The 67500-nt window shown below is 41.4% G+C and overlaps 2 protein-coding genes across 2 annotated transcripts in view; both read right to left on the bottom strand.

Annotated features, from left to right (window-relative positions):
• LOC114569624 (E3 ubiquitin-protein ligase CHIP-like) overlaps positions 1-7565 on the bottom strand; it is a 12345-nt gene extending 4780 nt beyond the window's left edge. The window contains exons 1-7 of the mRNA XM_028599580.1: positions 7401-7565; positions 6015-6225; positions 4881-5079; positions 3819-3984; positions 861-936; positions 722-778; positions 186-302 (exon numbers count right to left, since the gene is read on the bottom strand). Of these exons, the coding sequence (XP_028455381.1) occupies positions 186-302; positions 722-778; positions 861-936; positions 3819-3984; positions 4881-5079; positions 6015-6134 (735 nt within the window). The 5' untranslated portion in view covers positions 6135-6225; positions 7401-7565. The remainder of the gene's footprint in view (positions 1-185; positions 303-721; positions 779-860; positions 937-3818; positions 3985-4880; positions 5080-6014; positions 6226-7400) is intronic.
• A 3828-nt stretch (positions 7566-11393) lies between these two features.
• On the bottom strand, positions 11394-46973 carry LOC114569249 (calpain-15-like). Its single transcript, XM_028599066.1, has 14 exons — positions 46761-46973; positions 45263-45402; positions 43357-43547; positions 28933-29998; positions 27976-28184; positions 27173-27356; positions 21746-21969; positions 21544-21669; positions 19866-20018; positions 17985-18146; positions 15896-16138; positions 14358-14499; positions 12826-13004; positions 11394-12463 (listed from the first exon to the last, which is right to left on the bottom strand). Exons 3-14 carry the CDS (start codon positions 43518-43520, stop codon positions 12286-12288), a joined length of 3030 nt encoding a protein of 1009 aa, XP_028454867.1. The 5' UTR covers positions 43521-43547; positions 45263-45402; positions 46761-46973; the 3' UTR covers positions 11394-12285.
• Positions 46974-67500: the final 20527 nt, after the last annotated feature.

The following is a 67500-nucleotide window of genomic DNA, read 5'->3' as shown; positions in this document are numbered from 1 at the left end:
TAAAAACTCTTTACCATATTTCACCTCACACACAGTATTCATTCTCATGTAATTACATTATTCTTTTTTTACTTTGTTTATTGTGATATAAAGTATGATATATTCAGCAACATATTAGACAAACATGGAACACAGTGATAACAAAAGACTAACAGAGTATTAGTACTTTTACTGCAGTATTTTACCTGCAGGTGCTCTTCGATGTCTTTCCTGTCGTAGGTGACTCCGCTGGGAGTGATGCAGGGCTCTCTCATCAACTCAAAGCTGATCTTTCCACACAGGAAGTCGGGGATCTCTCGCTTCTGGCAAACAAACACATCAACAAGTTCTCTGTAAATCCTCTCAGAAGACGACATCACTTCTGTAACATCAGCACCATCGATAGATGGATTCTTTTTTTCTTTTTGTCTCGTTCATGTTTGAAGTTTGCAAGTAAAGTTCAGACCAAAGATTCGGGAAGAGACAAAACCGCTTTAGAACGTCGCAGAGAAACGTTGCAGCGTTAATTCAACAGCCAATAGAGATGTCAGCTGGTGGAGTCTCCAGAGGCTGGTTTTAAGCTAAGTAAGCTAATAAGCGGTCTGCGCTAGCTTCTTTCAAGCTACAAACACATTGGATTAGCATGAAGACATGTCCCAGAGAGCGACAGAGTGGCTACACATCTGTTAATTACCCCTAGGCTCGTTGTGTGCCGGAATTGTCCTTTAAGTTAGTGACTGACCTTCCTCTTCTCGTCCACTTGACAGAACAGCTCCTCCATGTCTGACAGATACTTGTCCTGTAGAAAAACACACCTTTTAAAAAAAAAGGTAAAAAATGCAAAACGAAAAAAAGTTTTAAAAGCATGTTAAAAAACGTACATGTTTTGTGTGAATCTCGTTTGGATTGGGTTGAATTCTGCTGTCGTCGTCTTTCTGTCTACAGCCCTCCACTTCTCTGTGGATCAAATACACACACACACAGACACACACACACACACACAGGGACAAAAACACACACACACACACACACACACACACACACACACACACACACACACACAAACAGACACACAACCCCCTTTACTTTACAGGAACCAGGAAAGCTATATTTCCGAGTGCCGTGGTGTTTGATGGCTGGATGGGACGAGTGGCGTGGTGTTTGATGGCTGGATGGGACGAGTGGCGTGGTGTTTTATGGATGGGACGAGTGGCGTGGTGTTTGATGGCTGGATGGGACGAGTGGAGTGGTGTTTGATGGCTGGATGGGACGAGTGGCGTGGTGTTTTATGGATGGGACGAGTGGCGTGGTGTTTGATGGCTGGATGGGACGAGTGGAGTGGTGTTTGATGGATGGGACGAGTGGCGTGGTGTTTGATGGCTGGATGGGACGAGCGGCGTGGTGTTTGATGGCTGGATGGGACGAGTGGAGTGGTGTTTGATGGCTGGATGGGACGAGTGGCGTGGTGTTTTATGGATGGGACGAGTGGCGTGGTGTTTGATGGCTGGATGGGACAAGTGGCGTGGTGTTTGATGGATGGGACGAGTGGCGTGGTGTTTGATGGCTGGATGGGACGAGTGGAGTGGTGTTTGATGGGACGAGTGGAGTGGTGTTTGATGGCTGGATGGGACGAGTGGCGTGGTGTTTGATGGATGGATGGGACGAGTGGCGTGGTGTTTGATGGCTGGATGGGACGAGTGGCGTGGTGTTTGATGGCTGGATGGGACGAGTGGCGTGGTGTTTGATGGCTGGATGGGACGAGTGGAGTGGTGTTTGATGGCTGGATGGGACGAGTGGCGTGGTGTTTTATGGATGGGACGAGTGGCGTGGTGTTTTATGGATGGGACGAGTGGCGTGGTGTTTGATGGCTGGATGGGACGAGTGGAGTGGTGTTTGATGGCTGGATGGGACGAGTGGCGTGGTGTTTTATGGATGGGACGAGTGGCGTGGTATTTTATGGATGGGACGAGTGGAGTGGTGTTTGATGGCTGGATGGGACAAGTGGCGTGGTGTTTGATGGATGGGACGAGTGGCGTGGTGTTTGATGGCTGGATGGGACGAGCGGCGTGGTGTTTGATGGCTGGATGGGACGGCGTGTGGTGTTTGATGGCTGGATGGGGCGAGTGGGTGGTGTTTGATGGCTGGATGGGACGGCGGCGTGGTGTTTGATGGCTGGATGGGACGGCGTGGTGTTTGATGGCTGGATGGGGCGAGTGGGTGGTGTTTGATGGCTGGATGGGACGAGTGGCGTGGTGTTTTATGGATGGGACGGTGGCGTGGTGTTTGATGGCTGGATGGGACAAGTGGTGGTGTTTGATGGCTGGATGGGACAAGTGGCGTGGTGTTTGATGGATGGATGGGGCGGCGTGGTGTTTGATGGATGGATGGGACGTGGCGTGGTGTTTGATGGCTGGATGGGACGAGTGGCGTGGTGTTTTATGGATGGGACGAGTGGCGTGGTGTTTGATGGCTGGATGGGACGAGTGGCGTGGTGTTTGATGGATGGATGGGACAAGTGGCGTGGTGTTTGATGGCTGGATGGGACGAGTGGCGTGGTGTTTGATGGCTGGATGGGACAAGTGGCGTGGTGTTTTATGGATGGGACGAGTGGCGTGGTGTTAGATGGCTGGATGGGACGAGTGGCGTGGTGTTTTATGGATGGGACGAGTGGCGTGGTGTTTGATGGATGGATGGGACGAGTGGCGTGGTGTTTGATGGCTGGATGGGACGAGTGGCGTGGTGTTTGATGGATGGGACGAGTGGCGTGGTGTTTGATGGATGGATGGGACGAGTGGCGTGGTGTTTGATGGATGGATGGGACGAGTGGCGTGGTGTTTGATGGATGGGTGGGACGAGTGGCGTGGTGTTTGATGGATGGATGGGACGAGTGGCGTGGTGTTTGATGGATGGATGGGACGAGTGGCGTGGTGTTTGATGGATGGGTGGGGCGGTGGCGTGGTGTTTGATGGCTGGATGGGGCGAGTGGCGTGGTGTTTGATGGATGGATGGGACGAGTGGCGTGGTGTTTGATGGCTGGATGGGACGAGTGGCGTGGTGTTTTATGGATGGGTGGGACGAGTGGCGTGGTGTTTGATGGATGGATGGGACGAGTGGCGTGGTGTTTGATGGATGGATGGGACGAGTGGCGTGGTGTTTGATGGCTGGATGGGACGAGTGGCGTGGTGTTTTATGGATGGATGGGACGAGTGGCGTGGTGTTTGATGGCTGGATGGGACGAGTGGCGTGGTGTTTTATGGATGGATGGGACGAGTGGCGTGGTGTTTGATGGCTGGATGGGACGAGTGGCGTGGTGTTTTATGGATGGGTGGGGCGGTGGCGTGGTGTTTGATGGATGGGACGAGTGGCGTGGTGTTTGATGGCTGGATGGGACGAGTGGCGTGGTGTTTGATGGATGGATGGGACGAGTGGCGTGGTGTTTTATGGCTGGATGGGACGAGTGGCGTGGTGTTTGATGGATGGATGGGACGAGTGGCGTGGTGTTTTATGGCTGGATGGGACGAGTGGCGTGGTGTTTGATGGATGGATGGGACGAGTGGCGTGGTGTTTGATGGATGGGACGAGTGGCGTGGTGTTTGATGGCTGGATGGGACGAGTGGCGTGGTGTTTGATGGATGGATGGGACGAGTGGCGTGGTGTTTGATGGATGGATGGGACGAGTGGCGTGGTGTTTGATGGATGGATGGGACGAGTGGCGTGGTGTTTTATGGCTGGATGGGACGAGTGGCGTGGTGTTTTATGGCTGGATGGGACGAGTGGCGTGGTGTTTTATGGCTGGATGGGACGAGTGGCGTGGTGTTTGATGGCTGGATGGGACCTGCCTCTTCTTCTCCGAGAGGATGAGTTTGGTGAGATAGGCGTGCAGCTCGCTCTCCTGGTTGATCCTCCTCTCCTCCATGTTGTTCCAGCGCTGCTTCTTAGCGATCCGCAGAGCGCTGGGGATGTCGTCCCCAAAGTTCAGACGCTGCTCTTTCGCCAGGTTATAGGCTGCAAAACAAACATGAAGATGGATTCATCACTCTTCTTTAATTGTGTATTGTGTAATGTATCTATTTCCCCATGTTTGTTTGTGTAAGTGACTGATTGAAATTGGTCCAGTTTTTAGTAAAAACGCTGCAGTTAGCAGCAGCAGAGCTGCAATGTAACGTTAACTGACAACTGCGCACCATCAGTTAAACAACATTATGGAAAGGATTCCTACAGAAATAGACCTTTTAGTTTAACATGAAACAGCCCCGAAATCACCATCACCAAACTCCACCAGACTCCATGTAATAAATCAGGACTTTTATCATTGTAAAACACACTTCATTCAAAGTGGACAGAAACTAAATAAAACTACCAAAAGCCGTCTTGGTTCATCTTTCCACTGTTCCAACAATCACCACTCTGGTTTGGTTGAAATAAACCCTTAATTCACCCATTTACATGTGTAAATATACTGGCTCTCTACATGCTAAAAGTAGTGATTATTTACATAGAGTCTGGTGGAGATATGCTGGCTCTATACACGCTGAAAGTCCTGATTATTTACATGGAGTTTGGTGATGGTGATTTCTGGGCTGTTTCATGTTAAACTAAAAGGATCTTACTCTTTAACTAAAAGGTCTATCTCTGTAGGGATCCTTTCATAATGTTGTCAGACACTTAGAATAATAATCTGAGTCTGTCAGCAGCAAAAACAGAACTTTTAGTGTCCATCTGTCCTATAGGGGTTACATTGCAACCCGATGCATGGCTGCCAGTTACAGTGCTGTCAATGCATCACTAAATAGGAAATACCTAAAAATGAATACCTGAGAAATACCTGAAATTAGCCTTTAAACCAACTGTTAAGATACTGAACTCTTGAAATGTGTTCGCGTGCGGTCTAAACCTCCTACCCTTCTGCAGGTTGCAGATGGCTTCGTCGTAGCTCTCCATCTCCAGGTGGCACTGACCCATGAAGAAGTGAGCTTTGACCGACTGGCTGTCGAGCTCCAGCGCGTGTCGGCAGTCTGCCAGAGCTTTGTCGTACTGCTGCAGCTTCACGTAGCACAGCGCTCTGTTGGTGTAGTACGCCGGGACACACGGACTGTGGCTCTGAGAGATGAAACACAGATCCAGCCTTTTATCTGCAGATACTCAGAGAATCTGCCAAATACAGACTCACAGTCCCAGACCCAAGCTCTCCTGTTGTGGCACTAAAAACTGACTGGATAAAGGTAATGGATTAGAGGAAACACTGGATCAACATTGACATATAATACAGTCTGTATTAGATCGTTGCATCACTAACATACTGTACAAATTACTTAAACGACATATTTGATGCAATCAACAGGCGACCAAACGTAATGTATAGTTACCTGGATTAAATACAGATTTGTCTGGGTTTAAAAATTGTTGGAAACATTTAGGATAAGGTAGTACACAACTCAACAAAGTCTATAACATTGGTTGAGTTGTTTTTAAACATTTTAATGCTGAAATGGGTAAGGGGGTTAGGGTTGCTGAAATGTTACATAATATCTTATTATTATTATTATTATCATCTATCTGTTAAATGACATGTAATGTAATCTATCTTTATCTTCAGAAGTCAGGACGGAGAATGTAAATCTCACTGATGTTGCTTGTTTCTTATAGCTTGATAGAGTATGATATAAATTTGAGTAGTGTTTGTCTGTTTAGTTTAGGTAATTGGATTGTCTATGTAAAGACCGGCGGTAGGACTTGGCAAGCCTAGGCTTCTTCCTATCCCGTTTTTTAACGGCTGTAGTGTGTGTTATGTAGAATTTATTTTTGTTGATATTCATTTTTCTTCTTCATTTGTTATTGTTCTATTCATTTTATTTTTAAATCATTCCAAAAAAAGATTTAATTCATTAATTTTAAGAACAAAACAAAGGCAAAACAACTGATCATTTTGAGAGATGTCTGTGGGAGAAACACATAGATGTTGTATTTGGGTTTTTTAAAAGTGAAGTTGAACCCATTACAGACACGGAGAGCCATGTCTGTTCTGCATCACTTACTATGGCTTTGCTGTAGCAGGCGGCAGCCTCCAGGTACTTGCGGTTCAGGAAGAGACGGTTGCCCTGTTCCTTTAGCTCCTGAGCCGACACAGACGAGATTTTCTCCGGACTTTCTGGCATTTTGTCCACCGGGCTCGCTGCACCGCCGGCAGCTGCCCCTTCGCTTTGCTTCCCTATCCTGGCGCTCAGATCCAGCACACTGGGACAGAAACTGAGAGGAGAAGACCACAGACAGAGATCATTTAAGAGTTTACAGAGAGACATCAGTGCTGTGAGGTGTTTAATAGGCTTAATAACTGCAGCACGGCTGCAACAAACGATTATTTACATCGTTGATTAATCTGTTGAGTATTTTCTGGATGAATGGATCAGTTGTTTGGTTTCTAACATGTCAGAAAATGGTGAAAAATGTGGATCAGTGTTTCCCAAAAAGCCCAAGATGACGTCCTCAAATGTCTTGTTCTGTCCCCAACTCAAAGATATTCAGTTTCCTGTCCCAGAGACAATAGAACATATTCACATTTAACAAGCTGACATCACACACATTTTTACTTTTCTTTAATAAAAAAAATTACTCAAACAGATTTATCGATTATTAAAATAGTTGGCGATTAGTTGAAAACTAATCTTTTAAACGTTGCAGCTCTGAACTGTAGTTTCCAGGGTCTCTGGGAATTAGTCTGCAATATTTGTACTATAACAAAATGTGTAAACACAGCATGTGCTAACAATTTAATTATTAAATAAAAAAAATCATTCATGTGCCTGTTATCCATTTTTCTAATTAAGTTATGTAACCAGCCTGTTAAATAAACAGCCTTCCTGAGTACCCTTATTATTGAGCCTTATAATCAAGACCTTTATGTGAGGATAGTGTTTTGGGAGGTGGGTGTGATTCATCCAATGGTTACCGACCCGTAATGCCTTTTCAGGGCCGAATTTGAGCCGTGAAGTTGTGCCGAACTCAGTATTATTGTCACACCACGGTGGGTGTCTGATGCGGACCGGATGTCCCGCATATTCATAGCTGGCTCACTTATTGAACATTAAAAGCCTACAAAAGATCGATGACTCTGGCAGCACTCACTGATGTTACTGCGTACCCCAGATCCGCTTGTTGTGTTACTGACTCTTATTGTACATCTCTGCTGACATTAGAGACAACACTAACACACGGACATGTTTTATATTTAATAGATTTTAGCTGCCGTCCTGTGGGAATCATTGCTAACGGGTAGTTAACGTTAGCTAGCTACTTCTCTGATGGCGAAGCAGCTGCTGTTATGAAGCTAACAAACCACTGTGTTTAACATCATTTCACCGATTAAAGGTAACTAATGTGACACGCAGAGACATATTAATAACACAAGACTCACGTAACGTTACCTGTGAAGCCGCAGTTTCACCACGCGTAACCGAAGCGATGGCGTATTCAAAATATGAAGAGTTTGCGGTTTGTTGTGATGTAGCTAGGTGGCTAACTACCTTACTACAAGTTGTCTGCCAACAGATGTTTTGGTTTTGATCTGTGACGTGAATCGCGTCATCGTGAGACACGTCCAACGTCAGGTCAGCGGTGAAAATAATAGTCTCCGTTTTTATTATGGAAAGAAATAAAATAAGTTTGTTTAAAATAAATAAAATAAAGACATTTGTTTAAAAAAATATATATACATAAAATTATAATAAAACATAAATACATTCGTTTAAAAAATAAAATAAATGTATTTAAAAATAAAAAAAGAATAAAATATAAATTGTGTGTAAAAATTGTTTCCAAATAAATACATAAAATATAAAAACATTTTAAAAAATATATACATAAAATTATTATAACATAAATGCCTTAGTATACAAAATAAAATAAATAAGTTATAAAAAACAAAAATTAAATATGAATAAATAAGTTTGTTTCCAAATAAATAAATATAAACAATAGAATTTTTTTTTCTCCAAAATAAATACAACACAATAATCACAGCAGAATACACAGAAATATAACAGATGAGCCAAAGATAAAGAGAGATATGGTTTAATTCATGAAACAAACATTTGCATAGTTTATACGTTTATGTCTCTAACAATAATTATGTTTTGGAATAATAAGCACAAAATACTTTTTCTCTACTGTGCAATGTTTAAAACACGAGAGTCCAGCATATTTAAAGTTTTATAAAGTGCTAATGCTTTCACACAGCCAGTCTCAAATCTAAAACTTTATTTAAACAGCTTACGTGAAGAACACATTTATTAATACTGTGTTCAGACACAACTAACTAAAGTTACTAACTTCTATTCATCTACCACCAGTGCAATTAGGACAGTTTGGACCTGAAGACGGGCCTGTGATTGGAAATGCGTTTGTGAAATATAAAGTGCATCATGTCTTCACTAATAACATCTGTTCCTAAATGTCTGTGTGGAGGAATTTGTAACTTCTGTTGTTGCTCTGAAGACAGAAATAATCCCACTTTCTGATTTACAGGATCAAATTTAAAATCATCAAATCACACTCAAATTACTATCACGGAGCTCTCAGTCCCTCCGCTCGAGATCATGTTCAAATATTCCACTTTGCAACTGGTCTGGAGAAACTCACTATGCTCTGGCTGCACCGGACGGAGGCATCGTGGTGCTCAGTACTCAGCCGGACCACATCACTCCAGTCCTAAAACAACTCCACTGGCTTCCTATCTGCCACCGGATCACCTACAAAATGGTCCTCACCTACAAAGCCCTCCACCATAAGGCCCCCTCATACCTCACTGACCTCCTCTCCCGTAACAATCCTCACGGTCACTCAGATCCACCTCAGCTGGTCTCCTCTGTATCCAAAAGTCCAACCTCCGCAATTTTGAGGACAGAGCCTTCTCCAGGGCAGCTCCCAGGCTCTGGAACTGCCTCCTCCAAGAGATCCACACCTCTGAGTCCCTTATCATCTTCCAGTCTCGCCTCAAGACCTCTCTCTTCACCTCTGCCTATCCCTAGCCCCACGCCCCCCTCCCTTTTCATCTGAGCCTGAATCTTATTTTTTTTTCCACCCTGCTATGTAAAGTGACTTTGAGTCCTTGAAAAGCGCTATGCAAATTCAATTTATTATTAAATTACAAACAAACACAACAGGATGTTTACTACAGATTATAAGCATTAATGTATGGACTGTATGTAATTTTATTTAAGTGTCAATATTGATTAAAGTGCTCATATTATGCTCATTTTCAGGTTCATAATTGTATTTAGAGGTTATATAAGAATAGGTTTACATGGTTTCAGTTTCAAAAAACACCATATATTTGTTGTACTGCACATTGCTGCAGCTCCTCTTTTTACCAGGTGTGTTGAGCTCTCTGTTTTAGCTACAGAGTGAGACATCACACTTCTATCCCATTTTTTTTTGGGAGTCGCATATGCACAGTAACTAGGTAAGGACTACTAGCCAGTCAGAAGCACAGTATGAGGGCGTGCCCTGACAGTACCTAGGTAAGGACTACTAGCCAGTCAGAAGCAGAGTATGAGGGCCCTGACAGTAGCTAGGTAAGGACTACTAGCCAGTCAGAAGCAGAGTATGAGGGCCCTGACAGTACCCAGGTAAGGACTACTAGCCAGTCAGAAGCAGAGTATGAGGGCCCTGACAGTACCTAGGTAAGGACTACTAGCCAGTCAGAAGCAGAGTATGAGGGCCCTGACAGTACCTAGGTAAAGACTACTAGCCAGTCAGAAGCAGAGTATGAGGGCCCTGACAGTACCTAGGTAAGGACTACTAGCCAGTCAGAAGCAGAGTATGAGGGCCCTGACAGTACCTAGGTAAGGACTACTAGCCAGTCAGAAGCAGAGTATGAGGGCCCTGACAGTACCTAGGTAAGGACTACTAGCCAGTCAGAAGCAGAGTATGAGGGCCCTGACAGTACCTAGGTAAGGACTACTAGCCAGTCAGAAGCTGAGTATGAGGGCCCTGACAGTACCTAGGTAAGGACTACTAGCCAGTCAGAAGCAGAGTATGAGGGCGTGCCCTGACAGTACCTAGGTAAGGACTACTAGCCAGTCAGAAGCAGAGTATGAGGGCGTGCCCTGACAGTACCTAGGTAAGGACTACTAGCCAGTCAGAAGCAGAGTATGAGGGCCCTGACAGTACCTAGGTAAGGACTACTAGCCAGTCAGAAGCAGAGTATGAGGGCGTGCCCTGACAGTACCTAGGTAAGGACTACTAGCCAGTCAGAAGCAGAGTATTAGGGCCCTGACAGTACCTAGGTAAGGACTACTAGCCAGTCAGAAGCTGAGTATGAGGGAGTGCCATGCTAGCTGCTAGGTGAGCATTATAACGTTTGTCTCTGAAGTAAAGGCTGGACTACAATAGAGCTGTTTGGAGCAGTTTGTGAACAGTGTTTTCTGTTGGAGATGGTAAGTCCCTTTGGGGGGGACTTTGGGCTTTTTCACTTTGTAAACCTATAACATGCGCAAAAAAGATATATAACACCATAAAGTTAAGGGGAAAAGCCAAAAAGCATAATATGAGCACTTTAAGTTTCTTTAAGGGATCTTTCTGGATCTGTGAGGCATCACACAGGTATTGACCATCTGGCTTCCAGTGTTTCTCACAAAGAGTTTTTCTAACTAAACGTCATGTTCTGGGTCACCGTGGTAACCTTCAGGAAGTGAAGTCACGACTGATTTTAACCCAAACCTTCATCTTTTTTAATCAACTTAACTAAGTAGTTTTGGTGTCTAAACCTAACCAAACTGGGACTGTTTCACAATGTTAACTACATGTTTATAATGCATTCCATTTATACTCGCAATTCTGATTTTCTGAAGTCAATGTCGGAAACACGACCCCCGAGCTCAGGAACTCAGACAACCATTGAGTACCCCAAGCTAAAAACCCAACATGGCTGCTCCGTGCATCAACAGTAGTGAAAGCTGTAGTAACATGCAGTTATTAGCACTTCTGTGTTGTTTGTGTCTCACTAAATCAGCCGTACACACATTCCTGTCCATCTTATATCTGTGGACATGTTGATATTGCTGTTTGTATGCACACAAAACAGCATAATGCGTTGTTATCAACTGGCATTGCTAACAATGGCTAACCTGGCTAGAGCTAAAAACAATGAAATCAGACTTTTAAATGGAACGCATTCAACTCGGATGTGACGTCATTCCCAGCTTCGGCTTCCGAGCTCCGAGGTAAATGACCGTTCCCTTCTCTGGTCTAGATATGAGGTCGGAAAACTCTCCTGTATTATTATTAGAGGAGAGGAACAAACCATTGATATCAGAAAAATCAATGAATGGACTATTACTTTCAACCAAAGAAATAGTCCCCATGAAAGATGATGGCCCATTGTTCCACCTCTCTATTGTTCTAACTGTGTACCCTAACGTAGCCATATAAAGCTTTGTGGCTGTTTTGTTCTGCCCATTGAGGTTTCATTCAACCAGTGAGATTATTTCTGTCTCTGAGGAGCTCCAACTCCGTCTCACTGCTCGCTGTACAGGATGTATCTTTACTATCTTTGATAGTTCAAAATGTAAAAGGAAGACGTGCCAGTTTTCCATCAACAGTCAAATGAGTCAAACAAGCACAACTCGGTTAGAGTTGGCGAGGTTTCCCACCCGCCTGGTTTGGTTCAGTTGAATCACACTAGAGTTGGTTTCCCCACTTGGCTCGGTTGGTTTGGGCAGGTGAGAACATGACCCGACCTCGAACCGCCACAACTATATATACTCTGCAAGTCTGAGCTGATGTCTCCTGTAGTCAGCTGTGTTTAGCAATCCGCGATGCGACAAAGCAACAAACTTAGCAGCTTTAATGTTTCTCTCCGGGAACCAGACTGCACTCAAGCTCGCCGTCACTCGCATCTCGGTGGTCACAGCAGCTGCCGCTAAAGTTGGAGACAGACACCGGCGGAGCAGAGCGAAGTCTCGGTGAGCAGAGCAGACACAATGTCTGGTTATTCAAATGAAATGGGCTGGTTTGCCCATGGAGAACACAGGACCTTCTTCCTGTATTTACTTTCTTGCTCCCGCCCCCAGACACATCCGACCATCCGGAGTGAACGTTTTTGCGTGATTTGTAGTAACGCATTTTATTTCACTTGAATGTTTCTCCGTGTGAGACGAATCTGAACCTACGGGGGAATTGCTCCAAGTTTACAAACTCATCAACTAATTCAGACCAGAGGAAACCAACTATAGGTGTGAAAACGCCCTTGGGCGGTTCTTTTAAAGAAGCTGCCTCCATGTTGAGATCTCATGTGTTTTTGTGTTCCCGTCAGAGGGGTCGCGGCTGATGCAGACCTGCCGTCTCTGGGCTCAGGGCAGGACTGTGTGTTGCCTTCGAGGGACTCCAGTTCCCCAGAGAAGCCTGGACAGCCTTTCTATGAGCCAGCCGGTGTGTGATGGAGAACCCAGCGTTTCCCTCCAGCTGAGACAAAACCACCAGCACCTGTCTGAGAGAGACAACAACATATCAATATATGTTTATATAATAATTTGGATGTTCAATATGAGCAGGAAAATATAATCTTCATGTGATTCAAACGCAAGTTTATCTGGCTTTAGATTATTTTTACATTACATTTATTTTTTACAAACAATGTCATAGTACTGTAGTCTACATCATTGACGTTCCACTTCCGGAGTTGCTCCCCCAACAGTCTCTTCCTTAAATCTCTTTTTTTTTATTATAACACAAAACAGACAAACTAGTCTTTGTTTTTTTTCTCTCTTTGTCTTTTGTAGATATCTTAAACTCCTAATTATTAATCATCAGTAATTCCCTGTGGGTCTAACAGATGAACGGCCGGTGAACCTGTGCAGAGGAGGGATGCTGTCGATGGTTTTCAGGCTGCTGCGTGTCGACACCACGTTGAAGCTGTCGCTGCAGTCACATGACACGTGGAGGTGATGTCTCGGGTGTCTGTTCTCCACCATGACGATGAGCCCCGCCCAGCCGTGGGTCAGGTAGTAACAGGTCATCCCCTCTCGACCCTGAGGTGGGAGAAGGATTCAGAGCCTTTACTGCAGTAAAAGTATTAAATCCACACTGAGAAAATACTCTGTTACATATAAAAGTCCTGCATTCAAAACCTCACTGAAGTAAAAGTATTATCAACAAAAAGTAGTTCAAGTAAAAATATGTGTTTTAGCCAATTTAGATTTGTGCTGCGTGTGGATATACAGTAGTGTGTGCGATTGGTAAGTTAACTAGCAGTTTGTCATGTTTTTGAAAATACAATATTGTTTTTAACTGTTTAACTGAAATTAACCAGTCAAGATACTGTCAGTTAAACAGTTAATCATTAACATCCCTTATATAGATAGATAGATAGATAGATAGATAGATAGATGAAGAGATGGATGAATAGATACATACATAGATAGCTAGATAGATGGATCGAGAGATAGAGAGATAGAGAAATAGATGGATGGATGAATAGGTAGAGAGATTGATTTATTTGAAACAGGGACAATGCACAAATAAACATTAAACTTGTTAAACAAGAGAATATGTCTTGGGCCAGGTTATAGCAACAATTGCTAATTTCCACCTGTAGTCCAAGAGATAGATGGATGATGGATAGATAGATGGATAGATGGATAGATGAGTAGATAGATAGATGGATTGATGGATAGATAGCTAGCTAGATAGATAGATAGATAGATGGATCAAGAGATAGAGAGATAGATGGATGGATGGATAGATATAGATCGAGAGATAGAGAGATAGATAGATAGATGGGTAGATGGATGGATGATAGATAGGTGGATAGATAGATGGGTAGATAGATAGATAGATAGATAGATAAATGCAGAGCTTTATGGTAGCTAGGAGGGATATGTGAAAGGAAGCATTTTTAAACTGCTTTGTGTCAAAGTTGCCTTGTGTTGATACACCGACACAGTCTCACTCCCAGCGTGTTTAAAACCACTTGGTGTGGGGCTTTTGGTGTTAGTTACAGATGCACAAAAGTCTGTTTTAGTGTCTCAGTCAGACGCATTTTTAAACGTGCAGTGTAAAACCACCACACCCCAGATCGTGGGTGGGGTTACAAAACGTACATTTAAATGACACGTGGGACAAGAACAGGGCACGGACCCCGGCCTCCTGGGTGAAAGTAATTTCCAGTCTTTCATACTACTCTCTACCGTTGTCGCTCTTCATACTACGTCATCTTACAGCGCCACGGTCGGGCTGTGGTGCGCAAATCACTTATCATGTGTAGGCGGCTTAAGAGCCACTAAACCAAGAGTCAGTATTTGACGAGTTTGGAGTGAAAACTATTGACCAATAAAGCATCCTCATGCTGATGTTACGAGCTGACCGAGTGACTGTAGCGTTACCTCGTGTCTCTCTCCTTTGGTTTCCGTCAGCTGGATGACGGCGTCGGCGATGGTGGTGTTGGAGGCTGTGACCGTCTCCACCATCACCAGTCTGGAGCTGTAGACTGCCAGCATGTAACCGGGCTCCTCTGATCCACCGCAGCTCGCTGAAAACACACAACACTGTGTCTCAGTGGCTTATTAACACATTTAAACAATATGCTGCAAATACATATCAGCTCTCAGTCTGTTTATTAAACTTCTTTACTCCTGCTAACAAATGTGAGAATAAGACAAGCAATACGTATGGCTCAGAATAGTTCAAACTCACTATTTGAAGCTGCTGCTTTCTTGAAAGGTGTTTGCTCCAAATATACATTTAAAAAGGTTTTTCTACACTTTCTTTTGCACCCTCTGTCCGATGCAAACAACAAAAACTTTTCATCCCTTATATCATATGTTCCCTGTGGTAAGAAGCTTAAACCTCATCTGACTTTTTGAAGTCTGTGATTATCCATCAAATTCTCTAATTTCTCTAAATTAGGTATAATTTCCTTCAAATGAGGTGTATGGTCTGTGAATTCCAAAAATAACTGTAAACTTAGTGGTAATAAATTGATGTTAGTGATGTATATTCTGGGGTAGCAAAAGCATTGAAAAAAGCGTCAAAAAGGTGTACATTTTTTACCCGGGAGGACAACAAGTGCACGGGCGACGAGAAGACAACCCAAGGGTTAACTATGTATGTTAAAAGAGAGGAAGACATATGGGTGGAAGGACTCAACTTTTTCTGAGAGTTAAATATAATCTGGATTTAAGTGGATAATAACTGGACATGTTTCTGATTTGGGGACATTGGGAATGAATTGGATCCACGCATACAATAACTATAATTTAATTTCACCAGATTGTGTCTCTTAATATGTATGTGCTGTGCCTTTTTTATGTTTTATGGGCCAGTCCTGTCACATTATGGGTCGTAGGTTTGCTTCTTGAGAAACATTCAAAAGTGATTTAAAAATAACAAAAAAGGAAAAATTAACTACTCCTTTCTTCAATCACTTATTTAGACACAGCACATTTCATATTAAAAAAGGCAACACAATGTGCTGAGATGAGAACAAGAAAGGATTAAACAAGAGACAAATCAAAGAATAAACTAATAAAATATATGGTTAATATATTACAATAGGTGCTGTTTTAAGTAAATGTTTTTTTTTCTTCCTCAGATCTTCAGGGAGAGGAAAGTATGGCTAAAAAGAGACACTTTTTCTTTTCTCTAAGTCTATTATTGGGACGAGCGTATGGACAGACAACCGGAAAACATGCGGATAAACACTTTTAAGATTACTTTTTTTTGAGGGCTTTTCCCTTTATTAGATAGTGACAGTGGATAGACAGGAGAGGGGGGAGAGAGATTGAGGATGACACGCAGCAAAGGGCCGCAGGTCGGACTCAAACCTGCGGCCCTTTGCTGCACAGGACTCAGCCTACATAGGGCGCATGCTCATACTGTGGGAGCTATAGGTCGCCCGGCATAAACCCTCTTAAAGAGAAACGGTGTGATGTTGGGGCTGTTACCGGTTGCCTCGGTGCCGGTGCTGTGCCAGTGGTTGAAGGCGCAGCAGAGCACAGCGTATTCTCCCGGCTCCAGCATCACGTCGCAGCCCACAAACCTCCTCACCGAGCGCCGGCTGTGAGCCAGCACGCGGCCGAGCGCCGGCGCCCCCGATCTGTCGTAGGACACCCGAAACAACAACACGCACAAATCCAGCAGGTGGCTCTCTGCCGTGTCCCATCGCCTGAAGACACAGAAGACACAGGAAACAGAGACAAGTTGAGTTTGGACACAGATCAGTCTGCAGCCATCTGTATCTACTTCTTTTATTACCTTAACTGTTTGCACCATGTCTCACATTACCGAGGACTCTCTGACTCATACTCTGTTTAAAGGTGACACAACAAATGGTTTCTTTGTTTGCCGAATTGTAAATGATGAATCAAATATGACTCCAAAGAAGAAGACAATGTGCCAAGATGAGCGGAAAAAGGAAGCTATAAACGCTACGTTCCAAATAATATAACTTTATTCTTATTAAGATGGAGAAAGTTTGCAGCTATTGAGGACTTTAGATTCTGGATTTCTCAACAAGGGAGAAAGAGGAGACATCATTTTAAGAGCTATTTGAACTTTCTTTTAGAAAAACAACTTCAGACACAAAACAACTTCTTAATATCTTCAAATAAACAAATATTACTTCGTAGAGTTCTTTCAAGTCATATATCTAAAGTCAAAGTCAAGTTTTGAATACCAAGTCAAAATTATTCGTTTATCAATGACTACGTTTACAAGCTGTCAATTTTCGGGTTATGGTCGGGTTAAGGTCACTATTAGGGTTTCTGAAACATTCAGAATAACCCGTTTACATGTGTGAGCAGAGAGAGTTACTCCTGTATACATGGAATATAATAACCCGTTTACATGTGTGAGCAGAGAGAGTTACTCCTGTATACATGGAATATAATAACCTGTTTACATGTGTGAGCAGAGAGAGTTACTCCTGTATACATGGAATATAATAACCTGTTTACATGTGTGAGCAGAGAGAGTTACTCCTGTATACATGGAATATAATAACCTGTTTACATGTGTGAGCAGAGAGAGTTACTCCTGTATACATGGAATATAATAACCTGTTTACATGTGTGAGCAGAGAGAGTTACCCTGTATACATGGAATATAATAACCTGTTTACATGTGTGAGCAGAGAGAGTTACTCCTGTATACATGGAATATAATAACCTGTTTACATGTGTGAGCAGAGAGAGTTACTCCTGTATACATGGAATATAATAACCTGTTTACATGTGTGAGCAGAGAGAGTTACTCCTGTATACATGGAATATAATAACCTGTTTACATGTGTGAGTAGAGAGAGTTACTCCTGTATACATGGAATATAATAACCTGTTTACATGTGTGAGCAGAGAGAGTTACTCCTGTATACATGGAATATAATAACCTGTTTACATGTGTGAGTAGAAAGTTACTCCTGTATACATGGAATTTGTAATCAATTGGCAATATCCTGATGTAAACGGCGACGCACGGTTAGCGTCTGGGCGTACGGACAAACTTACGACGCAATAACTTTTTGGTCATCTTCTTATAAATCTCACTATCACGTCAACAAAAGACATTATATTCATAGTTTTTACCACACTAATAAAGAAATTGGTTTCCTCCTCGCTCCAAAAGTGTGATGCTGTGCTGCGTCTCGCCATCTATATATATATATATATATATATATATATATATATATATATATATATATATATATATATATATCTATATATATATATATATATACATACACACATATATATATATATATATATACACATATATACATATATATATATATATATACATATATATATATATATATATATATATATATATATATATATATATATATATATATACACATACACATATATATATATATATATATATATATATATATATATATATATATATATATATATATATATATATATATATATATATATATATATATACATACATACATATACACACACACACACACACACACACACACACACACAGGTGTAGCTTTGTCCTACCTGCTGCCCTGCTGGAATAGAGCCAGCTCCATGGCCGTCCTCTCCAGCACTGTGATAGACACCAGCGTCACCGGGACGTTGGCTCCTCGGGGGAACATACCCGGCGCTCGCACCTCGTGCCAGTCGGAGTGAATCTTACAGATATCCACTGAGTCAAAGTACCTGCCAGGGTCAAACACACACTCAGAGACATGTGTGACCGCATTAACACATCTGATAAACATTCATTTTGTTGACGTGTCAAAGGTTTTTACAGAGGTGATTTAGGATAATTCCTTTTTATCACTCCCTTAATCAGAAAATACTGTCAACAGCCATAAACAATCCATTTCCTCCATGTTTTTATGTATAAAATGCTGTATAAATCAGGCTGTGAATGATATCTGAACAAAGCCCTGAGTGAAAAGCTTCAGAATGTAGAGAGGAATGAAAGAGGAAAGTTTGGTGTATGTTAGTGTTAGTGAAGTGGAGATTTCTGACTTCCACAGTTGATAACTGACATTGAGACAAATACTTTTTTTAAACTTTTATTTTTAAACATGCAAATGAGGCATTATCTAATGCTAACATTTGGTGAATTTAGGAGAAATGTACAGACACAAATAGACAAAATGCAGAAAAATTAACATCTAAATGTGTATTTTGGATGTTTTTTTCCCCCACTAGTCGGAAAGATTTGTTATATATAGCAAAATAGCCCAAAACTTAAAATTGAAAATGAGGTTTTTGTGTGTAGTGTCTCCAATTAATATCGCTTTTCTTTTCTGACTTAGTTTTGCTACGGTCAGAGATGGTTTGGAACGAGACGCCCCAACTCGGAGTAGTTTCCTGTATCTGTGTCACGTGGGCTCGGCCACGCCTCTTTAGGAGACTAGCGTTAGGTCCAAGTGTTTGATTCCAACGGGAGAAGTGAATGTGAACACAGATTATGAGAGATTCTTTCTCCCCATAGTCCACATATCACATATCTCCAGAACATTCTGACACTAAAATGGTATTTTTCAGACTGGTAACACAGAGAAGCTAACGTACGTGAATGCCCTAATAAAACTAATCTCTGTGATGCTAAATATGTCTTTTAGCTGTGTAAATATATAATGTTAGCAAAAGAACATATTAATAAATTATTTAAATATAACTTTTTATCCATCTACATGACTACATGTTCAAACGAGTCCACGCCCCTTTAGGAGACAGGAAGTGACGGCCGTTTTATACCATTGGTGCTGCTTTAAATGCGCTGTCTTTAGAATAGAGCAGGGCTCCCCAACAAGACGCTCACTAGCTATGGCTGTTCGCTAGCAGGTTTCCATTAGCTCGCCAATAGGTTGAAAAAATGAGACACAAAATGACGTTGATATTTAAAGTGAAGTAGTGAACTTTGTGGGCCATAGACATGTAAAGTGGTAATGTTTTCTTGGACCCTGATGGGAATATTTTCAGTGATGTAGCTTTAACTATGTGGGCTAAAAGAAGTGTAAAATAGTCATGAATGTTGACGTGAAGTGAAGATTTTTCATAAGCTTTGGGTATTGCAATTTCATGTGTACAAACAGTAGCTTCATTCAGCTTATGTGTGTTATGTAAATAAATATAAGCTCTTGTCCCCTTTAGTGTTTTTAAAGTAGCCCTCAGATGAAGAAAGGTTGGAGAACCCTAGTTTAGAGGATCTTTTCTACGGTTTCTGGGTTGAACCACATGTTTCTTTGGAACGGTTTGGAACAAACTTTGAGTTATGTTTTATCTCGTTTGGTGGGTGTGTCAGAGAAGTTACCCAATCAGCAGCAACGTGTATGTAAACGTAATAAAAAGGCACAGCAGGGTGTTCAACGCACCACAGTTTCATTTAAAAAAAATAAAAATAACGTTGAACGTATCTACCTGATAAAATCCCAGAAGTCCATCCAGAACAGGCCGTCCTCGGCTCGCTGGGCACACAGCTCCCTCTTCAGGTGTGGAGGCCAGTTGGGCCAGTCGTCCGCCCAGCTGCCAGTCCAGGAGAAGCGACCCCACGGGTTCCTCAGCTGCAGTAACCTGAAACAGGAAGCAGATGTCAGACGCTGCATTAGAACAAATACATCTCAAAATACAGCATGAAACTAAAAAGGTGTACAAATGTAAAGTTATGAGTTTACAGGAAATGGAAAAGGGTTCAACTCTGGGAGAAATATTTTCAGATTTTGTGGGGTGAGTCATTTACAGTATTTCGTAAAAAAAAAACAACACAGCGGCTGCTGCAAAAAAGAGAATTTGCATGGGAGAAAATTGCTGCTAGAGTAAATGCGTAAGTTCCAATATAGTGTATTAATACAATATTTAATCATAAGTATAATATTACTGATGAAATGGTATTGAACCTATAATCTATAAAAGTCCTAGTCCTACTACTCCCATTCTGAGGCTGCAGCAACATCATTAACAGGATTATTATTCATAATCTTTTATTTCAAAGGGCTTACATCATTTACCTGCAATCCTGTGGAACATCTTTTTAATGTCCCTTACTGGTTTGTGTCCTGGGAACATTACAACAACGTTTAAAACATGTTTCAGAGCGAGTCACACTCTTCTGACAGCGCTTTGCTACAGTGGCTTTACTAATATGCTCCGCCAATGTTAAACCAATGCTGTAAAGAAAACAGAAGTTTGAAAAAAAACGTAATGTGACACAAAGAATGTGCTGGGGTGTAGGGCATGTCTACGATGGGTGACGGTAATGATATGAGGACGGATAAGGTTATGTAGGCTACATAACTGATCGACTGGGAAGAAAACCGATATCGCGCAAATAGGTAGTTATATACTGTATATATATATTTTATCATCTCTCAGATAGACGTATGTTTAACCTCTGAGAAGTCATACAGCTTCGAGATCCTTGACTAAAGGAAATGTCATGAGAAATAAAATGTTTTATAGTCTAACGTTACCCAACTAGTTAATAAACCAACACTGTTTTTTTATTTATGCAGATAAACTGGGCTAAAACGTGCCTGATACAGACTAAATGAATGACTGAATGAATGACTGAATGAATGAATGAATGAATAAATGAATGAATGAGAGAGCGCTGTGTCAGAGGGAGGAGACAGAGAAGAAAAGGTTAGGTTCACAGGCTCAGTTACCATAGTAACTCAGTTACCATAGTAACTGACTCTGAGGTTAAGATACCATAGTAACTGACTGAGGTGAAGTTACCATAGTAACTGACTCTGAGGTGAAGTTACCATAGTAACTGACTCTGAGGTTAAGATACCATAGTAACTGACTACGAGGTTAAGTTACCATAGTAACTGACTACGAGGTGAAGTTACCATAGTAACTGACTACGAGGTTAAGGTACCTCTCTCTCTGAAACAAAAAACTTCCCTCATCTTAGGGTTAACTAACTCAGTTTCCTCATCTTATGGTTAACTAACTCAGAGTTTCCCTCATTTTAGGGTTAACTAACCAAGAGTTTCCTCGTCTCACGGTTATCTAACTCAGAGTTCACTAAACCTGCTTTCTGAAATGGACCCCCGTACTTCTCCTGTGAAACAAAACAGACTTAACTCCTCACCTGTGACCGTCTACGTCCCTCACATCTAGGACAGAGTAAGCATGTCGTGGACGTAAACCCAGGGACTCGTACTCCGAGTCATCCACCTTCATGTTCCCTCCTCCACACGATGCCCCCATCAGGAAACTAGCAGCATAAAAGAAAAAGACTTTAAAAGCTAAGAACTACTTCAGTGTTTTCAGAGACTTTCCCCGACACTCACCCTGCTTCTTTGGAGCTCAGCATTGTGGCCCAGATAAGGTCTGTGTCGATGGGTTCCTCCTTGGGGTTTGTGGCGCTGACCTGGAGGGAAAGCGACTCGCAGGGGGCCCCGGTCAGCGTGGACAGACCCTCGATGGCGCGACCAGCCTGCAATGCAAAGTAGGAACCGTGCAGCTTGGCCAGAGCTTTTTCAATCAGAGCCACCCAGAGCTGCTTCCGCTGGGCCTGGAGAGGGAACAGGAGGGAGAAAGGAGTCATTATCTCCTGTACCACAGCCTTACAATCACATCTGGGATGAGCAGAGGAACCCTGCACATTAAAGGTGCCTTCAGTACGCATGAGAGATAAAACTCTGAGGTAGGGCACAAAGTGCAGTGCAGAAATACACCATCATTGCTTCTCGCTTTGGTTGCACCTTCAAAAGGTCAGCGGCAACTAGAAATGCTCACAAGTCACTGAGCTAGAGTCCACATATTTTGCATTCAGCACACCGTTTGTTTGGGTCTTGTTCTATGAAGTTTCTATTAAATAGCACAGCAGCTGGTCCTCTTTCATGTGTGGCCGTGCGCAGCAGATATGCTTCCTATTCTGTATTCTGTACGTAGGTTGGTTATAGGTTACACAGGTAACCTACAACAGACGTTTCCTTAAAATAAAGATTCCTGCATCTCAAGTCTGAGTCGAGTCTGAAGTCTTTTGAGGACGAGTCACAAGTCAAGTATAAATTCACTGTGTGTATGATTTAAGTGTGACTCATTACATAACTTTACATGTCATTTACATGTCTTTGTCAGCATCATTTGTCAGGTGAACGTCACTTCCGTTTCCGCCTGACTTCCTGTTTCTTGTTGCAGACGACAACGGCAGACGCTGAACGTCTTGCGATTTAAAGTCCTCCACAACGAAATACAGTCACTAATTACACCGTTTCACTGTATTTTAACCGGACCTGTCTGGCCGCAGTTTCTCCGTTGTTTGCAAAACTTTCCGGCGCTCCGTTAGCTAACGTCTAGGTATTTGTTGTGCTAACGGCTAGTTAGCCTGCCCGCTAGCGGGAGTTAAAGCGAACCACTCAGGATTTTGCCTCCTGGGAAATCTATTGTATATTTTGGTAGCAGTAACGGGCTATCCACAGCTTGCTAAACACAAGCAGGAGCACTTGCATTGGGTTAGGGTTAGGGTTAGATTATAACTCTTTCGAAAGCCTTGTTCTTAATCTTCAACATCCAACACGGAAATCAGTACAGCCAATTATATTTGTTGTTGTCTACCGAGCTCCAGGTCCGTATTCTGAATTTTTATCTGAATTCTCAGAGTTTTTATCATGTGTAGTCCTTAAATCAGACAAAGTACTTATTGTAGGTGATTTTAATATCCATATGGACGTTGACAGCAATAACCTTACTACTGCTTTCAACTCATTACTGGATTCAATCGGCTTCAGTCAGAGTGTGCACAAGGCGACGCACTGTTTTAACCACACCCTCGACCTTGTGCTGGCATATGGTATTGAAATTGAGGATTTAATAATATTTACGCAGAATCTGGTATTATCAGATCATTTTTTAATTACTTTTGAATTCTTGTTACCTGACCATACTAAACCAGATAGCAGCTTCTACACTAGATGCCTATCTGACAGTGCTATAGCTAAATTTAAGAAAAATATTCCTACAGCATTCCAGTCTATGTCGTGCCTTAACATAACAGAGGACCTCTATGTTAACCTCAGTCCCTCTCAAATTGATACATTTGTAGTCGGTGCTACAACTTGCCTACGGACGACCTTAGACTCTGTCGCTCCTCTCATAAAGAAGACGATAAAGCAAAGGAAATTAGCTCCTTGGTATAACTCCCAAACTCGCAAATTAAAACAAATCTCACGAAACATCGAAAGTAAGTGGCGCTCCACCAAAGTGGAAGAATCCCATTTGGAATGGCAAGACAGTCTGAAAACCTATAGGAAGGCCCTAAGAAAGGCCAGATCAGACTATTACTCATCATTAATAGAAGAAAACAAGAACAACCCAAGGTTTCTTTTCAGCACTGTAGCCAGGCTGACAGATAGCCACAGCTCTACTGAGCCATCTATTCCTCTAGCTCTGAGTAGTGATGACTTCATGAGCTTCTTCAATGATAAAATTATAACAATTAGAGATAAAATTCATCATCTTTTGCCCTTAACTTCTAACAGTTCATCTTTAAATGCAGGACCGCTAGAAAGAACGACGACTCCCGACATATACTTGGACTGCTTTTATCCTATAGACCTCCAACAATTAATGTTAAAGATATCCTCAGCTAAGCCGTCTACCTGTCTCTTAGACCCCATCCCAACGAGATTACTCAAAGAAGCGTTACCCGTGGTAAACACTTCATTACTAGATATGATCAATATGTCCTTACTAACAGGTTATGTACCGCAGTCATTTAAAATTGCTGTGATAAAACCTCTTCTGAAAAAACCCACCCTAGATCCTGAGGTCTTAGCAAACTATAGACCTATATCTAACCTTCCCTTTCTATCCAAGATCCTTGAGAAGGTGGTTGCTAATCAGTTATGTGATTTTCTACATAGCAACAGTTTATTTGATGATTTTCAATAAGGATTTAGAAAGAATCATAGCACAGAGACGGCACTGGTGAAAATTACTAACAACCTTCTAACTGCTGCAGACAAAGGATTTGTCTCCATTCTTGTTCTACTAGATCTTAGTGCTGCATTTGACACTATTGACCATACCATCCTGTTACAGAGACTGGAACACTTAGTTGGCATTAAAGGAATCGCACTAAGCTGGTTTAAGTCCTATTTCTCTGAACGATCCCAATTTGTTAATGTTAATGATAAACCCTCCAAGCACGCTAAAGTTAGCCATGGCGTTCCTCAAGGCTCAGTGCTTGGACCAATTCTATTCTCCTTATATATGCTTCCTCTAGGTAATATTATTAGGAAACACTCGATTAACTATCACTGTTACGCAGACGATACCCAATTATATCTGTCAATTAAGCCAGATGAAAGTGGTCAGTTAGCAAGACTTCAAACGTGTATTGAGGATATAAAATCCTGGATGACCCACAATTTCCTGATGTTAAACTCAGACAAAACTGAAGTTATTGTGATAGGACCAACGCACCACCGAACTTCGTTTTCGAAAGATATAGTTACTCTGGATGGTATTACCCTGGCCTCCAGCACTGCTGTCAGAAATCTAGGAGTTATTTTTGATCAGGATATATCCTTCAACGCCCACTTAAAACAAACCTCAAGAATAGCCTTTTTCCATCTTCGTAACATTGCCAAAATTAGGAATATCCTGTCTCAAAACGATGCTGAAGAACTAGTCCATGCATTCGTTACTTCTAGACTAGATTACTGCAATTCCTTATTATCAGGTTGCTCAAATAAGTCCCTTAAGACTCTCCAACTGATCCAGAATGCTGCAGCACGTGTTCTGACGAGAACTAAGAGATCATATTTCTCCTGTATTAGCTTCTCTGCATTGGCTTCCAGTGAAATATAGGATCAAATTTAAAATCCTCCTCCTGACTTACAAAGCTCTAAATGGTCAAGCACCATCATACTTAGAAGAGCTCATAGTACCTTATTGTCCCACTAGAGCACTTCGCTCCCAGAATGCGGGGCTACTTATGGTTCCTAGAGTCTCTGGAAGTAGACTGGGGGCCAGGGCCTTCAGCTATCAGGCTCCAGTATTGTGGAACCAGCTCCCAGTCGGGGTTCGAGGGGCAGACACCGTCACCACATTTAAGAGTAAACTGAAAACCCTCCTCTTTGATAAAGCTTATAGTTAGGGAACGAGGAGTTGCAGCGTCCACCTAACCCGGCCCACCTGCTTCTCCTCGTAGTCATCAGTTTTATATACTGTATAATTAATAATCTAGCGAGAGTAGAGGGAGGCAGGCCAGTACAGCCCGATCCGGTTGGGGAGAGTTCTAGCCCGACCAGGCACCTCTCTTTAACCTGCCTCTCTTAAGTTATGCTATTACAATTCTAGACTGCCGGGGAGGCTGTTCCTTCCTAAGACACACTGAGCTGCTCTCTCATCTCTACTTGTTACTTTTGTATGCATCCTGTCCAAGAAATGCTTGCTTGTTACTAATCTAGCTCTGGGGAGTTTACTCCCCGGAGTCCTTATGTTTCTTCTTCGCAGAGCTATGCTCTGCGATTCTCGGCATTTCCCGGCCGCATCCTGCTGCGTCCTGCTGCACCTGCCGCACCCACCCGTGCTCTGCAGCGCCACGTCACATCCCGCAACGCCCTGCTGTGATGTTCCTATGCACAGAGTAGTCAGGATCCGGTATAGGAGACTGCACTACTCAGTATGACACGATGTGCCCTGCTATGACATGAACTTCCACGATAACCTTCGAAGTCACTGTGACTTCTAATGTGACTGTTATCACCACTGTTCATCATGCCCCCAACCGGCCCGTCAGACACCGCCTACCAAGAGTCTGGGTCTGCCGAGGTTTCTTCCTAAAAGGGAGTTTTTTCTTGCCACTGTCGCAATAGCCACTGCTAATGCTTGCTCTTGAGGGAATTACTGTAATTGTTGGGGTTTTGGAATTTATAGAGTGTGGTCTAGACCTACTCTGTCTGTAAAGTGTCTCGAGATAACTTTTGTTATGATTTGATACTATAAATAAAATTGAATTGAATTGAATTTAACTGACGCTTTTATCCAACGCGACTTACAATTGCTACATATCACAGAGTCCTCTGGAGCAACTAGGGGTTAAGTGTCTTGCTCAGGGACACATTGGTTGATGTATCGCAGTGGGAATTGAACCAAGATCTCCCACACCAAAAGCATGTGTCATAACCACTGCACCATCACCACCACCAAGACAGAGTCTCAAACGCGAGTCCCTTTCTCTGGCAGAACAAGGTCAAAGTTGAAATAATTTGAACTTTGAACGCAGCGTTCAGCAGCAATTCCGACCTCTAAGACCAAAAGTAAGTTCTCTTTTGCACAATAATCATGCTGGAGAGAAGGAAGAAGATCACATTCATGAAGTATACCTCAGCATTGAACAATGTTGGATTGATGTGTGGCTCATTTTGAAATTTGTTGTTCTGTATTTAGGTAACCTGAGATAGGGGGACAGACATCTTATGAAAGTTCTATCAGGGTCGACCATGATGGCAACCACTGAAAAAAAGCCCATCTGCTGCAGTGACTTTCTACAAATGCCAGTTCCTCGTACTTCTTCACTTTTACATTTCACTCTGCCTGTTACTTTGAAGCAAGTCCATGTACTCTTGTGGATGTTTTGAGGAAACTAGAAGCTAAAATATACCTTGTTATGGATCTATGGGGGACTAAAATCGATTGTGCATAACATATTTATTTCTGCCTGATACATAAGCAAACAGTTGAGTGTTTGGAGTTGAATGTTTCACCTGAGAAAAGAGGAGGTGGCCGCTCTCGTCGCACGGCAGCATGTCGTCCACCAGCACTGTGGTCCACGAGCCATCTTTGCACAGACGCACCTGATAGGCTCCTTCAGCACACAGCGAGCGCGTCAGCATCACTTTCTCCACCAGCTCGGGACGTTCAGCCAGAACAGCCAAAGCACTCAGGAACCTGTTCTCCAAAACATGCAGAGACACCGTTTCACAACCCTGAAACCATTTGGAGCTGCAAGCCTCTTAGGCTACATATACACTACTCCCTTCACTTCAGTAAACAACAGCAAACTTTGAGTTACACGCTGAAAATGGCAACTTTTGGATTGTGCTTAGTTCTTTCAGGGAATGATTGTAAAGATTTACAAAGAATATGTTTACGGCATTTCCTCTAACTGGGACGTGCTAGCATGTTTGCCCACTGGTTATAGAAAAGATAAAGACACGGATAAAACAATTGCTGCTGGCCAGTTCTCCATTGTATACGCATCACCAGAAGCCTTCGTTGGAGACAAGAGAAGGAGAGCCATCTTGCAAATGCCAAACGTTTAATAATGTTTGTGTTGTTTTCTTTTGCGGGGTGCAAATGTTCCACCAAAACAAGTTCCTTCCTGAGACTATTTAGCAGAGCCACAGTCGCTGCATCCCGAGCCTAGTGCCCAAGACCATTGGGATTGGTTTAAAGAAATGCAAACAACCCTGAATGTTTTTTTCTTCTGTACCAGAATGCATCGGTGGTGAAGCCAGACTGTAGTTATGGAGTAAAGTCTGGCATTACAAGACTTCCGTGGACTTACCAACAGTTACCCAGAAGCCCCTGCAGGATGTCGGATGGCCGAAGCGTGCGGAAAACAGACCACTTCACCGTGCGGTCTCTGAAGTTGCAGCAGTTGATTTCTCGAGGGCGAAGCCACTTTCTGACACGATGTTGGACGCTGTCGTCTACTGGGAAGCCCACGGACTTTGGACCAGGAGGGAAGCTGTCGTCCACAAACATCACGGTGTTCTGGGACCGAGCAAATCAAACCACAGAAACAGTTGAACCTCATGTGTGTTGCAGAACAGACCTTATATTTAATATAATATATATATATATATATATATATATATATATATATATATATATATATATATATATATATATATATATAATATATCAGATTCATGAAAGTCACTTTTTTTGCATGTGGCTGCAAATGTTTAGTACACTTTAGACTCAATGTTTTTTTCTCATAATTCTTATTGTTTAAAATGAGTCTTTTGGGTATAGTTGTCTTCAGGTGCCATCTAGATTGTTTTTAGGATTATATCTTTTCTATGATTTTATTAGAAAGGTTATTCATTATTTTCAGATTTTGTGGCATGTTCGGGTTATCTTTTTTCATACATTGTTTGTCTGTAAAATATTGTTGTTGCCCATGCTGGCAACAAACAATGGAACATGACGGTTCAGGAGTTGAGGATTCCCCGGCTGTAAACATGTGAATATGTGACAACGCGGCAGGCTACAGCATGATACTGTACGGCCAGAGAACGCTACTGAAAAAAAGGTAGAAGTAATCATTTCATTTGCAGTTAGAAACATAGAAACAGCTTGGTCAGAATATTTTCTTTTTCAGAATATGGGCAACAACTGGAATACTATGTGCATGTAAATGTAGTCATTGAAGCTCAAACATCCCAGTGAAGGAACAAGAAGCTGAACACTGTGAACGTAAAGGTTAACCTTGGACAGCTTGGAGTCGTGTACAAACCTCTCTGCAGAAGCTGGCGATGTTCTCCCACAGCTTTTTGGCCTCTCCTTCATCGCTCTGTCGCAGCGCCTCCACCAGCATGCTCTCCTTCCTCCTGGAGCACAGTGTGGCTTTCAGCTGCGCCGCGTGTCGCTGAGGAGTGTGGCACGCCACGCAGTGTTTGGCTTTCACCTCGTTAATGAGAGTGCACGCCGGACACGACCACTCCTCCTCCGCTGGCCTGTTGACGGGGACGACACATGGCGGGAATGATGCGGAGGCATCCGGTGCAGGGGACAGCGGGGACATTTCCTCCTTCAGGATGCTGAGCCGTCGGCCGGCCAGCAGCTCCGGCTGGGCAGAGAGATGCGAGACGGCGAGCGTGGACGGAGACAGACTTAAACTTTGAGTTTGACTGAGGCAACCTTCTGGAGGTGGCACCTCTCTGCGGCTGCAGGGGAGAGGGTTATTATGACCTGAAGACGCTACGCTTGTGTTTGAATATGAAGCTTCTACCGGTAAGCACTCTCCTCCGGTTGAAATGGAAAGGGACAGCGCTCCGGCCGCCGGCTCTGGATGCTGTACTCCCGTTTGATCTTCAGGCATGAGCAAAGCGTCGGTGGGGATTTGGGGGAGAGACAGTTTGCGTGGTCCGCCACACGCAGAGCAGGACATGGAGGTAGGTGTGTTCTGCAGAGTGCACCTCAAACACTCCCAAACCAGGCTGTTCATAATGGCATCCTCCGGCTGTTTTTCAGCGGATGATGGCCTCAGGGGACCGGAGCAACTGCTGGAGCGCTGAGGCCGAGGCTGAACCTCAGATGAGCCCCGGAGGCGCTCCAGAGCGCCGGCGTGGCCGCACAGAGAGCAGGCCAGGCTGTTGGGGGGGTTGGCCAGCGTGCAGCGCGGGCAGGACCAGCGAGTGTCCTCCTTGCTGGTCCCCTGACACATCCACTGTGCGTGGCTGTCGGGTCTCTGCCGAGGGGCTTCACAGATGGAGCAGCGGGGGGCGCCGGCTGCGTTGAGGAAAGTGCAACAGACACAAACCCACTGGCTCCGCTGCATCGGCATCGAGCCGGAGGAGAAACTGCAGACAAAACACAAAACTTCAGAATCACAGGATTCATATATCCTGTGTGATATTATAATATTCTCTCTTTTCTATTATATGACTTTCATTTCATATATTCAGACTTTCATTCCATATTTCATATCATATATCTAATGGCGTTTTTCCATTACATGGTACCTGCTCAACTCCCCTCGACTCTACTTGCCTTGACTCAACTTTTTCCATTGCAGATATTAGTACCGCCTCAGCGTGGCAGGTTGTCATAGCGACTGCCGTGGGCGAGCCTCCGCAGGACCAAGAAAAGAAGCAGGAGGCGGCAAACAACCACAGCTAGCTAAACTATTTAAAAATGCTGGGTTGGTTCAGGACACCCCCCTCTGTCGCTAGCAAAGATAGCGCAGTGATCAGAGATGATTCTTTCCAACCAATCTGTAGTCTGCAGGTTTTTACGTCACCTTTTACTATCGCCTCAGCTCGCTTGGAACCTCGACTGAGGTGGTACTAAAAAAAGTACCTGTTAGCAGGTACCAGGGACTTTTTTTCGTAATGAAAAACCAAAAAAGGCGAGCAGAGTCGAGGCGAGTCGAGCCGGTACCATGTAATGGAAAAGTGCAGTAATATGCAAGGAGGAATCGAGGACCGTTTCCGGTTTGAGTCTCACCAAATGTAGTTTTTTTTTTTTTTACTTTTGCGGTTGTGTTTTGTGAAAGGTTGTTGAGTTCTTTTGTTTGAGGTACAAACTCAATATTTCAAGAAACTAACTCATTATTTTAAGATACTAACTCATTATTTCAAGAAAAGAACTCATAATGACTTACAGATCTTTTTTTTCCACACTGGTGGAAAATGGCTTCCATACTTTTGAAAGGTTGCTGGATAAATAAAGAATTCTGATATGCTGTTGTGTTTTGTCCTTCAGGGCCACTGTATTAATCAATGACTGCCATCCCTCTCATAATCAATAAACATGAAGTATTTTGCTTTAATGGATACGTAAAATACAGTTTTTTATGTTTTGTCATCCTGAAATAGTTTTTTAGAAGATGCTAAAACATCAATGTGTCAAGAGAATCACTCAAGGTTTTGGGCAGTTCTCTGCTCACTCATATAATAACCTCCACTAATTTCTACTGATAGCAAGTAGAATGTGAAAAATATGAGAACTGTCTTCAGCTCAACTCTGGTTTCATGTAGCTGTAAACTCTCAGGAGGATAGAAGGAAGAGAAAGCCGAAGAAGACGAGGGGGAAATTCCAAATATAAATGGATGCATTAACATTTTTCTATACCGTGACTTGCTCGGAGGAGAAATTAAAATTCATGGATTTGGAAATTATACCAAGAAGCTGCTGTAAACTGTTTCTCACAGATGGATAGATTATAAAATATTCATGATTTCTCCCAGCAGTTTCGCTGCCACCAAGCTCAGTTTACAGACTCTTCAGTTCTTTGTAAAACACTGAATTTGGTACAAATACACATCTAAGAGTAATGTTCCTCGTTGTGCCCGGACGCAGATTATCTGTGCGGTGGCATCCAGGGAGAGATTCAGACCGGAGGAGTTGCCAGTAGGACATCTGTGTGGAGGCTGGCCCACATTTTTTAAGTAGCTTTGGCAGAAAGCCGGAAACTTCCAGGGGCAGAGCGACCTGGACGGGTTACTGCAGAGCAAACTGTCGCTAAGACGCACGTGTTCCTGTGATGCTGGTTCTTCTAAAAACTGTGAATGAAGCAGAGATACTTTGTTGGTTTTTACAAACTCCTACAACTACTTCTTACAAAATACTCTTAAACAACACATATACACATTAACTGATGGGCGTCTCCAAACGTCTCTGCAAGTTTTAAAGTTAAAATCTGTATCTGTTTAATCTGTATCTAAAAGAGGTTTAAAGGAAAGATTAAGAAATACTTTGCTAATGTTGCTGCAGACACTTATTTTTACCTTTTATTTATTTATTTATATATATATATATATATATATATATATATATATATATATATATATATATATATATATATATAATGTCCAGATACAGACTTTATTATTTCAGTCTAAAAGGCACACAAATGTATTTACATATTTTGTAGAGTATATTATTCTGCTTATTAACCCTTTCAAAGTTTTTTATATCAGAAATATGGGTTTCTTTCAACCAAACTGCCCCAAAATGAACATGGATGCATGGATGTACGATGTATGGAACGTATACAATGTTCTTCACATATAAAGATTACTTTCATAAAACATGTTTTATTCAGATTTATTGCATTTGAAAAACTGTTTAATGGTTTTGAACAAGTATCCTGACTAAACTTTCACATAAACCAGTCTGGGATTCAGTCAACATCCTGTGAGCTTAACTATTAGTCAAAAACAAATCCTAATTCCAACATTCTCTTAATAACTAACAGGATCTTTTTTTCCATACGTTTGAAAGGTGCTGAATAAATAATCATTGTATAGCTTGTATATCATGTAAATTAGGTTTTATAACATGCAGCTTTTTTAGTTTTATTGATAAATACAATATGTGGTAGCACTTTATAATAACTATCCATAATTCATCATTTATTAAGCATTAGTTAACTATTAGTTAATGTTTGTTCATTATTACTTATTAATTGTTCATACATAGTTCATCATGAGTAAAGTATTTGTTCACACAATTATAAATGGTTTGTTCATAGTAAATAAGCCAATTAGTTAATGGTTTGTTCATCATTATTAATTAACTGTTCTTACATAATTCATCATCAGTAAAGCATTTATTCACATAGTTATAAATGGTTAGTTCATAGTAAATAAGCCTATCTTGAAAAATATGTTTGTAAGAACATGATTTATACTTAACAAATAATGAAACAACCATTTGGAAATGAAATAATTTTCCCATTATAAACCAGTTACTAACTATTGCTAAATGCTTTGTTCATCATTGGTAAAGCACTGCTCCTATGTTAATTCTCATGAATGAAGCATTTGTATACACACTCATAAATGGTTTTTTCATAGTAAATAAGGCTCTCGGAAGTTATGTTCATAAATAGAAGTTTGACACTTTGTAAGTATTGCAAAAACCATTAGTAAATTAAATAATTTTCCCTTTATAAACTATCTACAAACTAGTAGTAATTTATTTGTTTATCATTTGTAAAGCATAGTTCCTACATTCATTCTAATCAGTAAAGCATTTGTAAATGCAGTTAGTAAATGGTTGGTCCATAGTAAGTAAGCCCATGTAAAAGGTTTATCAGTATATTTTTTAATAATTCCTACATGATGCATTAACCATTTGTAAATTAAGTAACTTTACCATTATCAACTAGGTACTCAGGAACGTAAACGGTTGTTTATAACTAGGAAGTTAATGATTAACAGACTATCTAGACCTACATTTGTTCATGTCTTAAATAAAATGTTATGATTTAGGCCTAAACGAATAGCTGGGGTGTTAACACATCTGTTACAAATACTTACCAATAATGTAATCCATGATTAACTCATGAGTTACTACTGGTTAGTTAAGTATACTGTGTGAGCCCATCTAAAGTGAGTACTTTCTATGCTTTACAAACCATATATAAATGAGTTCCAAAGGCTAACAGAACCTGGACACACACATGTATTGTTCTATTTGGACATACCTTCAGAAATATGCCTACGGATTGTTAGTGTTATTACATCTTAACAAGCACTTACCAACACATCAATCCATGATTAACTCATGAGTTACTACTGGTTAGTTAAGTATACTGTGTGAGCCCATCTAAAGTGAGCACTTTCTATGCTTTACAAAGCATTTATAAATGAGTTTCAAAGGCTAACAGAACCTGGACACACACATGTATTCTATTTGGACATGGCTTCAGAAATATGCCTACGGATAGTTAGTGTTAATGCATCTTTAACAAGCACTTACCAACACATCAATCCATGATTAACTCATGAGTTACTACTGATTAGTTGACTACATGATGTGAGCCCATCTAAAGTGAGCACTTGCTATGCTTTACAAAGCATTTATAAATGAGTTGCAAAGGCTAGCAGATACAACAGAGACACAAGTAAAAAAAAGTATTTGTAACCCTTATTACGATGTAGTAAGAATGTACATTTATGAAATAGCTCGTAGTAGTGTTATGTAGTTGATATCAATGTGAATTTGGACCAGAACCAGAAGAAAACTAGATTGTTAAGAGCCAGAGAATTGAACATCAATAAAGAGACTAGGAAACCAGGATAAAGTTTGAGAATTGTATTAGAAACATGGCATACACATATACAGATAAAACACAGGTATGAAAAATAACAACTAAAATAATAAAGTGCGCTCATAAAATAAACCCTTTTCAGTTCTATGAGCTCAATTGTTCTTTGATGACAAGAGTTCAGAGATGTTCAACGTTGGGGCCCATATGAGTTTGGTTTCTGTTTGTCCTACCACCATGAAGAAGGAATCCAGGGCAATCCGTATAAGTTCAGAGTCTCGATCCTGTAGCTGCCACCCAGCCCACTGAACTGGGAATCTCTAACCCCTGGAAGACTCTGGGATCTGAAGAATCAATGTGATCCAATATCCCTCTCTGGACCGGACCTCCCATGCGTAGCGCTTCTCAAATCTCCACCTCCTCCACCTGTAGATAAGGCCAAATCAGTTCTCTCAATTACTATTCAGTAATAAAATCAATTGCTTAGGCTACAATGAAAATAAAATGAGGTGATATTTCATAACCCATACTGAAATATCTAAATCTCTATTCAGTTGTACAACCGTTCTTAAATTTCTTCTCTTAAGTATCAAAAGTATATAAATCCCTTTTAGGTATCAAAAGTACATTTATATTAATAGGTAACCTTTATACGAAAAATAAATTTCTAATTCAAGTTTTATGGAACCTACCGTAGTAACATTAACACTATTAACTTAAGCTACAGTGTTGTAATTTAGAGAAATTAAGACATGCATGCTTATTTATCCCTCCCTGCACAGGTAACAGTAGAAAGAATGCACTAAATATTAGCCTCTTTGAGTTACTTCTCCATAAACTCCAATTAAACAATTAAACACACAACTTGTACTAACATTCATTCAACAAAATACCCACAGCTAGCAATAGTGTTGAAAAGCAACATTTCTTTCCATAACCAATAGATAGAATCATTAGCCTTTTCACAGGCAATACACAGTACTCCGCTAGCCTTTTGTGGCTAATTACCCTATTAGCATATGAATACAGCATCTTAGCTAACCCGTTAGCTTTGCACTATTAGCAATAAATAGTATTAGCACTGTTCTGTTAATACCATTGACATACGTATATACAATGTACCAATAGACCCCCGTTGCTCTGGACGGAGACCAGTGTTTAATTGGAGTTTATGGAGAAGTAACTCAAAGAGGCTAATATTTAGTGCATTCTTTCTACTGTTACCTGTGCAGGGAGGGATAAATAAGCATGCATGTCTTAATTTCTCTAAATTACAACACTGTAGCTTAAGTTAATAGTGTTAATGTTACTATGGTAGGTTCCATAAAACTTGAATTAGAAATGTATTTTTTGTATAAAGGTTACCTATTAATATAAATGTACTTTTGATACCTGAAAGGGATTTATATACTTTTGATACTTAAGAGAAGAAATTTAAGAACGGTTGTACAACTGAATAGAGATTTAGATATTTCAGTATGGGTTATGAAATATCACCTCATTTTATTTTCATTGTAGCCTAAGCAATTGATTTTATTACTGAATAATAATTGAGAGAACTGATTTGGCCTTATCTACAGGTGGAGGAGGTGGAGATTTGAGAAGCGCTATGCACGGGAGGTCCGGTCCAGAGAGGGATATTGGATCACATTGATTCTTCAGATCCCAGAGTCTTCCAGGGGTTAGAGATTCCCAGTTCAGTGGGCTGGGTGGCAGCTACAGGATCGAGACTCTGAACTTATACGGATTGCCCTGGATTCCTTCTTCATGGTGATAGGACAAACAGAAACCAAACTCATATGGGCCCCAACGTTGAACATCTCTGAACTCTTGTCATCAAAGAACAATTGAGCTCATAGAACTGAAAAGGGTTTATTTTATGAGCGCACTTTATTATTTTAGTTGTTATTTTTCATACCTGTGTTTTATCTGTATATGTGTATGCCATGTTTCTAATACACTTCTCAAACTTTATCCTGGTTTCCTAGTCTCTTTATTGATGTTCAATTCTCTGGCTCTTAACAATCTAGTTTTCTTCTGGTTCTGGTCCAAATTCACATTGATATCAACTACATAACACTACTACGAGCTATTTCATAAATGTACATTCTTACTACATCGTAATAAGGGTTACAAATACTTTTTTTACTTGTGTCTCTGTTGTATCTGCTAGCCTTTGCAACTCATTTATAAATGCTTTGTAAAGCATAGCAAGTGCTCACTTTAGATGGGCTCACATCATGTATTCAACTAATCAGTAGTAACTCATGAGTTAATCATGGATTGATGTGTTGGTAAGTGCTTGTTAAGATGTAATAACACTAACAATCCGTAGGCATATTTCTGAAGCCATGTCCAAATAGAATACATGTGTGTGTCCAGGTTCTGTTAGCCTTTGAAACTCATTTATAAATGCTTTGTAAAGCATAGAAAGTGCTCACTTTAGATGGGCTCACACAGTATACTTAACTAACCAGTAGTAACTCATGAGTTAATCATGGATTGATGTGTTGGTAAGTGCTTGTTAAGATGTAATAACACTAACAATCCGTAGGCATATTTCTGAAGGTATGTCCAAATAGAACAATACATGTGTGTGTCCAGGTTCTGTTAGCCTTTGGAACTCATTTATATATGGTGTGTAAAGCATAGAAAGTACTCACTTTAGATGGGCTCACACAGTATACTTAACTAACCAGTAGTTACTCATGAGTTAATCATGGATTACATTATTGGTAAGTATTTGTAACAGATGTGTTAACACCCCAGCTATTCGTTTAGGCCTAAATCATAACATTTTATTTAAGATATGAACAAATGTAGGTCTAGATAGTCTGTTAATCATTAACTTCCTAGTTATAAACAACCGTTTACGTTCCTGAGTACCTAGTTGATAATGGTAAAGTTACTTAATTTACAAATGGTTAATGCATCATGTAGGAATTATTAAAAAATATACTGATAAACCTTTTACATGGGCTTACTTACTATGGACCAACCATTTACTAACTGCATTTACAAATGCTTTACTGATTAGAATGAATGTAGGAACTATGCTTTACAAATGATAAACAAATAAATTACTACTAGTTTGTAGATAGTTTATAAAGGGAAAATTATTTAATGTACTTATGGTTTTTGCAATACTTACAAAGTGTCAAACTTCTATTTATGAACATAACTTCCGACAGCCTTATTTACTATGAAAAAAACATTTATGAGTGTGTATACAAATGCTTCATTCATGAGAATTAACATAGGAGCAGTGCTTTACCAATGATGAACAAAGCATTTAGCAATAGTTAGTAACTGGTTTATAATGGGAAAATTATTTCATTTCCAAATGGTTGTTTCATTATTTGTTAAGTATAAATCATGTACTTACAAACATATTTTTCAAGATAGGCTTATTTACTATGAACTAACCATTTATAACTATGTGAATAAATGCTTTATTGATGATGAATTATGTAAGAACAATTAATTAATAATGATGAACAAACCATTAACTAATAAGCTTATTTACTATGAACAAACCATTTATAATTGTGTGAACAAATACTTTACTCATGAACTATGTATGAACAATTAATAAGTAATAATGAACAAACCATTAACTAATAGTTAACTAATGCTTAATAAATGATGAATTATGGATAGTTATTATAAAGTGTTCTATAAAGTGTTATCTAGTACTCTTTCCTCTTTCACCCCTCTATCTCCAAATCAAATTCTTACTTTGATTACCTCTGCCCACCCAACCACCTGCCCCCTGGATCCTATCCCTTCTCACCTTCTCCAGTCCATTGCTCCTTACCTTCCTTTCCTCACCCATCTCATTAACATCTCCTTGTCAACTGGCTGTTTCCCCACTGCCCTCAAAGAGGCAAGAGTGACCCCACTACTCAAAAAACCAACACTCGACTCGTCTGATGTAAATAACTATAGACCCGTCTCATTTCTTCCCTTTCTATCTAAAACTCTTGAGCGTGCCATTTATAATCAACTCTCTACTTATCTCAACCAGAACAACCTTCTCGATCCCCACCAGTGTGGCTTCAAGGCTGGTCACTCAACAGAAACCGCCCTCCTTGCTGTCACTGAGCAGCTTCACATCGCTAAAACAACCTCTCTCTCTTCGATCATCATCCTTCTGGACCTTTCTGCTGCCTTTGACACAGTGAACCACCAGATCTTCATTTTGACACTCCAGAATCTGGGTGTCTCAGGCTCTGCGCTCTCATTGCTCACATCTTACCTGTCAGACCGAACCTACCGGGTAACTTGGAGAGGATCTAGCTCAGAGCCTTGTCCACTCAAAACTGGGGTTCCTCAGGGATCAGTCCTGGGTCCCCTCCTCTTTTCTCTGTATACCAACTCCCTCGGGTCTGTCATTCAGTCGCACGGCTTTTCTTATCACAGCTACGCAGATGACACCCAACTAATTCTTTCCTTTCCTGAGTCTGACACTCAAGTAGCAGCACGTATCTTGGCCTGTCTAACTGACATCTCTTCTTGGATGTCCACTAACCATCTGAAACTCAACCTTAACAAGACTGAGCTCCTTTTCCTTCCAGGGAAGGGCTCTCCTACCCAGGACCTGACTATAACAATCGACAACTCTGTGGTAGTCCTCACTCAGACTGATAGAAACCTGGGTGTGACACTTGACGACCAACTCTCCTTCACTGCCAACATTGCTGCAACCACCCGATCATGTAGGTACATGCTGCATAACATCAGAAGGATACGTCCCCTTCTAACGCAGAAGGAGGCTCAGGTTCTGGTTCAGGCTCTAGTCATCTCACGTTTAGACTACTCCAACTCCCTCCTGATTGGCCTGCCTGCATGTGCCATCCGACCTCTGCAGCTCATTCAGAACGCAGCAGCTCCACTTGTCTTCAACCTCCCCAAGTTCTCTCACACTACACCGCTCCTCAGCTCTCTTCACTGGTTACCAGTGGCTGCCCGCATCCGCTTCAAGACACTAGTACTTACATACAGGGCCACGAACGGATCAGCCCCAGCTTACATCCAGGACATGGTCAAACCATATACCCCAACCCGCTCACTTCGCTCTGCATCAGCCAAACTGCTTGCTGCCCCCTCACAGCGAGGGAGAACTAATCACTCAACCAAATCCCGACTGTTCACTGTCCTGGCTCCTAAATGGTGGAACGAGCTCCCCATCGACATCAGGATGGCTGAAAGCCTACCCAACTTCCGCCGAAGGCTAAAAACACATCTCTTCCGACTACACCTCGGATAAAATATAAAAAACAAAAAAACAAAAAAAAACTCTTGAACCTGCACTTTTATACGTTTCTTTGTAGCTTTGCTTATTTAAAGCTAATGTACTTGCACTAACTACTTGTTGTCTAGAGTTTGGACCTTCTCAGTTGAATGCACTTAATTGTAAGTCGCTTTGGATAAAAGTGTCAGCTAAATGACATGTAATGTAATGTAATGTAAGTGCTACCCAATATGTTTTTTCTTATTGCTTCAGAAAACAAGTAGATGTGTTTAAAATCTAAGAATAATCTCCAGAAATACACCTGATATTTAGAGATATTTAAAGTTTAAAGCAAGTGAGGTCTGACTTGAAATGAGACTTCAAAATCAATTTTTTTGGTTCATTCTGATCTTTATGCATCAAAAGAAATATGAGGAGCTCCCTCTGGAAAGCTTCTCCAGACTCTCGTCTACAGTCCAGTCATCTGGGATTCCCCTGGTCGCGTTACATTTCCTGTTAGAGAGGAACTTGACTCCTGCTAGGACCGAGTCTGATGGACACTGGGACAGCGTGGCAGCGGAGGAGACTTACACTAAACAGAATATACACCGAGCCTGAGACGGTGACACAGCAACGATTAATAACTGGAGATTTGAACCAAATTTGGGAAGGCTGAGGTTTATTTTATATCGATGCATGTTGTAATGACTTAAATAAATCATAATTTTTACAAGCAGAGTTAACAAATAAACAAGACCATCTTTATACAGTATATTACCAGGGTGGTCAAAGTTAATGCAAATTATTTTTATACCCACTATTTTTTATGCACGATTTAGGTCGGATTTATTTATTTGTTTATTTTTCTTTTATTTCAATATGTTTTTAAATTCCATTTCAAATGAAAGTCACTTTTTTCAAGATACAGAGTTATCATTCTCTGACCCCGTGGCAGAAACCCTCATTCATGCTTTTATTACTTCCCGGTTGGACTACTGCAATGGAGTCCTGTCTGGGGTCCCCAGCAAAACCCTAGACAGGCTCCAGTATTTCCAAAACTCTGCCGCCAGGGTCCTCACCCACACCACACCAAGACCTGGCAGCACATCACTCCAACCCTCATCCACCTTCACTGGCTCCCAATTAAGTCCAACATCACATATAAAATCCTCCTCCTCACCTACAAATCCCTCCATGCGCTGGCCCTCCAGTACCTCTCAGACCTCCTCCATCCATACACCCCAACCTGAAACCTGCAGACCTCAGACGCTGGCCTGCTCTCCGTTCCCCACACCAGACTCTGTACCTTTGGAGACAAAGCCTTTAGTGTTGCAGCCCCATCCCTCTGGAACACCATCCCTGCAGATATCCAAAATACTACATCCCTGGACATTTAAAAAAAAAAAAACTCCTGAAACACCACCTGTTCACCACAGCCTACAACCTCTTTTACCTTAGCCAGAGTCATTCTGTAAAAAGGCGCTATATAAATAAGTTATTATTATTATTATTGTTGTTGTTATTCCGCTACGCCCTGAACTGCTACAACTTTTATTTCTAGTCATAGTTCCACTATCTTTATTTTTACCATAACTACCACTGTTTGTCGAACCAACTGCTATATTTATTATTAATCATATTTCTCTATATCTCTAGATCCGTGATCAGTGTCTGTGTCCAATCTGGCAGCAATAGATCCCGCCTACCAAGAGCCTGGGTCTGTCCTGTCAGACACCTCTACCAAGAGCCTGGGTCTGTCCCGTCAGACACCCCCTACCAAGAGCCTGAGTCTGTCCTGTCAGACACCTCCTACCAAGAGCCTGGGTCTGTCCCGTCAGACACCTCTACCAAGAGCCTGAGTCTGTCCCGTCAGACACCTCTACCAAGAGTCTGGGTCTGTCCCGTCAGAGACCTCCTACCAAGAGTCTGGGTCTGTCCCGTCAGACACCTCCTACCAAGAGCCTGGGTCTGTCCCGTCAGACTCCACCTACCAAGAGCCTGGGTCTGTCCCGTCAGACTCCACCTACCAAGAGCCTGGGTGTGTCCCGTCAGACTCCACCTACCAAGAGCCTGGGTCTGTCCCGTCAGACTCCACCTACCAAGAGCCTGGGTCTGTCCCGTCAGACACCTCTACCAAGAGCCTGAGTCTGTCCCGTCAGACACCTCTACCAAGAGTCTGGGTCTGTCCCGTCAGAGACCTCCTACCAAGAGTCTGGGTCTGTCCCATCAGACACCTCCTACCAAGAGCCTGGGTCTGTCCCGTCAGACTCCACCTACCAAGAGCCTGGGTCTGTCCCGTCAGACTCCACCTACCAAGAGCCTGGGTCTGTCCCACCTCCTACCAAGAGCCTGGGTCTGTCCCGTCAGACTCCACCTACCAAGAGCCTGGGTCTGTCCCAGGTTTCGTCCTGAGATGGAGGTTTTCCTCACCACTGAAGAATGAATGCTTGCTCTTGGGGGAATTACTGGAATTTTTGGGTCTTAGCAAATTATGAGTGTGGTCTAGACCTACTCTATATGTAAAGCGTCCTGAGATAACTCTTGTTATGATTTGATATTATAAATAAAATTTTAATTATTCCAAGATAATAAATCATAATATTAATAATAATTATTAATATTATAATAATACATTTTGAGATCTGGATTCGATTCCCATACGTGGTTAACGTTGTGAAACGGTCCCAGTTTGGTTAGGTTTAAACACCAAAACTACTGAGTTCAGTTGATAAAAGACGGAGGTTTGGGTTCAAATCAGATGTGACATCACTTCCTGAAGGTTACCACGGTGACCCAGAATGTGTTGTAGCTCCGATTGGTCCCTAGTTAAAATAACTCTCCATTTCCTTTTCTCTTCTAACGGGACATGACCCCCGGTCTCCTGGGAGAAAGACCTGTGTTTGTGTGACCCCCCCCCTAAACCTGCCATTTTGCCAGGACATTTGGCACTCTAATACTTCCTCACCCTACTTCCTGCTTTCCGTCAGAACCACTACGGCCACTAGAGGGCTCCACCTCTACTAACCTAAATATAGGTCAGAACTACTATGGCCATTAGAGGGCACAACCACTACAGACCTAAATATAGGTCAGAACTACTATGACCACTAGAGGGCTCCACCACTACTAACCTAAATATAGGTCAGAACTACTACAGCCACTAGAGGGCTCCACCACTACAGACCTAAATATAGGTCAGAACTACTACGACCACTAGAGGGCTCCACCACTACTAACCTAAATATAGGTCAGAACTACTACAGCCACTAGAGGGCTCCACCACTACTAACCTAAATATAGGTCAGAACTACTACAGCCACTAGAGGGCTCCACCACTACTAACCTAAATATAGGTCAGAACTACTACAGCCACTAGAGGGCTCCACCACTACAGACCTAAATATAGGTCAGAACTACTACGACTACTACTGGGCTCCACCACTACTAACCTAAATATAGGTCAGAACTACTACAGCCACTAGAGGGCTCCACCACTACAGACCTAAATATAGGTCAGAACTACTACGACTACTAGAGGGCTCCAACACTACTAACCTAAATATAGGTCAGAACTACTACGGCCACTAGAGGGCTCCACCACTACAGACCTAAATATAGGTCAGAACTACTACGACCACTAGAGGGCTCCACCACTACTAACCTCAATATAGGTCAGAACTACTACGGCCACTAGAGGGCTCCACCACTACAGACCTAAATATAGGTCAGAACTACTACGACCACTAGAGGGCTCCACCACTACTAACCTCAATATAGGTCAGAACTACTACGACCACTAGAGGGCTCCAACACTACTAACCTAAATACAGGTCAGAACTACTACAGCCACTAGAGGTGTTAATAAAGGTTTAATAAATAAATAAATAATAAATATGTTTTTGGGGGATGACAGCTTGTTTGTGTCATACCTGCGCTCTCTGTGCCTGCTGGGTCTGTGGGTCTGCCGAGGGAGGGAGGTGCTTTGGCTGCTCCTCAGACATCCCATGATGGGGGACGGGGGCAGAGCTGCACCCCTGGGGGGGGCATCATCACCCTCAGCCTCGTCAACAAGGGACGAGGTGGAACCTCCCATGATGCCGCTGGCTCAAGAGGAAGCGCCCTGAGGGAGGAGGAGGCAGATGGAGAGTCAGCATTATGCTAATGGATTCACTTGTTTCTACAAAAATCCCACATATTCTTTGATTTCAACTTCTTAAACTATACTATAATGTTTTTCAGATAAACCATCAACCTAAATATCAACATGTCAATATTAGTCATAATTGCTGCTTGAACAAACTATCGATTTAAAGAGAAAAATATTAATATACAGTACAGGCCAAAAGTTTGGACACACCTTCTCATTAAAAGTTTCTTTATTTTCATGACTATTTACATTGTAGATTCTCACTGAAGGCATCAAAACTATGAATGAACACATATGGAATTATGTACTTAACAAAAAAGTGTGAAATAACTGAAAACATGTCTTATATTTTAGATTCTTCAAAGTAGCCACCCTTTGCTTTTTTTGATAACTCTGCAAACCCTTGGTGTTCTCTCAATGAGCTTCATGAGGTAGTCACCTGAAATGGTTTTACCTTCACAGGTGTGCTGTGTCAGGGTTAATTAGTGGAATTTTTTCCCTTATTAATAAAAAAGCAAAGGGTGGCTACTTTGAAGAATCTAAAATATAAGACATGTTTTCAGTTATTTCACACTTTTATATTAAGTACATAATTCCATATGTGTTCATTCATAGTTTTAATGCCTTTAGTGAGAATCTACAATGTAAATAGCCATGAAAATAAAAAAAAAAAACGCATTGAATGAGAAGGTGTGTCCAAACTTTTGTTTGTACTGTGTGTATATATATATATATATATATATATATATATATATATATATATATATATATATATATATATATATATATATATATATACACACACACACACACACACACACACACACACACACACACACACACACACATATATACACACATATATATATACACATACATACATAAATACATACATATACGTACATAAATACATACATAAATACATACACACACATACATACATATATATATATATATATATATACATACATACATATATATATATATATATATATGTATCTATATGTATCATCTCATATTGATCGCAGGGCCCTGAATAAAATTATATCATGGCAGACTTTGTGATATCAGCAAATATCGTATTGTGATAAAACTCAATATTCAGAGCTGCATTAGTGCGGGCCATTGCTCAGACTGTTGAACAGACTGATGACATGTTCTGCTTCAGCTTCTCCACAGTTTGGTGCTTGAACAAGGACTTACAATCTGTGTGACCACCTCAGGAGCTCCAGCTTCAGATGTGTGTGTGAGACAGACAGACAGACAGACAGACAGACACACACACAGACAGACACACAGACACACATCTGGAGACACAATGTTCTCTAGCTCTATCAAAGATCACTTCTGGTATTAATATAAAATCAAATCTCAAAGCATGTATCTCCTCCTGTGTCTGGTTTGTCTTTTATCTGTCTTTGAATGACAAAATAAAACATTACCATCAACACATTAAACTAATTCCAGGGACTAAAAGTGAATGAATACTCTGTATGTGGTTTGAAGAATGCATGCAGCCGGAGGGAATTCCTCTCTCTGGACCTCAATGCAGATGCTTCCTGCTGATAGTGAAGTTAGACTTTAGGTAAGCTGCACCTGCAGTACAGCTGCTGGCTGAATGAGAAACTGCAGAGCGGCATGAGGACATTTAAACAAACAGCAGCAGGACAAGGGACAGTTGGACTCACCTGACTGCAGACAGGACACTCTGTGGAAGAAGGGGAGGAATAATCCTGCCAGCTGTCTGAGATCTCCATGCATCCTCTTTCATTTAAGCCCCGATGTGCAGAGTCACCACCACTCTCCTCTCACTATCACTGTCAAGCCGCTGGGAATAAAACACACTTCCTGTCAGAAATTTCAAAATAAAACTACTATTCACCAACACAGGTTGCAGAATGTTTTAGTACTACAACCTAACGTACACAGCCAGCAGGTACACAGAGCCAGAGAAATACATTTCTTTCCACCAAATCCACTCATCTGTGCAAACATACTTGTCAATAAAAATAATCCAGATATATATTTAATGTCTGTAATGTGAAAAACTCAGGATTGCAAAGGTTGACGAGGACAATCTTTTCAGGACTTATAGTAGAGGTCATGACATGTAAGTAACACTAATTGGGTCATTGTTAGACTTTACAATTCTGAGTTAGGGGGGTGCAGTCTTATTTTGGCATGGGCAGAGACTGCTGAAATAAGTCTGCACCCCCGTAACACATTACATACGTTAAATATGAATCAGATTTGTTTTCATTGACAAGTATATTTACACAGACGAGTGGATTTGGTGAAATAAGACTTAGACTTAGACTTCTCTTTATTGATCCTTTTGGGATGACTCCTGCAAGGAAATTAGATTTCCAGCAGCAGATTTTAGCATCTTACAAAACACTCTTTAAATACAAAAAAGATAGAAAAAAATACAGCATAAAAATAACAATAAACTTTTAGCTAAAGTTTTTTACAAAAAATAAACAAACAGTAGACAACAATAAACTACAGATAAATAAAGATGGATATATAGATATATAGGACTGTGTACGGTATTTTGTTATTATACAGTTATTAAATAAATGACATTTAGCATAAATTAGCAGTTAAGAGCAGTTAGAGTGTATGTGAGTAGATTATTAATAATTTATTGCACAGTGTTCTGTTCTGTCCTCTAAACCCTATTTCCTCCTCCCCCCGAGTGAGGAGTTGTAGAGTATGATGGCATGAGGGACAAAAGAGTTCTTGAGTCTGTTGGTCCTACACTTGAAAAGCTATAAAAAACTATTGCTGCGTCTTCACGTCGGGTGAAGTCCTATTTCAGTAGGCAGTAATTTTTAATATACATAGAATAAAACATCTACTCTTTTAATTTTTAACAACACTCAAACAACTAGTTAATGCATAGTAAATTGGAGTTATTTATTTTAAGCAGTGAATTTAAAACAGGTTCACGAACATATTTGTTGTAGTGTTTAACATGTTTTATTGTATTTTTCTACCATAAGAAAGCAACGATCAGCAGAACCATCAATGAGGTTAATTTGTTTCTTTACTAATTTAGTCCAAACTTATTAATTTAATTCTACTTGAATTCATGTCATGGAAATGCATCTGTACCAAACTCTTGCATAGTAAACTGGGTTTGGACGGCCCTGTCCATGGTGAGTATTTATATATCTTACTCACCCTTCGTGTTGCTCTTTTATTTTGAAGGTAACTTCCCTGTTTCCTGTCCAGCCAGTGTGGCTAACTGTAGCTAGCTTGGTGCAGCTCTCCTTCAGCTCGCCACCGTGAACAATGTTCTTTTTCTCCAGAGACATTTCCAGGACAGGACACCGGGCAGCAGCCAGGACGTATCGACCGCTTGTCCGGTCAAGATGAATATCTTCTTCTCCCATTACGGTCCTGAATGATGCGAGATAAACACCGAAACACGTCTGTTTAGTTCCATCTCCCCCCACCAAACTCCATTATACAGCTAACATTATAATGTTGCTGGACTTACAGGCATGTGTAAACATTGTTAAAAATGACAAAGGAAGAAGAATTATGACCAAGAAAGTCATAAAAAAAATCAAGTCCAGACACTCAAGGTTGGTTACAAAAAATAGGACAAGACATTAAAAATAGATGCGTGTCAGCTTGAGCCTTCCTCAGGGTGTAGTGACACAAAGGGAACATCAGAGTGATTATAGCTTGCAGGTGTGTATAGGTGAGAGCATGATATGCTCACTCTGGCCTCCAGGGGCATAACATCACAAACCCAAAACACAACACATGGTACATAAACCCAATACACAACACCTGGGGTCCGTTCCAGGTAGAAGGTTTAACAAACTCTGAGTCTAACCCTGATCTCTGAGTTGATTTACCCCGAGATGGGAAACTCAGAGTTTTTGGTTCCAAAACAGCTGATTTGAGTTGGTTCAATCAACTCGGAGTATGTTCACTCAGGGTTACGCGTGTGCACAAAAGGCAGTATGAATGGAGCCATGATTCTACGATTCACCATGGTAACAACCACAAACAAACGGCTCGGCGGAAATACTCATGCGCACAAACAGCGAGTTTGAACATGTATTTCGTTAAAAAAAGCAAGACAGCGGCTGCTGCTGCAAAAGAGAGAGAATTGGTGTGGGAGAAAATTGCTGCTTGAGTCAATGCGTACGCATTCACAGTGTATTCATTTCATATTTAATCACAGTTAACTTATAATATTACTGGTGAAAACTGGAATTGGATTACACCTATAATTTTATTTAGGTGTAATCCTGCGGGCGAAAAAGTCAACTATACTAATCCCATTCTGAGGCTGCAGCATCATGATCATTAACAGAACTATAATTTATAATGATGAATTTCTTTTTAATGGCTCTACTGTCCAGGGAACACTACAAAAATGTTTAGAAAATGTTTCAGAGCGAGTCTGAACTACTTATCTGATGGCTCTGCATACAGTGGTTTTACTATTAGCCTACAGTACGATATGCTACACTGTTGTAAAGAAAACGGCTGTTTGCAAAAAACGTAATGCGACACAAAGAATCTGCTGGGATGTTAAAGCCTGTCCACGATGGTTGATGTTAGTGATATGAGGACAGATAAAGTATCTACATATCTAATGGACCTGTCCACGATGGTTGATGTTAGTGATATGAGGACAGATAAGGTATCTACATATCTAATGGACCTCTCCATGATGGCTGATGTTAGTGATATGAGGACGGATAAGGTATCTACATATCTAATGGACTGTGATAAAAAATACCTCTCAAATTGGTTATGTGGAAATGAAAATACATCTATAGTCGGGACTCAATACCGACGTAAACTCTCTGTGAATTAATACAGCTTTTTCATCAACGGGATCGTCAACAAAAGGACATGACATGTTTGAGAAAAAAACATTTTATAATCTGCCTAATATCAACCAATACGTTTTTTTATTCATGCAGATAAAACTGCATTAAAATGCGCCTGATATAAACTGAATGAATGAATGAGGAAATGAGTTTCTCCTCCCTCTCAGAAGGAGGAGACTAAGAGAAACTCAAGTTTTTTTCCCCTGTTTCTCTCAATCTCCTCCCTCTTTGAGGGAGGAGATTCGAAACTTCGAAACTCGAGGTTTCTTGAAGAAAACCTGCTCCCGACCAGGTTAGGTTCACAGACTCAGTTACCATAGTATCTGACTCCGAGGTTAAGTTACCTCTCTTTCTGGAACGGAAAACCCAGAATTTCCCCCATCTCAGGGTTAACCAACTCAGAGTTTTCACTAAACCTGCTTTCTGGAACGGGCCTCAGGGGCCTGTTTCACAAAACCAAGATAAGGGATTAAGCCGGGATTTCCTGGTTATCCTGGATGAATTTAGCCTTGACTCGGTTTCACAAAAGCAGAGGCACATAAATCACCATGGAGATTTATTCTGTGCAGCTAGCCTGGTCCTGACCAGGCTAACAGCCAGGATTTATTTAATCCTGGAACCTTTTCTGTTCACTCAGCAGTGGTTTTACCCTTTTGTTATCAGCCTGGTTTAAAATACAACAGGTGCATATTGCTGTTCATTTAAGTACTGTTATTATTTCAAGTTGTGACTGTGGTGGCAAATTTTATTTTAACCATTTGTTTAATGATATTAACCATTTGCTTAAAGATTGTTTTATAACGCCACAAGATTTAGCTTCTTATGTGTAGATTCAAAAGACTCCAAGTGAAATAGTTGGCAACCGTGAACTATAGCCTAGAGAGTTATATAGTTTTACTAGCTTGAAGCTCCTCACATTGTTGACTTTTTGCTTAGATAGAAGTGGAGAAGGCCGATGACTGTTTCCGACAGTGAGAACTACGTAGGTTTCTGTCTCCTGAGATAAACAGTTGTTTAGGCTAATGTTAAAAACAGAGAGCAGAGGGGAAGGTGAGACAATGGTGTGACTGTTAATGATGTCTCTTTTCAACTATGGCCATACTAAAAGATACATTTAGAGGGGTGGCTTAACAGAGGTCTTCACTATATGATGTTTGGATGTTTAGACTTTAGGTTAGAAAGACATTTTCAGTTGTGCTGCGTGTACCTTTGAAACTGTTTTCTCCATTTGCAAATGTAAATAAATACTCAAAGACCAAACTTTGGTTTAATTCTCAAACGGTCGTTATTTGTTTTGATTTTATCATGAATATCACTAATGCTGCTGCTTCATAGGAAAACTTCCACTACATGACCATTATTTTTTTTATAATTATAAATTTCTCATTGTTACTGTTAAGACTGCTGTTCATATTGTTGAACTGCTGTTCAATGGTTTTTGACCTTATATTTTGCTGGGGGGAAATAACTGATGAATATACTCTGTTACATTCATGTTTATAGTGTGCATGGAATTTATCACTTTATTATATTTATAGTTTCTAGATTTTACGGTCCAATTTCTTCAGTGTCTTTATTTTCTATGTCCATATATACCAGGGAGCGAGGCATATAATATGTAGAGAAGGAAACTCGTCCTTTATAAAAAATTAAAAAACAACGCGAGAAAAAGCGTGACAGATAATAGCGGACAGACTAAATGATAGTCTAAAAATATACATTTATGAACTACTGCTCTTAAATGAAACCATTCAATGTGTCACTTGTCATTTGCAAAAACGAACACCTGTACACTTTGCATTAAAAGCGAGTAGTGGAAGTTAATATGACTCAGGAAATTAATATTTTAGCCAATGAGAGAGAGGGAGGAACAGAGTGAAAGAGATATTTACGCTTCATATTCTAGCGTTATAGAAAATGGATCTTCATGGTAAATTTCCTGAGGAACATTATCTTCTGCTTACTTTTAAGGCAAAGAGTACAACTGTTAATGTGTGTAAATGATTAGTAGCCTAATCATTGAATGGTAGGATTATGATGGTTTCCATTCAGATCAGAGGTCAGTTAATGTTTATGTTTAGGCTGCTTACACATTCAGTCGGTCCGTGATCGTCTGCTGCTTTCTCTCTGTTTCAGTACAGCGTTCGTGTTATTTTCTTTTTATACAAATACTGTATTTCACGTCATCATACTTCCACAAGAAGCTGTGGCTCACTCTGTATAAAGTATGTACAATGCGTATTCTCCATTTTGGCATCAGTAAATCTGTGATCGACCTCGCGGTCTTTTGAGGAAATCCGTGGACTTGCATCTATCTGAATTAGTTCAGCCTGACTTGACCTAGTCTCTCCTCCTCAGCTCCTAGTCTCTCCTCCTCAGCCTGACCTAGTCTCTCCTCCTCAGCTCCTAGTCTCTCCTCCTCAGCTCCTAGTCTATCCTCCTCAGCCTGGCTTGGCCTTCATGAAATGCACCAAGCCAGGATGCACAGATTAGACTAGGTCAAGCCTCGCTCTATCAGTTATCCTGGATTTATATATTCTGCTTTTGGGAAACAGGCCCCTGGTACACAATGCAGCACTTAGGCCCCGCCCACATGGCAACATATACTTTATTTAGAGATAGAATCATAATGTGCTTTACATAACAACTAGGGCTGTCAAACGATTAATTATTTTTATTTTTATTTCATTAGAGAGAGAGAGGGGGGAGAGAGAGAGGGAGAGACAGAGAGAGAGAGGGGAGAGAGAGGGAGAGAGAGAGAGGGAGAGAGGGGTGCGCTCATAAAAGTTCAAACATTTAGAGACCGACAACGCCGTTAACATTCCCTGATGAGTATGTTTATGAAATATATAGATTTTAATAGGAGGGACTTACGTATCGGCTATTTGTCAGCTTCTTGAGCCATGTGTTGCACATCGGTTTGAATTATGTTTTTAGATATATATATTTTTATTTTTTTTATTTGCTCTCATGATCGCTTCCACTGCCAGGGTTGCAACTGACATAATAGGCTAAAGCAACGACAGTTTATGGAAAGCACAAATGTAATTATGGTCAGATCTTGGTCCTGACTGATGGGGAAGATATTAATAAGAGTTGTGATTTATACATTTCCAGCATCAGCTATTTTTTTGCCAGCTTTCCTTCTGTTTTAGGAAGCAGCGACTGTATTGTGTTTCCCTGTAAAACAGTGTCTGTGTTCTTCATATTTATGTAGGATTATAGTTTGTTCTTCTTATATAAAATATGCTACTCTGGTAGATGTTTGTGATTGGTCGTGCTGTGCAAACACCACCTCTTTATGTGAACGCGCGCATCGCTGGATTGGGAAACTCTGCGTTATCTGTCTGTCTGTCTATCTGTAAACCAACCCTGGGTTGTCTGAACTAGTTGTTAACCAGCGTTGTGACACAGGTTTTGTAGGATCGCGGTTGTTAGGTGTAACTGAAAGAAATCCATCACGTTGATCTGGATTCATAGGACAGGCCTCTGATGGAGAGAACAAGACATAATACAGCTGCAGGTTATCATCTGATGATTTATTAACAACTTTACTGACAATTACTGAAAGAAAATAATTTAAACTTTCATATTCAGCTGAATGATGTTTAACAAACTTTAACTTCAACAATCCAGTTATAATAATTCATTTAGTTTATAAAAACATCTGATGGTGATTTACAGATTTACAGCTGTGTATACTGAAAACACACAATCACAATAAACAATGTTTTATTATTAAGATTCTGTCTCTCAGCCTGTTTTCCATTTCCAGCTGGTGCCTGTTGCACAAAAGTAGAATGAAGTAATCCAGGATAAATGAAAAAGCGCAGCTTGATTTAGTGTGATTAGCTCATCGCAGCTTAATCGGTTGCACGTTTGCCAAGCCAGGATGAGGAGGTGAAGCTATGTCAAGCCAGGTGTACATTACTGGGATAAATGCACGTTCACGGCTTTCTTAAATAGACCACGGTATTGATTACAGATTTGATGATGCAGAAATGGAGAAGACGCGTGCAGCATCTGTTTCACCCGCTGAGCAGCTATTATGGAAAGTTATGGGGTGAAGCAGATAATATGCAGAAAAGGGAAATACGGCTGTTGTTATCAAATGGAGAGAAAAAGCCCGACAGACAATAGCGGACCGACTGAATGCATATGGATTAAAAAAATTCTACTTATAGTCACTCCACATTTTTACAAAGTTGTAAATTCTGTTTTAATTGCTTTATTATGCTTATTTCATGTGTTGGTTGTATTGCTGTATCTGTTTTTATGTGCTAAATGTGCTGGTTTTACTGTAAAGTGTCTTTTAGCCTACCATGTAAAGCACTATATAAATTACATGTATTATTATTTAGCCTACTTTGCCATGAAAGTGAGCAGAGGGAATTAATGTTCCTTAGGAAATTTACCATAAGGGCTAGGCTTAATTTCAAACCTTATTCATGATGCGAGAATATGTTTTACAACCATTTGCACAAATCTCTATGAGCTATGTCTAATTCTAAATATCTTTCTACAATTAATGATCATACAGAACAAACATGACTGGGCAAAAACTAGAAAAATAAGTGACTTCAATACACACTGTAAGCATATCTGTAAAACAATGTAGCCTATTAGCCTATTATTCATGTTTTTTTATTCTCACTCCCAAGCTCGAAGATGACAAGTGACAGCACCAAAATACAATGATTAAGAAGCTTTAAACACGTTCTCACTCCCATCTCGTGAAATACGGACATTTGGTCAGGTGCCATTGTCATCGTTATTGACATTAAAAGTCTCCACCGCTGCACGGTGTGGGAGGATCCCCCTGCCCCCAAGTCAGTGTGACTTGCACACCTTCTGTTTATAGAAGTACCAGTTTATGCATGAAAGTATTTGTTGTATTTGTGCGTATGTGTTGTACATCTGGTCCCAGGTCTCCATTCAGGGAGGAACTGGAACATACATCCATCTCAAAGTCAGTTTGGGAAAGTGAAAGTGCTATTCAACCTTGTCAATTTAATTTACCATTTCTCCACTAGAAGGCGGTGTTGACCAATGTAAGCCTCTATGTAGAATATGAAGTAGAAGTTCACGTCTCGTAAGCTGGGTGTCTCGTCACATCTAAAATCTGAGTAAAGGCACAGAATTATTTTTATTTTTCTGCAATCTGCACTTTAGAATGTTAAGAATAAAAATGTAATTCATATACATTAACGAATCAGCTAATTTAATCTTAACACATCAACCTGGCAAACAGGAAACAACTGTTTATGTTAACTATAATATTGTGCAGGGATGCAAACGCATGTATGGTCAAAAAAGAGAGAAGTAATCAAAGCCCTCGCCCTGCAACAAATATCCAGACCCTTACATTGCCACCAACCCCTGCCATCCGCGGCCATCCCTATAGGTGCATAGAGTAAAATGAAATTATGAAAATCAAAATACACCGACACTAATTTGGAAATAGAGAAAGAAAATACATAAATTACTCATTTAGTGATTTATTTGCTTTGTCCTCATTATGTACTCATTTCCACAAAAATAATTTTTGTTTAACTAGTCTTGAAAACATACGCACGCGCACACACACACACACACACACACCCCTCCATTAGCAAGGCGATTACACACTGGAAGCTTAAAACTTTCCCTGATCTTTTCTGCTGCTGAGGCCTGGTTCTGAGTAGCTGGTAAAGAGTTGTGTGGGTGTCTGACAGTGTGCAAACAGGCTACTGTAGTTAATTGCCTTCATGCGGAGAGTGCATTTAGCACAACCCTTTTCTTTCAATTTTCTTAAAAAGTTCAGACAGTATTAATGTGTGTTTGACTGCATGGACCTTTATTGTAGTTTCAAGTTTCAGCCAAGACCAATTCCAACTGCTTTTACAGCCTATATGCATCTTTTGCACAAGAAGTGCCTCACTTTCACTCATTCTGCAAATTAATATTTTATCAAAACTGTATCACAACGGAGTGCAAATAGTTCACTCTGCCCCTTTCCACAATGTTGTTTATATGCTGCAATATTTTTCACCCACTCTGGGGTTGCCATAAAATGTAGAATGTTTATGGGTCCATCAGTGCATACCATGAATACATACACCAGGCGCAGATCATGGATATCAAAGGCAACTCCTACACTGACTGAAATCTTCAACGAATACCCACGCTTCTTGGATATGCCAAGTTTGGTAGGTTTCTCATTGTAAAAGACTTGATACTATTAGTAACACTGTTGACTTAGAATATATTCTGAAGATGTCTCTTTTTTATGTAAGATGGATATCGAGTTTGGCAAAATAACAGATTTAATAACAGACAGGAAAGACAGACCAGTTCATCAGAAAATGGGAAGCGAGCATCATTCCAAAGCGGAGAACAGTGGCTGCCTTGGAAAAAGGTGGTGTTGCTTCACTTACGGAGGAGATGGAAGACCAGACAGATGATATGTGTGTATGTGGTGGTGTGTGTGTATGTGTGTAATGATATGGCATGCAATGTCACAAAGGTTAAATTCAGAATGTAGGAACCCTCGCCTTATTTCTTACTTACTAATAATATTAATTAGTCCTTTCTCAGTGTAATCCATGTTGGTAATACACTGGTTATGGACAAGCACCTCATACATAGCCTGGTTAAAACCAGACTCATTTACTTTGTAAATATAGTCTGGGGACTCATGATTGGGAAACATTTCCAACGCTAACATCATGACGGGGGTATACTTTGGGTTAACTTTGAAATTATTGGTCCAGCCTAACCAATCACATTGATCAGGGATTCCTAACGTTATTTCCTACTTTACCTACATTTTACAAACTGACAACATACAGTATCGTCAGTCAGTATGTAGACCTACCTTTGCTGTACATAAATGTACACATTCTTCCAACTGCAATTTCTGATGCATTGCTACAACTGTGAATTATGCTGTTCCAGAATAGTTTCTCCCTGAAAGGAGATCTCGGTGGGTTTTGGCCAGGCTATCTCATACAACCGCAGTTCAACCTGGTTCAACTTGGGGGAACTCATATTAATGTTAAAAAAACTCATAAAGTGAAATTTTCATGCAATGGAACCTTTAAAGAGTTATCTTGTCTTACAAGTAACTTACAGAAGAATAATTACTCCAAAACTTTACCTAATACAGTATAGCATGCACATTTAGACTCTTTTATGCTGCTTTTTCAACTCTTAAATTGCATCTTTTTCATCTTCTCTAAGCCTGGAACCAGTATTGCATCCCTCTGCGACAACTCCGAGATGGCATCAAGGACCCAGCCACAGCTGATCTGCATCGGCAGTCTGAAGAGCCCAACACGACAATACATCATCACTGCAAGGAATGACCAGGTGACCATTCTGTAAATGTGTGCATGTGTGTGTGTGTGTGTGTGAGTGTGTGAGGTAAGTGGGCAGAAGAGAGATAGCCTAGAGAAAGAGGAAGCATGCGTGTTGTAGATCATGCAACCGGAGCAGAGTTAGTGGTTATTCATTGTATAACGTCGGCCCTGGAGGTAACCAGTCTCTCCTGATTTTCTGATCACGGTCAGAAACGAAGCGATCAGGAGATTTTAAACCATTGAACATTTTAACAGCTTATCAACGTGCACTTGTTGCCCCATGTGCGCTGATGCACTCATCTGTTGACATTTCCGAATGCCTTTCTACAGTTGCTTAATAAAAGCTTTCCACAAACGTAGCCTACATGTGTCATTAGTATGAGGAAAAACAAATGAGATTTTAACTGTGTTGGGCTCGGGTCGGGCTGGGACACAAATTTCTTAATGCATGTCGGGCTCGGGCCGGGCCGGGTTTGGACAGAATAATTCGACCCGATCCGGACTATCCACCACAGCTGAGCTCTGTCTTCACCTTCTTTGAATACATCTATGACGTGACCATCTCAACCAAGAGAGCCAAGGTACTTGAAGTCCTTTCAAAGGTTCAGGCTGCGCATTAAATAACAACAGAATGTATATGTGTCCAAAGTGCAGACAATTGATATCTACAGAAATAAGGAGAGTCATTTGGCATCTTCGTGAAATACATGCCTTAACAGATGGACAAGACATGACCATTATCTGCAACCAAGATGGTTGCCCAAGAACTTATCATAACTTCAATTAATTCGCCAAACATCTTCATAGAGATTACCAGTCCACAATAATATTCGTGGACAATGTGACATTTAAACCTTATGACTGTCAGGTTTACATGGACTTTTCTGTTGGTTTTCATGGACTTTCAAGGTTTTCATGGACTTTCAGTTTGTGTTTCCCATTCACATTCCCCAGCACTCACTCCTCTCAGCCGTTCACTACTGATTACACGCACCTGCACTGCATTACGCCAGATCATCAGTTCACCACCTGCATCTCATCAGTGACCACCTTCATAAGCAGCACAGACACACTCGCTCTTTGTCGAGTCTTACGTTTGTTCCGACACTCTGACTTGCTCTTGCATTCCTAGTTTATTTCAAGTACTTACTTACCTATTGTGTAGCATCCTATTGTCTGCTGCTACTCTGAGCATTACCTCGTCTCCTGCTGGTATCCTGCCTGTTCATACTACTCTCTGTTGGATCTTTGTGAATAAAGCTCACTGCACTTACTCCAATCTGACTCCTGCTCCTTCTGTGCGTGACAATGACCAAAGTTTATCAGATGCATATGCGACTGGGACATCTAGTACCGTGGAAACATCAGACTATGTTCCAGTTCAAACTGCCAAAAAAATGCCATTCCTAGTGAAACTTTTGCCTCTTTTGATGCTCAAATATACCATTCATCAAATACAACTTTAATGGATGTAGCTAATAGGCTTAAACAGTGAACAACTACATTGTTGAATTATCTGCAGGTACCACTTGGCAGTGAGTCTGTCCAGTCATTTATGGGTGAGTTTGAAGCTACTAAACTAATGTTTAAAGATGTAGACACATCTTACAAAATGAATAAATACTTTGAAGATAAATGGCATAAAACATAGGTCAGTCATGTGACCCCCTAACCCTATGGTCATGTTTTTAACACATTTACTCTATCCAGTGACATAATGGGCATATTGTTCTAAAATGGTGCTATTGCTTACCAGCTACACAATTCAACATTGAAAGTGGCTTACCTGTTGCTTCGACACAAACAATTGTACGTCTCTTCTTCACCACTGGTCTGTCATATCCAAGGTATAATTCCGGGTTGGGATTGTCATCCGTGGGGTGTTTGTCAACAAAATGGTGTGAACAGACATACACCTTTTTCGGTGGATGCTTCAGTTTTAGCGCAGCTAATCACTCTAAACGTCTACTCTCTCGCAATGAATGTAGCTGATACGGAACTGGACATGGGCATTCTCTCCTTCTTATCTTATGATCGAGGCACTCAGTTTTTTTTAATCTTCTTTGAATTGTTAAAACAACCAACAACAGCACATGTGGAGCCTGAACTCATTCTCTCGCTGCTAGTACAGGTAGTAGGTCTACCGCTACTAACCGGAAGTAGGCAACCAGAGTCGTCATCATGGCGGTGTGCATTGTTTAGAGCAGAATAAGGTGAATATGTCTATATATCTATACTTCTATAGTTCTCTTCTATACTTCTCTTTTATATGTCAGTAGTTCTATAGTTCTATACTTCTATATTTATCTTCTATTCACCTTATTCTGCGCGTCAACAAGGGGGCGCCATGTTTGTTCCGTTTTGTCTTGGAACTTCCGGTTGAGCAACTCTGTCCATTGCAGTAGCTACATTAGCAAATTAGTTAGCTAGCTATTTCAGAGAATATGTCCAGCATTATGTGTTCGGTGTGGGGCTGTCACAACAACTGGATAAAAAGTCCAGGGGAAAACCAGGGAAAAATGTTGTGGGCCAGCTTTTCATCTTTATCCGCCGCCATCCAGCGATGAGGACCGGCTTATGTGGCTGAAGGCGCTAAACCTGAAGAAACCTCTGAAAAAGCCCTACGTCTGTTTCTGTCATTTTGTGGACGGCAAACCATCAGACCAACACCCATACCTGAGAAATGGTTGGGGTATGTTACTCCGACGACGAAAAAGGCTCGTTGGATACTTGTTAGGCTCCCAGGTAAGATAACATTTTGCTAGCACTAACAGCTATCAATATTGCTAGTCGTTAGCCAGCTAGCGGCTAATGAGTATGATCAGCAATATCACGTCAGTACTTTTTTTTCCAAAACTATGTACAGGTTATGCTGTCTGAGATTTTTGTTTGGAGAGGGCTTGTTACGACGTATGGCTCGAAACCTCTTAGTTAAACCAAGCTGAATCCATACCAGTATGCTCGCAAATAGCGATAGCAAATGCTATCGTCTGTTAGCAGTTGTCTGTTGTTAGTGATTGCTATGAAATTTAGTGATACAAGTTCCTAGTTACGTTTCCTCCCAGTTAGTCCCGTAGACACACTGAGAATAGTAGCCTACGAAATTGCACAGAGCATTGTTGTGGGCAGACTGACAATTTCGCCTTAATTGCTTGTTTGTAGGCTTTGGGATGCTGCCGTGGGGAAAATATTCAGAATAAAACTCTCACTCATTCAGATATGCAGACGTGATAGGCTACACCCGTAACTATGCCTTGACTTGACCTCAATAAATAAACAGCATTACAACATAGGATCAGGTCGAGACTTTATAATTTGATGTCCAGGACTGGTTATGTTGGAAGGCAGCAAAAATGATTAACCTTATCATTGGTTACTTACTGATGCTGTTATTTCTACAGAAACACCCTCAATCAGCTCTGCAAGCCAGGAGACTGATGGGATAAATGATGGAATAAATGAGGAGATGACTGATAAGACACACCATGATGCTACTACACAGTGGGAATGTCTACACATAGAAGATCACGCCTATGCTTTCAGTGACCCACTCCATTGTCCTCACCTCTATGAGCAGGCAACACAGTGTCCTGAATGTCTAGTACACACCAAACTTCTCCTTCTCTTCTCTTCTAACCCCATGGTTAAAATGTTGTTTCTATTGTTCATTTTTACAAATCTATACAAAACTTGAAAATATATTTTAGTGTTCAAGAACAATGTTGTTTCTATTGTTCATTTTTACAAATCTATACACATTTCAAACAATTGTAAGCATCCACCATAACTTTTGTCTGCTCTTTCTACTTTGTTGATGTGAAAATAACAGCACCTTATGCACACCATGTATGTACAGTGGGGGAAATAAGTATTTGACCCCTTGCTGATTTTGCAGGTTTGCCCACTTACAAAGAATGCAAAAATCTACAATTTTAATCATATATACATTCTAACAGTGAAAGACAGAATCCCAAAGAAAATTTCAGAAAATAACATCATATGAATTTATTAAAATTGATAACCATCTGATGAGGAAAAACAAGTATTTGACCCCCTGGACAAACAGCATGTTAATATTTTGTAGAAAAGCCATTATTGGCCAGCACAGATGTCAAACGGTTTTTATAGTTGGTGACAAGGTTTGTGCACATTTTGGCAGGGATGTTGGCCCACTCCTCCTCCTCAGGTCTGGAGACTGGCTAGGCCACTCCAGAACCTTGATGTGCTTCTTCTTCAGCCACTCTTTTGTTGCTTTGGCGGTGTGCTTAGGGTCGTTGTCGTGCTGAAACACCCATCCTCGACCCATCTTCAGCTCTCTCACTGAGGGAAGGAGATGTCGGTCCAGAATTCCACGATACATGGCCCCGTCCACCCTCCCCTCAATACGATGGAGTTGTCCCGTCCCCTTGGCTGAAAAGCACCCCCAAAGCATGATGTTGCCACCACCATGCTTGACGGTGGGGATGGTGTTCTTTGGGTTGTACTCGGTGTTCTTTGCCCTCCAAACACGACGAGTTGAGTTGAGGCCAAAAAGTTCTATTTTGGTCTCATCTGACCACATCACCTTCTTCCAGGCCTCTTCTGAGTCGTCCAGGTGGTGAATGGCGATCTTCATGCGGGCCTGTACATGTTTCTTCTTGAGCAGGGGGACCTTGCGTGCGCTGCAGGATTTCAATCCATGAAGGCGTAGTGTGTTACCAACCGTTTCTTTTGTAACTGTGGTCCCAGCTGCCTTCAGTTGATTCATCAGTTCCCCCCTTGTGGTTTTGGGATGATTCCTCACCGTTCGCATGATCAGGGACACCCCACGAGGCAAGATCTTGTCTGGAGGCCCAGACCGAGGGAGATTGGCGGTGGTGTGGTGCTTCTTCCATTTCCTGATAACTGCACCGACAGTTGATCTTTTCTCTCCAAGTTGCTTTCCGATTCTCTTGTAGCCCATCCCAGCCTTGTGCAGATCAACAATCTTGTCCCTGATGTCCGTAGAAAGCTCTTTTGTCTTGCCCATGGTGGTGATGTTGGATGCTGGTTGTTTGGGTGTTGACAGGTGTCTTTTATACAGGTAACGAGGTGAGGCAGGTGTATTTGATGTAGATAATTGGTTCGGATTGGGGCTGTGTCTTAAAGAAAGACTAACTGGCTTGTAGGAGCCAGAATATTTGCTGTTTGTCCAGGGGGTCAAATACTTGTTTTTCCTCATCAGATGGTTATCAATTTTAATAAATTCATATGATGTGATTTTCTGGAATTTTCTTTGGGATTCTGTCTTTCACTGTTAGAATGTACATATGATTAAAATTGTAGATTTTTGCATTCTTTGTAAGTGGGCAAACCTGCAAAATCAGCAAGGGGTCAAATGCTTATTTCCCCCACTGTACAACTTTCTTCTTCAAAATGATCACCTGAGAATGACTTGTATTGGACTCTGCCTGGACGTTTAAGGCATGTAAGTGTAGGTGCTTACACAGGAATACAACAGCAACAAATATGGATGAGCTCCTGGTTATAGTGTTTCTTCTAATGCAGAAATGTGATGTACATGTTTTGTGAAAAGGAGCATTGCGCAAGACTAGAATTAATATTTTTTGGAAGTTTTTCCATGTTTACAACGCTATAAAAAACTTGAACTGATACCTGAGTATTGTAATACACAAACATGTCTTTGTCAGTGGGGGTCAATAAACGTGACATTTGCAGCATCTGTTATTTTATTTCATGTTTGAGTTAATGCTTTGACAGAGTACAAAACAAATTGCACAATTAGTTTTAAGTAGTTAAGTAAGTAGCATAAAGTAATCAAATGTAGGGCTGCAGCTATCAATTATTTTATAATAGAGTATACTACCAATTATTACATTGATTAATTGTATAAGAAATTCTTTTGTTTTATTAAAGAGCAATAATAAACAATAGTATGGTTAGTATGGTCAGGCGAAGTGGAAGAGAGCGTGTCACGGAGGATAATGGGAGCCATGAGAGTAAAACTGTTATAGAACTTTTTTTTAATAGTTTAATGAGCTTGAAATTGAAAAGCTAGTTATGTATTAGTTATAAATTATTATTGAAATGTAATGCTTAGTGTAACTTTCATAAAAACATATTCCTCAACCTCGCAATGCAAAACACGACCGACCTTTCCACTGTGTAGATATTTATAAGCCTCCGTGCTTTTGTAATTTTTCATGGCCGCCCCATCGATACCCATCGATAGCACAAAATAATTAAAAATATCCCCATATGACACCTGAGGCCACCGCCGCATGTCATCTACCCACTCGGTGGAGTTCATTAGCCTCAGGTGGCGAAGTATAATCCCACCATCCGATCTTTATATGATGATTTTCTTCTCTTTCCAGGTTAGCCTCTCCATGCTAATTCGCCGGGGTTTTCAATGTAGCTAACTAGCCGTAGCTAGCCGACCGGAAGTTTAAAGACAAAGCGGAAGCCAAGACATTGTAAAGCCATCCTCGCAATTTCACCTTGCCACTGTAAAGCCGTCTTCGCAATATCTCCTCGCCATTGTAAAGCCGTCCTCGCAATATCTCCTCGCCATTGTAAAGCCGTCCTCGCAATTTCACCTCGCCATTGTAAAGAGTGAAATGGTATACCATGGGCACGAAAATATTTTGCGCGCGGTTAATTGTGAACATAGCGGGGGGGCTTAAGTGTGGGTTCCCGGGAAAGACCGGAGGTCAAGGTGCGCTGAGGTGGGCCCTTTTTCCTGAATGTGAACCCGGGGAGGTTAGCCCCATTCTGGGGGCCGATGGGTGGCTCAACCTGGGTGGGCCTTGTAAAGTCGGCTTCGCAATGCCACATATCCATGCCGGCATTGTAAGGCCAGCTTTGCAAATAACGACAGTTGGGCTTAGGCACCACTGTGCTAGAAAGGTTAAGATTAGGTGAGGGGGTGTGGGTAACAGCCCTCACCCGTGTGTGCTAGTCTGGCATCTCCTAGCAGGAGGGTGGTGGTTGGCACTGTGAAGCCAGCATTGCAAATTCTGACGGTTGGGCTTAGGCACCACTGTGCTAGAATGGAACAGCCCACTGATACAGGCAGGCAGGACCGGGTCCTTTGGTGTTTTGAACTTTCAACAATAAACTTGCTGTTCTTTCATGATAAAAAGAACCAAAGTGTTGTTTTTTCATACAGCAAGGCTTAAGGGTTTAACTGAAGCAAATGCCGTGTATCGTTGCATGCATCGCATGCTGTGAAATTAGCAAGATACATAAATGTGATTGGAGACAGCTGGTGGCCAGATTTGGACAAGACTGGAACCACATTGTGTGTGTGTGTGTGTGTGTGTGTGTGTGTGTGTCTAGCCATTCTGGGATTGTAAAGCCAGCTTCGCAATGAGTGTGTTTCTGACACTGAAATAATCTGTTGGATGCTGGGGTTAGGGTTAGGTTAGGGTTAGGGGGTTAGGGTTAGGGGGTTAGGGTTAGGGCAGGGGTTAGGGTCAGGGTTAGGAATGAAAAAATGAAATCCTGCTGCCGTAAGGCAGCAGGATTGAAGCACGAACCATGGACTTCAGACTAATTCCCCCCTATCCTATCTCTCATTTAGGCCGTTGGGCAGGTGTGTGCCCAGCTTTTGGATCCAAAACCTCTCCATTCTCCTACGTTGCTGGACCGACCATGCTGGATTGGACTCCAGGATGGTGGCCCTGAGGTTGGTCCAGCCGTGGTCCACAAAGTGTTGGACTAAGGGGATGTGTAGATTTTTTTGTCTGTTTATATTGTACCTGTGCTGGGTAAATCTGGTCAATAAAGAGTTCCCTGATTCCCCCACATATTGCTTGGAACATTGTGAGCATCTAATTAAATAAATAATATTTTTCTGATGTACAGTTGTATTATTTTGGGTTAAGAAAACCTCTTTTGAGCTCTGATTCTGTACAGTTCTGTACCTCCTGTAGAAATCCCCCTGTGCCCTAGTCCTCAGGGCTTGTAAAGGTCTGAGTTTAGCCTTGACTAAAATGTCCTCAAATTTTTGTTTTTTCTGAAAGCTGCAATGAGCCTGTGGTCCTTCAGAAAACACTATTACCTCAGAGGAAATAAAATTATACTTTAATTTTTGACCAATTTCACATTTTCTGCAGAATATGTTACAATAATGGGCAGGAGGGGTCCAGACAAATTGGTTTAGGCTGAGTGAAAGTCCTCAAAGCCTGCCAGAGCATGGTGCGGGAGTACCCCCTAGTGGCCAATGCGGAGAATAGAATTTTGGTTGCTTCTTTGAAATCTGTTATCCTGGTGCATATTCTTTTGAACCTCAATAGTTGAGATTTTACCAGACCAGCAAAGGTATGGCGTGGGTGGTGACTGGACCTGAACAACAGCGCATGCGTGTCTGTTTTTTAAAAAGACTTTGACATCCAGTCTGTGTGTTGAGGAGAAGTCATCCCCTTTGAAGGTCGTCGTGTCCAGGAAATCAATTGAGTCCCGATTAATGGTTGAAGTTAATTTTATGGAGTCCCTCTGCCCATTTAAGGTAAGCATAAACTGTTCAAAATCCTCTATCGAATATTCCCATATGCCCCATATGTCATCTAAAAGCGGAAGTAATATAACGGTTTTTGTCACATGCTGCTAATGCTTTTTCTTCCCATTCGGCCATAAAAATATTAGCATAGGCAGGAGCGAACCGTTTCCCCATCGCTGTCCCCCTGGTCTGTAGGAAGTATTGGTCATCGAATTCAAAATCATTTTTGGTTAAATTAATTTCCAGGAGTTGGAGCAGCTCCTTCTCCGGTCTCTTGCTATTGGGGTATTTCTGGAAAATATTTCTGACAGCCAATAATCCTTCTGCGGTCTGTATATTGGTGTACAGCGCTGTGACGTCGAGGAAAAGAGAAAAAGCTGATGGCGGAACTATAATATTTTTAATAATTTCCACAAAATGGAACGTGTCCTTAATGTAGCTTTGGTGCAATATCGAGAGATTTAAATAATAATCTATGAATTCCGCAGTCGTAGGTCTCGCTCTCACAATCGGAGACAATTGGGCGCCTCGGGGGGATGCAGTAAGGGAGGCTCCAAGACTCTCTTTTTTTGTGGATTTTGGGCAAGAGGTAAAATCTACGCATTCTGGGTTCTTTATTTCCCTGGAGGTAGGTCATTTGCTTGTGGTTAATAAATTTCTTATTATATAATGATAAAAGAATTTTATTTACTACAGGTATGGTGTCTTTATAAATGGGTCTGTCTAGTTTGGTATAGTAATTTTGATCGTTAAGCTGTCTGTGTCCCTCCCACAGATAATCCTTCCTGTCCATGAGGACCACTGCGCTCCCTTTATCTGCAGGTTTTATCACTATTTTTTCATTTAAACTCAACTGACGGAGTGCTTCAGTTTCCCATTTGCTAAGGTTGGATTTAGTCCAGCCTATTCTATAGTTTTTGAAAATATTCATTATCCAATTGTGTCAAATTGGTGATTTCAGGAGGAGCTGTGCAGCAGAGGAACCCAGGTGGACCTGGGAATGAAGGGAAGGTGTACAGAATCTGGTTTGTTATTATAATAAACAGACAATTTCAATTTCCTATGATAATTTTGCAGGTCAAGCTTAGTCTGATCTTTTAAACATTTGTGACTAGACCTGTGGAGAGAGGGAATAAAAGTTAGACCTTTGTTTAGCAGCATGCTCTGTGCTGCTGTCAGTCGAAAAGATTCACATAAGTTAACTACAGTGTTTAACCCTGCTCTGTTTTCACCACTTACAGGGTTATGGTGTTTAAAAACTGGACCCAATGATGCAGCATACTTTCACCTGTTTGTTTGGTCCAGTGAATGTAGTCACCCTCCACATGAAAGCTGCTTCTGGGGAGCTGAGGGATGAAGGTATGGTTATCTTCAATGTACCTGTTTAAGCCGCCTCAGATTGTCTTGTTCTGCGGGTGGCAGTTGCCTGCTAAAGTCCAGCAGGACCACAAAGATCTGTGCTGTAGGGAAAGCTTTTCAGCCATCCCAAAGGCCCTGTTCAGCTGTGGAATGGTCACTGTGTCTAGATCTTTGGCTCTGCTATTAATGCCAAAGGAAAGCACAGCTCTTTCCACTGACATAGATACTGGTGTTTTGGCCAAAATGCTCTCAGCATGTGCAAATGTGGCCCCTGGGTAGCTGTCCACCTGGATATGTTTGTGGGAAAAAGGCGGTAAATTGGACAAGTTTGAATCTCCCAAGAAGATCCAGGGCTTCCTTGGCTCCAGTGTCCAGTCAGTGTCTTTGTTCCTGGTCTGGGCGTGTCTGAGGGGCCTGTTCTCAGGGCTGGTTGGAGCAGGAGGGGATGATGACCAGGGGGTGCAAATGGGAGTGTGCTCTGAACTGTGGGTCTGGATGAGAGGCCCGTTCTCATGCCAACACCGTGTGGGGGGGTAGTTGATGTGTTATCTTCTGTGGTTTTTGGTTGCAGGTTTGGGAGCCTGCGTTGAGGCCTCTGCTGCAGTGGCGTGTCCAGAACCTGGATCACCGGTGAGAGGGCAGCAGGTTAGGGTTAGGGGGTTAGGGTTAGGGTTAGGGTTAGGGTTAGGTAGTACGGATCCCAGAGACCTCCCCACGCGTCCAACGACTGCGCAGTTGAAAATGGAGATCAACGGTATGCACGGGCCGTCGCATGTCACTACGGTTTTCCCACTAGGTGCCACTAAACCCAAAAATGTTTTTAAATGTGATGACTAAATGAACGAAAGGCACCAATCCCTAAAGGGATTTGGGGAGAGGAAAGGATGGGACCCAGCCCTTTGTCTAAAGGGGATGGGGGAGAGGAAGAGAGAGGAACCCATCCCTTTTGTCTAAAGGGACTAGGGGAGAGGAAGAGAAAGGTATCCCTCCCTTTGTCTGAAGGGGTTGGGGGAGAGGAAGAGGAAGGCATCCATCCCTTTGTCTGAAGGGGTTGGGGAGAGGAAGAGGAAGGCATCCATCCCTTTGTCCAAAGGGGTTGGGGAGAGGAAGAGGAAGGCATCCATCCCTTTGTCCAAAGGGGTTGGGAGAAAAGCACCCAGTCCTTTGTCCAAAGGGGGTGGGGAAGAGGAAGAAAAGGCACCCAGCCCTTTGTCCAAAGGGGAGGGGAAGAGGAAGAAAAAGGCACCCAACCCTTTGTCCAAAGGGGGGGAAGGGAAGAGGAAGAAAAGGGGTAGTCATCCCTTTGTCTAAAGGGAATAGGGAAAGGAAGGAAAAGAGACCCATCCCTTTGTCTAAAGGAGGTGGGGGAGACAGCCAGGGGGGAAGACGGGAGAGCCAGTAGGTGCACGCCCAGGGAAGGGGGGGGGAAAAAGGAGAAAGGAGAGAAAGAAAAAAGTGGGGAGGAAAAGAAATTGAATTTATATGTTAGAAGTGGGTTAAATTGTGAAGCTAATTTTGTAGCGAAATTTTGGAACACATCATCAGTAGTGGACCCCAGTATCATCAAGTGTTTCGGCCATTACCAACTATACACTTTCAACTGAGGGAGGCCCTCCTGGGGTTGATCAAGCCCCAGAGTGTGTTCCATGCCCAATTGAGTTTTAGATGCGGGAGAATGGATTTTAGGATCAATAAGCTAAGGTTTAAAGAATTCTGTCCTCAAAAAAGTAAAAGAAAAACGCGCTGACAAGGCTAAAGAATGGGGAGTAGGAAGGGGCCTAGGTCCCGTTGCATCCTCGGCACGACCACCTAAGCTGGGTCAGGGATGTTGAATTTAGGTGGTAAAAGTTTGGAGGTTCAACAAGAGGGAATAGAGGGTTGAG

This window comes from Perca flavescens, chromosome 15 (genome assembly GCF_004354835.1).
Source record: "Perca flavescens isolate YP-PL-M2 chromosome 15, PFLA_1.0, whole genome shotgun sequence".
Taxonomy (NCBI): domain Eukaryota; kingdom Metazoa; phylum Chordata; class Actinopteri; order Perciformes; family Percidae; genus Perca; species Perca flavescens.
This window is presented reverse-complemented; position numbering and strand designations above follow the sequence as displayed.

Bases quoted from the DNA above. Each gene is read 5' to 3' on its own strand.
- LOC114569249 (XM_028599066.1), bottom strand. From the start codon at position 43,520: ATGGGAGGTTCCACCTCGTCCCTTGTTGACGAGGCTGAGGGTGATGAT. The intron at 21,670-21,745 runs GTGAGTGTCGGG...TTATGCTGCTAG, and splicing joins CTGAGCTCCAAAGAAGCAGG to TTTCCTGATGGGGGCATCGT. The intron at 13,005-14,357 runs GTAACGCTACAG...CTCCCACCTCAG, and splicing joins CCAAAGGAGAGAGACACGAG to GGTCGAGAGGGGATGACCTG.